The sequence below is a fragment of the Odontesthes bonariensis genome, chromosome 8 (assembly GCF_027942865.1).
Source record: "Odontesthes bonariensis isolate fOdoBon6 chromosome 8, fOdoBon6.hap1, whole genome shotgun sequence".
NCBI classification, from domain to species: Eukaryota; Metazoa; Chordata; class Actinopteri; order Atheriniformes; family Atherinopsidae; genus Odontesthes; species Odontesthes bonariensis.
The window spans coordinates 10,697,780-10,758,727 of NC_134513.1; the positions used below are offsets into that span (position 1 = coordinate 10,697,780).

Genomic DNA, 60,948 nt, shown 5'->3' on the forward strand with positions numbered 1-60,948 from the left:
TGATCCCTGGTTGCAGATAAATCTTCCTAAGCTCACTCACAGCTAGACAAAGCTGCTTTCTCTTTCTATGCTGTTTTTTTCTTCTTTTTTCTATTTTCTTTAACTCCCTGCATCACATCTGAGACTGTGTGAAACTTTAATGCTGATATTTTGTCTTGCGCTGCCTTCTTGGCCAGGACTCCCAGGAGGGGGAGACCTTACATCTCACTGGGACTTTAATGGCTAAATGAAGGAAATTAATGATTATTTAAATATATAAAAATCCTCAGAGTGTAGGCCAGACACTATCGGCTATTATCGCGGTTTTGAATGTCTTACAAATAACATCTCTGAAACTAAAATCATCATCATCACACCACTGAAGAGTCTACATGTAGCCACTTTATTCATATGACCACAAAGATTAGTGCTCATGTGAATAAACTATAAAATGTAGTATTGTTATCGGAATTCCATTTTTTTCCTGAATCTAACTTTTTTTTTATGCTTAAAAGCGACTGAAAATAACACAAAATAATAACAAAGGGTTAAAAAGGAGCAGTGGTTTCACAACATAATCAAACTCCAGTTTCTTTTCTATAAGGCCTGCAACAGTACTTAAGACTCGTTAAGACTAAGTATGCAGCCGCAGTCCATTTGAGCTTGTGTAAGCCTGTTTGCTGCTTCTCACTCTGTAGAATGCATGGCTCACACACAGCAGACAACCTGATCCTGCCCTCACAGAGTAATATTCGTGACCCCCTTCCTTATGATGTAGCTAAGGTTTGTCCTAAAAGTCATTAGATATGTTGCTGAGGGATCTGAAAAGTAGCTAAACCTGGCAGCAAGGTAGGAACACTGCCTAATGTTAACAGTTTAGCTCAGATATATGTGCCTATGTACAGCATCACAAAGCTGCCATTGGCAGCGGACTCGTACTATTTTCACATTTGCAGTCATGAATTAGCCCCAAAATGTACTTTGTCAATAAGATAAAGCATTTGAGTTTGTTAAGATGATCTAAAATTCTGAGATGCGGGCAAGGATTTTTGTGATGATTTCAGTTGTCTCATGAATGACTGTGGCCAGCCACAATTAGATTGTAAAACATCCACAAAGTGTGAGTGTATTCATGAGGTGTTGCGCTGTGTTAGTGTATGGAAACACTTGTGATTTACTTATGTAACTATGTGGGTAAGGATAAGGTGAAACTATGGGGGATTGTGAAGCTGACACCTCCACAGAGACCAGCCAGAGGGTATACATGCCCAGAGATTAAAGAGATCCAGGGTCCAGAGGCATCCCAATGTCAACCAGAGTGTCTTAGCGATGGGGATAACTCTAGATCTGGTTCAGGGAACATGGGATTTACACTGATAGAGCAGAGAGAAGAAGGCCATGACCTCTGGATAAAGACCAGCTGAGGACTGTGTGTATGCTTTGTTCTGCTCACATGACTTTGTGTGTTGTTATTCTCCACACACTCAGGTCATTGGGTTTGTTGTCTTACCTTAGTACATGTAACCTCCTGCAGTATGTTTCAGAATGTGTCACACTTCATCAAGCCTAATTACATGTAAGGAAGCAGTTTAGAGGCAGAAACGACCTTCCCAGCAGGTAACAAGTTCCAGTCTCCTTCATCACAAACACATACATATGTGCATCGAATCACATACATACAAACGAACCTGATTTATGCATGCTGTTGTGTGCACACGAGTAACTACTATGTTACACTCCATAAATCAGTATGCAAAACATCTCACTGGTAAAAGTGGTTTGATGACTAACTTTCAGGCCTTTTTTGGGACAAACATCGCCTTAGGCTTTCTCCAGGATGTTCTCATCTCGCAGTATGCTTCAGGTATCAAATCAGAGGGATGCGATTAGCTGCTAGCTATGCAAATCATGTCAGATTTTTTTTCCACTTTCATTCCTATTGTATATTTTACAGCTGTGACATTTCATAAAAATATTACTTCACTTAATCTGTCAACACATGGGCGTCAATTATCAGAGACTCTTTAAATATCACTCTACAAAAAAGTTTTTTGTTTGCAAATGCTCCATAACTCAATGGCACATTGTACTATGAATCCCAGAAAAACTGCTCACCTCAGGATGGCATGATGCAGAACTTCTTGTTTTTTCATTTGGGCATTAGCAAATTATTCTTTGAGACTGAAAACAGTTTAGACAGACATTGGTGTGCTGGCCACGGCAGTTGACCAAGGTAGCTGTAAAACACTGATAAGATTAGCATTCTGTCTTGGCCATGACTGTCACCCTCAAGTTGGTGAAGGGCAGCGTGTGATATTTCATATCTAGTAGTGAAGTTGCAGCTCTCCTGCTTCCTTTCCAAACATGTAGGAAAAAGTTCAGTATTTGTGTTACAAAAGCGAGATTCCCTCTCATGAGCCTGTGATTGGTTTTCCTGTCTCAGCTACCGTTTAAACATGTGCAACATGGTAGATTCAGTTGAAGAGGACTTGTAGACAAAAGAGGACAAAAGCAGTGATTCCTATTTTCATGTATTTCCAAGCGAATGGAAACAGCCAGTCTATCTATATGTTATATCCCATTTCCGTCTAAGAGATTCAACTATTTGGCAAACACTGGAACTTTGACACTGTATCAGTGTAAAAAAAAATACATATGCATGTACATATTCATCTCCAACTGTTATTACTTTATGATTAACTGCATTGATTTACTGCTGTATCAGCATGAATAACTTGACAACAGATATTTTGATATAATGCTAGCAATTAGCATGTGTTTCTTGGCTTTTAAGTGTCATTTCACATGATGCGTAATACAGTTTTTTAGACTCTAGATAGATATTTAAAAAATCCATAGGGGACTTCAAATATAGGCAGCACTTCAGATACGTTGTAAGTTGATCAACGCATGTTCCCACTATGATCAGAAACTGTTTTATATTTTACATTTAAAATGTATCCTCAGTAATTAAAGACATTTAGCTGCATCAAATTGAGATTCCACCTTAAACTAAATTTAGTCAGAAATCAGGCATTAATACTTGTTCCATGCTCTCATACAATAACATACTGTTTTAAAAAAGGAGTAGATGTTTAAGGTGAGGTGCAACAAGTTTTGAATCCACAGATGCACTGCATTTAGAGCACACTGGTTGTAACTAGATTTATATTCTGGGTAACAGCAGCTAATTTATTCAGCTGGGTAACGTAATGCCGTGATCTACCACCTCATTTTAGATTATGGGATGGTATCCCTTTAATGTTAATTCACAACTGTCTGCAGCTATAATGAGATAACTATAGCTTGCAGTGTATCTCAATCCTTGTTGCTGACCAGGGAGGTCAATAACAGTGTAGTGTAGCCACAGTGCGAGACAATGAACACTGCTTTTCTTTACTAGCTGCCAGGAGACATCAACAGGGCTTATTGTACTACTGGTATTGGTGACATCATTCAGTCTCTGAGCAAGGCAATCTACACACAAACACATACACACCAACCCAATTTGGGTCTCTGTAGGCCAATGGCTCTAAAGTCACAAAGCAAGAGGTCAAAGAGTCCAGCAAGAAGGGGCGGGCAGAAAACTCCCCTGACCTACATGACAGACATTAACAACAGCCATTTGACGAGTCTTCACACCAACTTTTCCATACAGACACAGGCCTACTATCACTTTCCAGAAAACATGCTACTCTACGGCCTGCATCTGTCTCAAATGCATAATATTCTGCTTGTTATTAGGCATCTCTACCAACCCCCTCAGAGCTGTCTGCTGGGGTCTCGCCTCTTCAATGGGCCTTTTATATCTGCAGGGAGACACAGCCAGTGCCAAACAAGACTGGCACAGAGAGGGAACAGCGTGGGCACGTGGGAAAAGCATGGGCAGTCCGTGGCCAATCTCGTGATTCAACACAATAAGTTTTAAAAGGGGAAGCTGGCAGGCAGAAAACAAAACTGATGTATGAGCAACACTGAGGGGTCTACAGTGCCTAGGCTTGTGATGTGATGCTCATTTTACACCGGAGAACCAAATCATTGGATGAAAAATGAAGACTCAAAGTATGAGACTGAAATACCATCTTATCTTACGTTATTCCAACATGTTTCTCCTCTTTTAGTTGCTCTTTAGCTTGATTCAGTTAAGATGCTGGGCTGTTGAACAGATGGAAGTTTTGACCAGTTGTAGTTGGTTTTGCTGTGTAGAAAAAAATATATATTGTAAAAGAAAATAAATACAAAAAAGATTAAAAAAGAAACCCTTTTTGAAACCCCATAAAGCATTTCATTGAATGTTTCACATGGAAGCAAAGACCAAATACAATAGATCAACTGGTTAAGACTGTAATCCACACCAGTGTCATATAATGGCTGACTGTTCGAGGATGCAAATCTCTGGGCCTCATGAGGATCCAGAAAGACTGGGATATAGTATCTGCTGTGTTTGCATGTCCTGAGGGGTTGCTGTGGAATAAAACAGCGAAGAGACAGCAAGTCTGTTTGGAAAAACACACAGGTGACAGTATCACCAAGGACTTGCCTCTAAATCAACAAAAGCAGACAACTGACAGCAGATGATGCGTGCATTTCAAGGCACAACTTTTAGTTTCTTATCTGTCAAACAGCTCTCTATGTACCATAACAAGTTTTTCGGATAATCCCTGCAGTCCTCATGTGTGTGTCCATGTATGAGAGGAAAGGATAAGAGTGGGAATGGGTGTATACAAAACGGATTGTGTAATTGTGGCTGATAAGCGTAAACAGTCCTCTCAAACTGTGGCATATTCCTACGCTGATTACATCTCTGCCTTCTCCAGCTAAATCAGCCTTGCTGTAGGTTAGTCACACATGTGGCATACACACCCATAAACACATGGATTAAACAATCATCAGCCCCTAAACAGGCATTGATATATGAAAACGTCTCAAACTCCGTGGACCCAAAGTGCTCTAAACTTCCCCTTTCAGCAACATTGTCAACAAACAGGCCGTTTCGGCCATGCAAATCTAAAACCCCAGAGGTGGCAAGATGGATATCTCCTACTTGATGAACTCATACTTTCCTGTGCTCCTGTATGCTAATGAAAGGCTTTATGGAGATGGGTTGTAAGGGGATTTATAATTACAGCGCTGCAGAGGAGGGGCAGAGGAGCTGTAATGAGCCGTGCAGCCTGGTAGGTCCTCAAACTGGAGAGCTATAGGCCAAACGCCTCCTGTGGATCCTCATTCAGCACTAATGTGTGTGTGAGAAGTAAATGTGTGAATATCAGTATGCAGATATGTCAGTCGCTGTGTTAAACCCGTGAAATTACATGTGAGAGTGTTAACTTGAAGGTTATCGAGTTTGTTCACATTCTTGAGCTGTTGCTGAGTTAGATGTTGGCTGTGTGGGTTGGTTAAAAAATGACAAGGCTGCACAGAAAACAACCTGGAGACCGCAGTGTTTGCTAATGCAACCCCAATATCAAGGTTTTGAAATAGAAAAGGATTGCATTAACTAGAACTGAGCCTGATTTGTGCGTAACAATCTCCCTGAGGAGCGTAATCAGTCATGTTGCTGCTTCACCTCTGCATGCAATCCAAAGATGGGCATGTTTTGCTCTACATAACTTTACACTGCTTCACAAGTTAAAACTCAGATGCCACATTTCATTCATACAACTTCCAACAAAGTTGTTTACTACTTCATCCCCATCTGCTTAAAATTATTGTTAAGAAGTCGTGTGACTATGAGTGTTGTGGTCGAACTGGACGTCATATTGTACAAAACAGGCTCTCCTTAAAGTGTTGCAAACTGATTTTAAGGCCATAAATGATGAAATGTATACGTCTGATGTTAAAAGCAAGCCGCTGATTTTGCTCTCTGTTCTGTCAGTGTTGGACTGCAGCTGATCACTGAGACAGACAACAGACGTGGAGGAGGAACACAGGAGCTTACTCACCACCGGGAAGCTTACAGTGGCTTGTGATTTGGCCCTTTTACATCTGTTGCAGACTAACTGACCTTTGTGCTGCAGCAGGAGAGGGCTGTTTGCTACCGTTTGGTTGCAAAAGTCATTATACCACAACAAGAGTTTTACAAAGACAGTATCAAATGACAGAGACAATTTAGCAGATTTAGGGAAGTTAAAATACAAATATAGCTTTATTCTGTAATTGTTTTTGGCTAAATGACACCCTTTCTGTTTTTGACAGTTTCCCTTTTTTTTTCTCATGAAAAAACTCCCGTCTTCTTTCGTAAATGTTTTTTCACCACAAACCATTGCTGGAACTCTGACATGAAAATCCCCTAGCTTCCCTTGAAAGAGGAAACTATCGCAGATACTGCTTGTCGTCACCAGCAGAGAAACTACTTTTGTCCTGGAAATTAAAACTGGGCCAAGTCATTTTCCAAAATTGCTTAAGAAAGCGAAAAGTTTTAACTTTGAGAAGTATGCAACTGTCCTCCTGTGCTTAAGAAAGAGGTGCTTTAAAAGCCTCTCAGAGAGAGAAACACACGGGTCCTTGGAACTTGCCTCACACACATGTACAGGGGTAGCCATTTGGTAAAAAAGTCCTTCATCTGTTACCCTCTTTATCAGTATGACCAGTAATAGAACAATGTCCGGGAGAGACCGGGTTAGTGTAAAGATCAGGGTAGAATTAGTGGGGCAAAAGTGAAGAGGATTATAATGACAGAATGCTAAAGCGCTTTAAATAATATGAATTTGTGTGTCTTCTGGGAACCTTAAAGCAGTTACATGTCACTATTCCGACATCCCATCATTCCGACATCGGCCTCCAATTGTCGGAATGGCGACACTTAATTTTCTATCAAACGTCACGCCATTCCGACACTTTTTTCCTCCCATTGTCGGAGTGGCAGGATGTTTTATTTTTTATAAACATCTCGCCATCCCGCCAATTCCTTTAATAGCCTATTAAAGCCTTTTTTTTTATTTATTAGAGGAACTCCACAACCTCGCAAACCAACTTTAATAAATTATTATTAAAATTTCCTTGAAATTTCAAATATCAAAATACAGGTATTTATGTAAATCGGGCGAGTCTGAAACATGTTAGATTAAGCAGAAAACCAGTGCCAGGGACCTGTCACAGCAGCCATGACATCATATGCAACATTAATAATTTCAAATACAGACATCAATGACAGCTCACCTGTGTCGGACGTCCCGGTGCTGCAAATGGAACCAATTTCATATATTAGGCTATCAAAAACGCATTATTATTTAATTTTTTTTATTATTTTATTGTTTTAAATCAATAAGTGAATAGTGTTTGTCTATGTTTGTTGCTCCTTTTTGTGTAATAAACTATTTGAATATCATTAATTTGCTTTTGGAGTGCGTTTTGAAAATTACCACCAAACTATTACCAAAATTACCAAACTACCATTGACTCATGACATTGTCAGGATCTGACGCACCTACATGACAGCTGTTACACGCACACACCAGATTTGAATTAAATTGAATTGAATTTAAAATACTTTATTTATTATTTGCCACAGTGCTCCAGTGCACAAATTACAAGATTAAATATAACAATTTATTGTGAAATAGTAACAACACAGCCCTCATGGATGGATCCTGAGTGCCATCATCTTTTATGTTTATTTTTAAAATCCAAAATAAACCCACATCAACCTGATCCTCCTCTATGACTGTAGATTTGACCCTTAAATCATCATTCAGTATCAATTTAAAATCATTCAAACATCACAAGCTTTGAAGAATAACACGCAGAGAGAGGGGGAGAGGCTTTAATTACGCTTTTAAAGACTGTATCACATCTGTACACAGGTCTTAAAACATGAACAGAAAGAAGGGACTCACCTGCAGTTGAGTAACGCGCATTTCTTTATATGGAAAACTTTGTCGGAATGGCGGGACGTTTGCTTTTCGGAATGGTGGGATGGCGGGATGTCAGAATGGGTGGTGCAACCCGGCCCGATCCTTTATTCCTTGTGACCTTTTAAAAAGAAGAAACATCTACTTCCAGCGGATCCTCACTCATGGCATACAGTAAGTCAGTAAGCTGTGAGCACATGTGGCTGTTTCAGATGGTATTTTCCTCTTTGATAATCTCAAGGCCCAGTCTTTTCGTGGGAGTCTGGACCTCCATACTGGGAACCACACCATCAAGGCTTCTCGGATAATTTTGTAAATTATATATTTGGTTAATGTTTAGTATTACTGACAAACATTACCTTTTCTGATCTTTTAAGGTAAAGTTACCCATTTGCAACAGCTCGAGTGATGTTAGTCAATATTATGAGCCAAAATTTGTCTCTCACAAATACATCTCTCACAATCCTACCAGATTTGAGTTTCACAACCAGATTTTTTCACTCCTGGGTTACATGACAGTACAAACTCAACTGTTTCGTCACGATTGGGTTTAGGCAATTACTTTGTCAGGGTTAGAAAATGATCATGGTTCTAACAAAAAATCATCTTTTTACAACACCATCATCACCTTAATGGATGTCATTTTGCTCCACAAATGTGGAAAAAACACAACAAATTGCAATGACATTTTCTCCCTTCCTAGTTGGCTGCTTGCAATAAATCACTTGCTTAAGGTTAGAAATAAAAACTAGGCTTGGATTAGGGTTGGGGAGGAAAAGAAATCATGGTTAGAACTGAAATACATTCTCGCAACTACTCTAACGTCACCATTGTTCTCACAAACCCCAGAACAAACAATCCATGGGATTGTTTTTAGGAGAACAGTCTCTCTAATTTAGATATGGTTTCATCACATGAAATACGGTCAGTTTAAACAGGGCCACACAGAGTCTGTTGTTTAAAATATTAACGGTGTGATCTCTTATCTGTTATCATTTCATTTGACCTTTTTCAGTTGTTAGATACCAACATAAAAGCTAAGCAGCTCACTTTACAGCAATGTCCTGGGTGGTGAAAATGTTCTCTTCATTCTTTGGCAAAACACACCTTGTTCTCAAAGTTCTGTGTCTTAGGAGAGTTGGTATATGTAGAAGTGTGATTTGTATCAACACTTGAGCCTTCCTTTCCTCAATAGAGAGGGCTTATAACTGTTTGATTATGTGCAAACACATAAAAAGTCTTGTTGACTCAAGCAATGTTGTGGCTAAGTCTGCTATTGCCATGTAGATAAAAGCAGAGATCAGCATATATTTGTGATGATACACAAAGGAGAGAGTAGCACACAATCTGACATCACAAACAGAAACCCATGCTTTTCCAGTCCACGCATAAATGTTACTGTTAGAATTGGTTTAAATCTTTACTCTGGAAGTTATTTTCGCAAATGTTCCATTCTAGTGCCCAAAACTGCATTTGCATGTGGATAATAGGTGCAAACGCATTGAAAAATTAGCAAAATACCTGCATCCATGTCTGCAAGACCATTAGACCCATTTATTTTTTAAATTGAGTTGCGCCACATATAAGGAGAAACCTCCCAGATGATGTCTGTAATCTCAGAGATGCACGTACCGTAAGATCTGAAAGCCACACAATACAGGATAATCTTAAAGCTATTTAGCCAGAGTCAACAATCAGCAGGCAATGCAGCACCTCAAGTAATCTCAAGTAATCCTACATAATCTCATGGGGTAGCTGATGTAAACAATGTACATGCGCACTAACTTTCTGTAACACTGGCTTTGCTTGGCAGTAAAGAAAACAAAATAAAATGGTCACACAGTATGGATGATAAAATGGTTGGGGAGAAGAGGAGATAAGATTTACAATGTCAGTTGATTTGATGTCTGGGCAACATCAATTAATTCAACAGCAGTTTGGGCTATTTAAGACTGGATTTGTAAATCCCTCACTTTCACACAGTGATAGTTTAGATGGTTTGGGCTGGACATTAGGTCTCAGACAGGATTTTACTTACTATAAAGCGGGGTGAATTGGAGTTAAATTGTCTGGAAACTCCTGCAGTCTGATCCAAGCATTACCAGTTAATTACGCAATTTACTGTAAGATTTTTTAAATGTTGATTCAAGTGTTCATAGAATTGATTATACAGCTTGTTAGATAGAATAAAAGTTGACCATTACTTTCAACACATTCTATTTGACTGATGGTACAAATCTCTAATGATGACAAGGTTGTGGATCATGTGACTGGCTGAATAATTAAATAAGGTTGAATAAAGTTTCTAAAGAAAACATCCTACTTCCTCATGCAAACCTAAATCCAAAACATATTCAAGCCTGGAGTCTGGGAGCAACCAGGAATAGCCATAATAATTTTTCATGCCACTAGTGACACGTTCAAGCAGGAAATTGGATTGACACATCTGGAAATGACTTAGCCTTGACACAAAACCCTTTCACACATGCTAAAATTACCCATGCAAATGGAGACGTGAAAGTCAGCGAGTCAACATAACCTGATTTTAGATAGTCAGATCAGCTCTCTCCGCTTGTGCCGCATATGTGCAAAATTACATTTCAATCCCACATTGAATCAATCTGCACTCTTCTTCTCTAGCACATACTCAGCTCCTTGACTGAACCTTCCACCAAGCTCAATAATAACCTGATTTCACACATGTCGTCACCTTGCAGCAAGGACGCTCTTTGTAATAACCCCAAAAGGTTTAACATACTGTACATTAGAATGCAGAATGCCTCAAAACTTAATATCTCTGGTTACAGAGGCAATGGAATTGTGTTACTAAGAAAACATTGTGTGAGTCAAGTGTGTTGTCTATGGCAGAGTATGCTGCGTCTTTCTTTGCTACACAATACCATGGATTATATTTGCATTTGTCCTCTAGAGACCGTAGATGTGAATGCCCACACAAAGGGGGAGAAAGGGATGGCAAATACAATTCAAAAGAAAACTGTATTTCCAAATGTAATGTTAGGAAGGAAGCCCCTCACCTAGCCGAGGATAGTGACTGGAACTGATTACAGTCACTATCGCATTTATATCAACGAATGTGTCACCATGGCCTGCTCACAATTTTGCTATGCTTTGCTTTGTGAAAATAGAGGAATCTTGAATAAGATATGCTGAGATGCTGACACAATTCCTGTCAATGAATGGCTTAAGGTGTCTTGAACAGTAGGGGGAATTTCTGTCAAAGATTGCCGGTTGTGAAGTCTAACTTGCCGTGAACATAATTACATATTGAGTCCAGTGAAACTCACATTGCCAGGAGGCTGCTAATTTACTAAAATAAAGAGTGCAGCAACTCAACCAACATCTGAAAAACACAAATAAGATACTTTAGAAATGTAGTCAGCTTACACTGTCCACAAGTCTATATCGAAACTGAATGATTAAATAGAGTTGAACGATGGAGTTAATTAATTATCGAGTCAACAAATATTTACAAATGATGAAAATGTATGTTTATTAATAAAGTTTATAAAATACTATGACTGCCAACACATGGCTTTGTGCAGACATCCAGCAATTTTTGTTAGCATGAAGCCCATCTGTAAGTGCAGCCAATATGTGAACAGGAGCCTCTAAAATACACCCTGAGCTGCCAGTCTAGGGCACTGCCTAAACGTTTGGCCACAAATAGATGGCTTGGAGCTTGACTAGATGGATTTTAGTGTTACTGGATCACTCTCAAATCTTTTGAGAATCCATCTGCCTTGCAATGTTAAAGAAAATGGCCCCCAAATTAAACTCACGATAAGGTTTGTGGTTGCTCTTGCGCTTTTTTGTAAAATAAGACGTGTTTTTTAAACCAATATCCAACTGAGGGTTCATATCTCATGTCTCCTGCTTAACTTAACACTGAACAATATAGATATACTTTAGTTGTCATATTGGTATGAGGTGTTAAACTTCTGTGTGATCAAATTTCTTATTGATGTATATGCCTATCCGATCATGGAGAAACATGTGCAGTCTTCCAAATACTTGCTGCAGCTGCAAAGAGCATGACAGTGGAAAGTACACAATAATCTTTTATGTTTTTCTGGTTACTTTGGGGAATATAAAAATCACTGCCCTGGGCAATAATTGACAACATTAAAAACCTCTAAGCCAGACTGTGCTGGCCGTGATATGGTTGTGTTCTATGTGCTGTGATTTGCAGTTGGACCATTGTGCTCCTTATGTACTGTTTGCAGCCAACAACAGTTGTTCTCTTTCTCAGTTATGCCAAGGAAAATATCCATGCCATACTCCATTAAAAACTGATGCCACAGTGCCCATTTCAGAAACATCTAGAAGCCTAACAATGCTTCCTTTCTTTATTTCTAGTTAGTTTCAGATCAGTAATATGGCATGTGTATTATATGTGATAGTTCTGGGCAAATCAAATTGGAAAACCATATGTTTTGTAAAAGCACACATAAAACCAAAAATAAATTAGCAAAATTTGCCAGGACTTAACTCTTTGTGTGTTACAGATGCTACAAAAATAGCATTCATGTCTTGGTCATTTATATAATTGAACATATCACCACATTGTACTCACACTCTTTCTTAAGAGTACTGTCCTGCAATACAAGGACAATGTATCTCCTCTTATTGTCATCTCTGCTACATACTTAATGGGAAATGACATGCAAAACTACAAGCGTACGAATGATGCACAACATGACTTGGCGCGAAATAACAAACAACTCTGCTGACGAGTTGATTAAGAAAAACTATTTGTAAAAGAACCAGAGAAAGAAAAAAGTCATTAGAGATTCACTTCATTAAAAACACAGTGACTGGTGTGTGATAGAATGTAGGGAGGAGGAAGATGGATAATAGGGGAATGTTAGGATAGGCAGCGGAATGAGAAACAGACATCACCCATTACCTCATTACCATTACTCTTAATTATTGTGAAACTGATGAATGAAAGGGTATAAGTGCAATCTCATTACAGACAGAAAAGGGGAATTGGATGAGAATGAAGAGGTGTAGAAGCAGATAAAGAAAACAGATAAAAAACATTGACTAAACAACAACCAAAAAGTATTATCTAAAGTCAGAACTACAACCCCAGCAAAGTGGGACTGAATGCATTTCATTTGAAATATTTTTCATACTTTATCCTTTCAACTTTATCTAATATACACCTTCCTTTTTGCATAGGATAGGGGACAATTTATGGCTAGTAATTAAGTCAATTTTACAAAGAAGAAGTATGTTGCAGTCCAACAGGTGACTGAACTCGTGATTTGGGACAAAGTAGCATCCATGAAAGGTTTAGTCTTTCAATAATTTTCCTGTTCCTTAAAGAAAGATTGGAATGAATTTGCGTATTTCTCCCTCTATAGTGCACAATACCAACCAATTCAAGAAATCTGTAGGATTTAACGTGTTTCACATTGTCCCTAGCTTGCATCTAAATCTATTCTCGGATCAAACAGTGAGAAAAAGCCACCTGGACTTTTTTTCCACATTACGCACAGAACAAACATCCACTTTCCAGTAGGTCAGGCAATTTTCCCCCAGGCACATTAAATACAATGTTTGCTCTGCCAAAATCATTGCTGGGAACTAGCCACACCTGTTATACAATGTGGCAAGTGTAAAGGGTGAGGACTTGGGAGTGAATATGATGTGCAGAACGTATTGCTACAAAATTACCTAACAACATGGATGAAGTGAGATAATCAGTAATCAGAAAAAGGATTAGCAGGTGGCTCTTCCAGATCCAGTGCAGATACACACACTGCTGTGATAGCAGTGGGATTTGAGGTAAAGTGTGTGTTCTGTGCGTGACAGATGCAATATCTTGGCTTGAGTATCTTGAAAGTACAGGCTTATAGCTCCGGAAACACACTGATAACAAACAGGACCTTTAGTTGTCTGCCACACTTCCTACCAACAAGAGGACAAAATTAGAAACCACACTAACCCTGGCCCAAGGTAATATATACTGATGTGAGTGCCACAGCTGCTCAACCTCGACAACGTTTCCATACGCACATCACCTGGTCATCACCTTACTTTGTATGTCCGTTAAAAAGAAATAAGTTACTGTTTCTACTATGTTTTGACTCACAACTTTTGGCTTTTCCTTCTTTCTAAGAAAACTTCAATAGTTTGATAGATTTTTTTAGATAGATCTTGCTCCTCTCTCCCCCCTCCGTATTTCAACCTGTAAGATCCTGATCTGTTATAGCACCAGATTTGTTGTATGACATTGACAGTGAGAGCCTTTGGTCAGTGCCAATCAGTGTGGCTAATATTCTATTGCCTTTATAAAAATCATACTCCTTAATTAAAAAAAAAACAACTTACTCTCACACAGAGCCAGCTTCCATCGCTAAGTGAGCTGGCTTGATGGATAACAATGTACAAATGTAGTTCATCTTCAGAATTCACTGTGTTTTCCTCAACCTAACCAGGCAGGTTTGTTGTCTAAACCTTGGATCCAGTTTTCTTTTCCTGCCTAAACCTTCCTGTGTATACAGTTTTTGGTTAACAGAGTGCTTTTTGTCTTGTTTTGCTTTATTTAACCAATCAAACACTGACTGAAAAGAAAAAATGTCAAACCTGAGTTAACTGAAAGCATAGCAGTAGTGGAAAACACAGCTCCAGTCAAGCAGACAAGGGAAAACAAGTTTTATTTTCCAGTGTTTTTAACTGTTGTCTTTTTTTTCTGGAACATGGCTATAGATGCTGCTCTGGGCCAGGATCTGACGGTTGTAACAATAAGCTCCTGCTGAGGTGGCTGAGTCTGGGACTTTTATATGGCCGTGTTACTAGGCTGTTCTGGCTCCCTTGCACCTGATAAACTCAACTACTGAAGACACAAAGGTGTCAGCGTGATATGAGACTGAAGTTACTCCAATACTGTACATTCACCATTTCTTCATACACTGCTTTCAGTGTCCCATGCTTGTAAACTGAACGTATCAAGAAACACCTTCTCACAGACTGGAACAAAACAATAACTAGATTCCTTCATTTGTTAGTCCATGTGCTGGTCGGTCTCCCTTCTGTGTAAGCTATGTTTTATGGCCACAGTGGAGCCTGTCCCATCCCTGCAGGGTCAGTGGTAAAAACTGTTAACTATGTCAACATTTGCAAAACACTACTCAACCATTTCTCTGTTACTAAGGGAGGAGGACCCTTTGTCCAGTAACACAGGTCACATAGGTCAGAGTTTACAGTTACATCAAGAAAACACCCATGAAGTTCAAGTGAGACACAACTAACAGCCAGTCCTGGAGGTAGGAGTAATGTACTTTAGTTTCTCAGTTCCAACTGAGGAAAGCAGCAATGTTTTTCCATTCATGATTGAGAAAGGGTAAATGATTTTATCTGCAGAGAGCAAGATTTCCACAGGAGTGACCAAGAGCAAAACACTGGACCACAAAATGCTTCCGGATGTAGCAAACGAAGGGCTGAATCCCACACTTCATCAATTCCACTTGCTAATCATAAGTTACAAATGTTTGCATGTTTGTGTCTTGGCATCTTGTTCAATTAGATCCTAAAGTGATTCCTCACAGAACAAAAGAGTTCTACTCTTTTTGCCCTTTATTGCCAGCCCATAGAATTTCAGCCACAATCTTCCTGTTTAAACCTTTAGACTATCGCCCACTCCCTTGTGAGGAATTCTGTAAGAACTTTTTAAAATAAACAACAGTAAAGTACTTGTCTCTCTCTTTAAGAAGGGAGCTAGAAAGTCATAACAGGAAAACGGGGGATGTATACAAATCACAGCCAAACATAGAGCACATGGAGGAAGTACTTTTGAGCTTTAATCCCTCACCTTGTATCCTTAATATAATCTGTTTTACTCTTTGTGGTTGAAGTGGATTTAACAATTTAAAATAATCCAACATCATACTCTTGTCTATTTTTGATATTGTAAAATCAGCAACACAACATACATTATAGATTAAATAAGATGAATCAGTCCAGATGCCAGTTGTTTTAACTCGATGAATTGAAGATTGGGTTGATATATAAAGCGGAAAAAGAGCTGCTTGGGATTTTAAACTGCCAGACCTTGTTAGGTGAAAGTCATGTTATCTCAGTGATTAAATGGTCCTCTATGTAACACTCCCTTGTAATTGAGATAGGTTCCATTGTTGCTTCATACAATTTATGTGCATTTATACTGTGTGCAAGCATGCTCCTGTGCGAGTGAGTGTCTCATTCTTCTCTGTGTCATACATCTGTCCCTGGTGAACTCCAAGTGCCATTAAAGGATGGCAAAACCTCTACCATCAATGTAACAGGATCCAACCTCTGAGAGCTTTGGAAACAGACTACATACATGCACATATGTGCGCCGCAGATATTTGCTCTGTATCAAGAGCATAGACCCACATTCTCAGACATACCAGCCATTATCACTCCTTCCCTTTACAGCACTTAAGCGGGGGTGTATGAGAGGGAGTAAATGAATGTCACTTTTTGAGTAAGAAAGAGGGAAGGGGATCAAAATGATGGCAGCAGCAAGCATTCACCCCTGCGGCCCAATTTCTTTTGCAGGAAGTGAAAAGAAGACAAGATGGAGAGACGAGCAGCAGCAATCCTGTTTACCATAGCTCCCAATGTCACCCCCACAGCCCTGCATTCTGCCTCCCAAAGGAGGCAGGAAAATGGAAGTTTCCTTGTTTTTTACCAACCCAGCCAGTCTAGTAGGCTATAATTATCACCCAACTGATGCGGATTATTGGACAGAGTGGGAGAAACAGTGGTGACAATTTTGAACGATGGCGGAGAAAATGATAGGCTTGATTTTGAGGTTGCACAATAAAGGCAAATAGACCTTAAGAGAGTTAATTCTGTGTCTTAAAAAGCTTTTCCCATGCCAAGCCAGTAGAGACAGGAGGAGTGTTGTTCTTGGTTGCTATTAGCATTTAGCACAAGATGTGTTATTGGTAATTGCATTTGCCATTTAAAAAAAACTTGAATTGTTTGAACAGACAGCACAGAGAAAATGAGAAGTGTCGTTATCTGTCTCTTGCGCTGTAGTAATGAAATTGCTGTTGATTGGATTAGTATGATGAACGATTTCTTGTACCAGCCTTTAACGCGTGGGCAGGCGTGACCAAATTGGCTGTGGGCCATATTTGGACAGCTTTGGACCAAATGGTGTTGTGTTTCTACTTGGCTCATGTAACATGGGAGGCCATTTGCTGTGAGGGACAGAGATCAGCGATGTTGTGAAAAATGATCTGAGAAGGGTTGCGTTGGCTCTGAAACGAAACACATATGTTTCTGTGGTGGTGGATATATACACGAGAAATCAGGCAGACAATGAAGCCCACAAGCAGACCTATAAATCCAAGTCAGAGACATAAACACACACATTTATAGCCCATGTAAAACCTCCAAACATTTGGAAGCGGTTTGACCCGCTAACACCCACACGGTCTGTCCAATCACCTTTAGAGTGTGTTTGTCTCAGTTACCTTATCAGTCCTGTTTAACACCACCTCCCTCCTCATCCACACCCATTGGCACACTCACGCACACACACACACACACACACACACACACACACAAACACAACTCAACAAGAAGCTGTTTTGTCAGAGCAAAGCGCTGTGGCCACTCCCCTCCTCCTATCAGCAGGTATTTCTGTATTCTCATTGGTTACCTAAGAGGACAGATTGCAACACCTCCTAAAGGTTCATTGACCTCTACTCCCTCTTTCTCTGTTAAATCACAATATTCAGCTGGAGTGACTAATGTATGTTTATACTTACCCATCATGATTCTGATGTAATGCAGCTTGTCCTGTTTTCAAACAGTCTGCACATTCTGCACTTGCTCTTTAACTCTCTGCTCTGTTCCAAACAAAGCAGAAAGATGTGCTGTGTGTGTATGTCAATGAGTGAATTTTGCATGCACTGAAACTTGGAAGTCTACATCAGCCGGGTTTTTTTTTTTTTTTTTTTTTTAAATGAATGCTAGAATGTGGAGCTATAATACATGGGTCACATTTGAGAGCCCTCATGCTTGAGCCAGAAGTTATTTTTACCAGGATTCACATAGGAGTGGGAAGCAACACAGCTCCCAGAGGATCTACATATGCGTGTGTTAGAGCATACCATGAGGTGAAGGTGTGGGTTAAACCTACACACCTGCATCCTTTTTATGGAAGTGAAAACACACAGAAGACAGTCCTGCACTTGTACAGCAGGGGAAACCATGAAGTGCTGTCAACTACAACGTATACAGTTGGCCTGGCAAGATCTCAAAGTATACTTGCACAAATTGTAAAAAAACAGCATAGCTGCCATTGGTGGACTGTGTAGCTTCAGACTGCTCTCAACTTTTTCCAGTCAAAAGAGTTGCTGTGTGAAATCTTTTTCACCTTTGAAATGTCTTTCAACAATTTGCAACTACCACGGAAGTTATGCAGCACAAACAACTATACTGTAAAATGCAAATGTTTGCAATGGGGAAATGCAACTCATATGGGAGTTTCCATATCAGAGCAGACGGTATTCTCAAATGATTTGTTTAAGAAGCCATAAAGTCCTCATAAAGAGGAAGGTGATGGAGTCGATGGTGTAGGTACACGTAGCACTTTGAAGCATATGCCTCTGTGTCATTTGTGATTGAGACCAAGACAGAGTTCCATTCAGTTAATAACATGACAAAACTTTACTAAAACCCTTGTGTCATTTCATGGCTATAGGTTCATTACTAAGTTAGGGTTAGAAAATGATCATAGTTGGGATTTCTCTAGTGCAACCTACACCTTGGGATATGTAAACACAACAAAACGCTGTCACTTCCCAGTTGGCTTCAGGCAATAACATCCCTTGATTAGGGTTAGAGGTCAAAACCACATGTGTAGGGTAAGAAGAGGATCATGGTTAGAGCTAAGACACACTTTTGTTTACAATGTAATCACAACTATTGCCTCCACTGGACACTACTTTTGCACCTCAAACACAGATGTATTCCCAACCACAAGCCTGCATGAACGTACTAATCAACGGACATGTTTTGGGACACTGGAGAAAATATCTGTCACTGTAAAGAGGGGCCAGGCCCCGTTTTTTTCTTGCTTTTTATTATTTTGAAAACAGGGGGCTGTGGCTCAGGAGACTGACCAGTCAGGCACCAGTCAGGCACCAGTCAGGCACCAGTCAGGCACCAGTCAGGCACCAGTCAGGCACCAATCAGAAGAGCTTTGTTGTGATTGTGTGACAAAGAACCCAACATTGGCTGACGTGTGTTTTGATGCATATAATGTGTATGATATAAGAACACACTGCTTTCATTTGTGCGCTCATAGGTGAATGTGACTTATCTGTCCTAAAAGAAAAAAAAAAAAATACATTTTATATGTAATACACTTTTCTCACTTCCACAGAGCAAGGTGTGTATCTCTGTGTACGTTAACACATGGGAACATTTAGTGAACAAAAAGAGTAACTAAGCTTCCTAAAAAGTGGTCTCAAATAAGCATGTCTTGTTACATTAATCTCCAAAACAATTTGATCTTGTGTCTCCACCCAGAAGGAGACAATAACAACATCTATGTCATTCCAAGAAGACGGGCAGCTGTACAATAAGAGGAAATCCTCTGGAACATTCTAATTAGCCAGAATCTCGCTTCTTTCCTCATGGCCTTAGCTCTAAGGTTTTTATGCTATGTGAACTATGCAGCCTTTATAATGCTAAATGATTTGTCTCTCCAGTTATTTGCAATCATACGATGGTCACAAGGTGCATAGGAGTTAAACACCATGTCAAAAGCATTACAGTACAGTGAGCTGTGACAAGTTTACAAGCCTTTGCATTATTACAGCCAGAGGGATTCTACATGCTTTTATTAGAAATCCATGTTTTTCTGAGCAGCTGAAAATGAGAAAACCTGAGGCCATATAGCTATAAGTTTGCATTTTTTATTCATGATACAGTATGGATGAACAGCGTCTTCCTCTCCACACATGATTTTAGACACAAGGTGTGTTCTTAAGATTCTCAGATTCGTTGATTAGGAAGTCACAAACTCTCACCATGACTTGAACAGAGTACATGACTACAGGTTGGTTCCCGTCCAGCTTGCCATCTGTCATGACCTGCGTCACATTATCAGCAAAGTGATGCAACAAGAATGCAAAGCGAGATGTTGTCAGTCATGTCAGTTTTATGTAAACACAAATTTTGACGAGATAGCCAGAGTCAGATTAGGCGATTACTGAATCATCGACTCCCACATAAACATGGCCAGAGATGATCACAAGTAGGTCCCCGACGAATCAGAGCTTTTCATCTTTCACAGCCTGCATGATGCTATCAGGGAAGGAGGTACCTGGGATAACTACCCAAAACAAGAATGTAAAAGATATTGCCAAGTTAGTTTTATTTACGTAGCTAGATATCACAAATTTCAAGGGCATTACAATTTATTCTGCCTATGACTCTCTTTATCCTACAACTCTTGATTGTGGAAGAAAAAGACCCCCAAAAGGCCATAAAGGAAAAAAATAAAAATCTGAGTTGGTGTCTGTATCCAACAAAATACATGACTTACTGGGAAACCACAAACCAAGGCCAATCTTTATCACAGGAGCCCACCGATGTCTGGGGCCTCCCTTGCACATATTTTTTCATAGTTTTACCATGGTTATAATTCTGAAGTTGTTCTGTGGTTCTGGTTATTTTTCATGCCACATGAGCTCAGTCATAAGAATTAGTCTTAAGAATATAAAGATTCGGTAAATGATCAAAAATCTTGACAACTAAAGCGTACATGTATAGCAATTTTTATACTGCTTTGTTTATATTGACTTTGCATTCCTATCCTCCAACAGGCTTTGCTATATGTCTAATATTTGACTCTCCAAAGCCCTGCTACTGTGCTAGAGAAAAGCATATCGTGGCTATAAACACATTATAGACAAACTGTCTCCACAGAGACACAAACAAACTTGGAATGACATTCAGTCCTTTTTAATGGCATGCTGTACTCATGTCATGAAGCAAAGGGCATGCGAGATGCAATTGATGCAGAGGGCTTAATGAGGTGGCTGTATTTATGGGAAAAGGCTGCGCTAGCTGGTCAGAGCAATAACGGGGTGATTTTCTGCTCTCATTGCTCTCTCAGCACCAGCTGGCTCTGTTATGGCTCCAGGCTGGTAATCATTCTGATAGTTCTTATCTCACATATATATATAACTATATATCAGTGTAATGACTCGTCAAAGTTATTGATTTAATCAGCACCTGTGCAACATACTTGATAATAACTTAACATGCAAAAACAACAGCTTTTCCATAAGTTCAACTGAAAGCTAAACTTCATCTCAACTGCCTTTTTTAGCTTAGAGAATGGCAAATGGATTGAAATGTATATCATGAGTGCATCTACTTAATATCAGTGATGTAAACAAGGCAGAAAAGAGAAAGCAATGCATGGTTAAGCCCCAAAGTACTGCTTAAGGAGTGATAGAGCTCAATCAGGAAAAGTAGTAGTGTTGTCTAGAGTCTAGACTGTTGCATAATCAATGAGGCAGACTTTGTGGTAAAGTCCATAGTCAGCGGCGCTGATAATATTTTTACAGTCTTAAACTGGGGAAGGCTCAAAAAGACCAAGGGGACAACCTGTGATCTAATGTAAAAATCTACAAAACATAGTTACATCTCTTTGGTACTTGCTGGTTAAATAATAAAAGAGAACAATTAAAAATACCGAGTAAATTCTGATGTCTTTAAACTGTTGTTTAGATCATAAACACATATCTTGAGTGGATTATTCTTTGAGATATTGGGGGCCTGTTTTCTCTCACAGGAACCTTTGTCAATTGTCCTCATTGGGGCATTTTATTAAGAGTTGCATTTAAAAAAAAAGAAAAGAAAAAAAACATCTTCTTGAGCAATCAGTAGTGTTGATCTGGAATTATCAGTTGGAAAACCCCAAAGTGTCTGGAATTACAGTGGAATTGCATACATGGCCATTTTCTTTTCTCTCTTGCTAAGTGCTGAAAAATTTCAGCTGAATCTGTCAAAGCACCTGTAAACAGAACACAGATAGGACGAGCTGCTGATAACCAAACGTCCACCAGCTGTGAGTTCTAAGTGGCAGTTAAGGTTTCCATGGTGAGGCTCACTCAGAGTTCAAATGTATTCAAATTCTTTTTCTAATCTAATGTTTAAGGAAAACCTGTAACTCCAAGTTCAAAACGTGTAAGTCTGTTGGCTTTGAGAGTAGCATTGTGAGAGAGAAGACAGGTTTTCCTACATTAAATCCATTTTTTTTGTCATCTCCCACACTATTCAGTGTAAGTTACCCTATTTCTGTACATTCCATGTTTTTGTGTTGAGAGATTGATTTATCTATTTATTCTTTTTGTAATACTTAATTGATTATTATAAAAACTGTCCAAAACATGTCTGCGAAAGATCCATTTTCAATCTCTTTTTGAGTGTTTTTCCTGATTTTGAATCAAATTTGAAAGTCTTGATGTTGAAATTCTTCTGCCTGAAATCCCAAACATATACAGAAGTAGAAAACCCAACATGTACAAATATTCACATTGTAGTGAAGATAACGTGCATATTCGTAAGTAAGTATACATAAGGACTTTAACATGGTGGAACTATTGCAACACAAACAATCCCCTGAACGTTTTTGACAGAAGTTGCTGTGCACACCTTTTAAAAACACCAGCCACCAGCTTGTGAGACCTTGGTATACTACTCATTCTTGTTTGTGGTTTCCACAGGTTGAGTTTCGACTTCCTGACCCCGAGCTTGAGGCAGCAGAAAGTCAAGATGACAGCAGTGAATGAGACCTTTGTATTCCGACCAAGACCAAAGAGGCTATGTGTGTGCCTTCAGTGTGAGCTACGATAGCCATTGGTGAGGGAGAAAATGTTTGTGCTACTTTAAAGCAGGATATGTTATGAGCATCTAAACGTGATCAAGTTTCCAGGTTTCCCTCAAAGTACCTGGGATGGGTTTAAATAAATTCATTAGAGGAAAACAACAAACCTATTTTCACAATAACAACAAAGAAGTACAATTTAAAGAACAGTTAGCTTATTTCCAGCCGCACCAGTAGATTTCAGTCTTCTGTGTCTACCTTTGTGAAGCCTCATTGTCCGTGTGCATTTGACCCATTTTAGTTTAGGAGTCTACACAATGTGTGAAAAGATCTATATGATCAGCTATCGATCCATGCGAGTCAGCTGGCCCACGCAGTGTCTGTGCTGAGGTCAGCGCAAAGTTCTCAAAGACCCTCAGAATGTAAACACAGCTGCCTGGATCAGTGTGTGCATGCATGTGTGTTGGAGAGGTAATCATAGGAGTGGAGGTGGGGCAGAAAGCAAGGGTGGGGAGGTTATTGCAGAGAGTGTGGGGGGAGGGGGTCAAATATTCTGAAAGAAACAGTTGTGGAAAAAAGTTGGGGAGGGTTAATGTGCAGTGCTGAATGTAAACAAGAGGGCTGGGCTTTGTTAGGAGCTCAGTATCAGGAAGAAGGGTGGGGGGAGCGGTTACAGCCTACAGACAGGCTAGGAACACACAAATGGCGGTGTTTATCCTCGGATAGTGGTGGCCCTGATCTGAGCTTTTTGTGTCACATGTTATGGTCTGGGGCATATCAAAAGTTGCCTGAACGTTCAGATAAAATTCCTGGGAGACTGACAATCAGAGTCAGGTGGAAGCAGAAAGAAACAACAATAACAAAAAAAAAAGACTTTCTTTGATAGAGAGGGAATGATTTACATTTAGTAATTTAGCAATGTGTGTAAGCCACACAAAACTACCAGTCCTTTGATGTCTCTCCCTCACGCCACCAAAGCACTGCTGACCAGGGTCTCCTGGAGGGGTCTTGCAGTGTCTGGCACCAGGAGTTTGGTACCACGAATGCCTGTTCACGAGCTAAAATACTGACTGACAAGTTGACTCTAGCACTTTCACAAAACTATACAAGAGTTTCTACAGAACAAAAAACAAAGAAACTATGATATAGCCAAGTATGCCACCTAACTTGAATACAGATGAATGCCTTAGAGGTATTTCAAAGAGAAAAGTAGAGCAACACAACGCCTCCAGCAAAAAAGACGGTTCATAGACCCGTAACAATGGAGAACGCCTCTCCAGAAATTTGCGACACTGACATCATCAAAAGCATACAAAGTGGTTAAAAAAAATCAGTTCTGACAGGTAAAATCTTACAAAGTTTTCACTGACTGTGAATGCAAAATAAAGTGTTACGTAAACCCCTCCGTCACCAACTGAGTGCTGCAAAAGCTCCCCAGATGCAACACTTCAGGATTCAATCTTGAATCTGAATCCCTGTCGTGGAGGAACAGACTGGTGTGATGCTAATTATGTTCAAGGGCTCTCAGTGCATTTAATTTAGGATTGTCCCGTCTTATGGGTGTTTGGAACCTGTTTGGAAAAAGTCTGGGCTCAGATGAAGTTGCTGTTGTTGTTAGCAGACTGACAGAGTTAGGGTTGAAGGGCATCATTCAGGGGTCACAATGAGAAGGAGGAGCCCTCAAGAGCCACTATGAGAGGCAATCAACTGCTTCGTGGGCAGATTTATTCTGGGTGCATGAAGAAGGGACTTTAAGATTCTTAAACAAAAATGGAGAATTTGACTGTCATACTTAAAAAAAAAACCTGCATCTTTAAGCCCAAATGAGATGTCCAGAGGTTTATGCAACGGGAGATAGACTGGTTTCATCTCTAATGCACCATATAGGCTGTCTTATATAACACGAGTTAGAGATGATTCACTCCTACACTTCATTTCAAGACATTCAGCAGACATATTAACACCAACAAGAACACATTTTTAAAGGCAACACAAATACATCTCCAACTGTGGGAACACAATAACTTGTTGGTATAGCCAAATAACCGGCCACAATAGAAAAGAAAAACGGCATCGCCCCTGGAACAGCTGCCATACAAATGCTGTCCCTTATAACGCCATAAAAACACACGGGGATATACAATATCAGTGGGATGTTCTGTGGAGCTCAGATGACATCAGAGAAGCTGCTGTGGTCAGAGGATGAGAATCGTGTTTTCAAGTGACAGGGAAGAAGAGTGCCCTGTCACATGTGTGATGAGTAAATGGCACGCCATCTTATAATCATTATATACAATTATTCATTAAAATACACAAATGGTCTCTATCCCTACGTGGAAAAATAAATTAAAAAACACACAGAAATCTGTTCTGCTATATACCTGAAGCACAACAACAAATCACCACAAACCCGATGACATTGAGGCTGGCTAAACTTAGGCAATGGCGCCACCTGTAGGTCACTTAACAAAGCACTTTTTGACTCCAATTTTTGCGGCATGGTGTGCGCTTGTGTTTGATCAGTTCAACCTGAGGGATACAGACCACAAAGAATTTATTTAGATGCATTTCAAAGCAAACGGAAAGGCTGAGGGACTTCTACACCATTCAGGTTGCTTGAGCAATAACATGCAACTTTTTGCACATGAATGTCTGCTGAAGAAAATGTCTCAGTTTTCTTTCTAGGAACTCCCTTTTCTTTTTGTGGAAAAAAAAAGTAATTAGCATGTACGAGAAATCCCTGCTATTAGTGCCTTGGGAGGAATTTTACAGTTAAATTTTTTTTTTTGCTTTCAACTTTCTGAGATTTCAAGACTCTCATTGTTTTTTTTAAAGGCAAAAAGTGGCCTGGAAAGATGGGACACGGAATAAAAATAAAAAAAGAAACTGACCTGGTGGATAAATGGTGTGAGATTCAGAAATGAACTGTTCTAACAGACCATTCGAATCGCTTGAATATTGCCATTTCTGACTAAAAGAAATAAATTGTTAACCACAGACTGGATTCCAACACGTGCAGATCTCCCATCTCTCTTCATGTCGAGCCTCATGTCACTACCAGCGGCACCTCCAGCGTCGCTGATGTGGCATTAGAAACATTCATTCACTTAAGCTGAAAAAGTAGTCATTTTATTTTGTAGGAAAAAAAGGAGGCGAATGGGTCAACTTATCTGATTTCTTATGGATGTCATGAAATTGCCCCTAGTTGACATTTTCTTTTATAAGCAAAAATAAGTAGATACCATCTTGATTCTGATCATAGAACAATTGCACCCTTTCACATCTTTGTTACACAAATGCCATCAACCCGTTCACCCGTTGCTTTTTTCTTATAAGCCAACAGTAGAGGCCAGCATGTCCATACCCTAATGGGATTTTAGTGAACAAGAAGAGCAGGCATGACATAGGTGTAGCTGAAAAAAAACACTTGGACACCCACACACACAATTACAGTATCATTTATTTAAGAAATTATATTATCATTACCATATCCATTAAATTAAAATCTCTCATATCTACCCTGCTGCCTAAAGACATATTTACAAGTTTCACAGTGGAGTTGGTAAAATATCATGAAAATAGCAAGTTTAATAACAACTCTCTTACACAACACTAAAATTAAAGCTGCAGTCTGCAACTCTTTTTCAAGCATAATGCCTGGAACTGTCCGGGGATTCTGAAAGTAGTACATTAAATACCCCAATACAAAAAAAAAAAAAAAAAAAAAAAGAGTTCTCTAGGTCCCCTATATGTCCCGCTAGGTCCCTCCAAAGCCAGCAGGTTTGTTTACAAAATTGCAGACCGGACCGGTAAAAGGTAACCAATCAGGTTACGAGCTGGGCTCTGCTGCCTGTCAATCACCGATTGTGCACGCGCGATACAAGGTAGGCTCGTCCCCACGCTTATTTATCTAGACTATTGAACTTCATTACGGGCTAGTCTACTTACTGTGTCTTCCATGATCGCAAATGACAGGTGAGTTGATGAATGAGGAGTCGTGTAAGCGCATCTGGCGTGCACATCTATGTGCACGAGTTCTCATGTGTTTTGAAGGGGCGGGACAGGAAGTTGAATAACTTTTTATTTTTCGGTTAAAAAATAAGCATTTCTTGCATTTTGCGACTACGGAGGTCACCGTTTTCAACTTCAAGCGTTCTGATAGATCATGTAAACTCTTAAAATGCCAAAAAGTAGGACTTTACGTATGACAACAACAAATCCTGCAGACTGCAGCTTTAAGGGAATCACAGAGATTTGTTGGCTTTTTTAAAAAAGAAAAAAAAGGTATAAAAAGTATAATTAAGGCAGGATAAATGGAGGCCATGGAAAGTTCACACTCCCCACTTCCCCTTGGAACGGAGGGCGGAGACATATTTTCATCAGAAAAAGTGCAATAATGCAACAGTCCATCACAACTAAGTCTCCTTAATGATAGAAAAGGGTGATTGAAAGACACTAATATGAGATGAATCCCTTTTTTTTTTCCTTTTTCCAGTGCGCTCTACACACTGGAGTGGGGGGGGGGGGGGATTTCTATCAGCCTGAAAAGTAGAATCATCAAGACACTTCATGAGGACAAAGATAACAGGAAAGAGAGTGAACGATAAAGATGTGAGGCGGGTGATTATCGATGACGTCTGAGGCTGACATCAGTCCTGCCTCTGTGGTATGCAGCCTTCCATCTCCAAGACCTCGGGCCAGCCTTCGTATTTGTTTGTGTCTGCGCTGTTCTTTATGTGCTGAGGAGGTAAACAAGGCACAGAGTGCGTTTCTTATTAACTAAACCAACGAAAAAAAGGATAAACACAAGAACATATGCTGCCCAACGACAGATGAAACAAACAGGCTTCGAGCATTTGGTGCTCTGGTAAGATTAAATAATGTGACCAAAATTGAAAGTGGTCATTACAGCAAGGGCATGCAATGCACTACATTTCTCCCAATGCTGCTTGCCCAAACCGTCATATCTATTTCAATTCATTTCTTTTTTCTTTAGTGCTACCAAACCTTTTGAACAAACACTGCGCCGAATCTGTGATATGAAAATCCAGCCTTGTGAGGAGTGACTCTTCCGTAGCTGCATTCTCATACTTCTGTTTCTAAACTCCGACATTTTATTTTTGGCCTACTGAGCTGTGCATCTGCTAGTAGTTTAAACTTAAATGGCATGTGTGGTAGTTAATGTGTATTGAATAAAAATCTTCAGACGAAATGCAGAAGAACAAAGACACTGTTGTTGTATGTATCGTACCTGCTCAAATGGACTCTTGGTCTTGATGCCTTTTCCTCCAACAAAAATCCAGTTATCCCGGAAGCCCAAATTACTCACAGCTGAGCTTCCCAGATCAGCAATCAGCTTCCTGGCTTCATCATTGAGTCTGTCAAGCAAAGAGGACATATACTATTTCATAGCCAAACCGACAGCCACAGCAATCAGTATAAGAGATGAGTAAAGTCAAGCTAAACTGCAGGAAACGTTGTGGAAAACAGTTCTCACTTTGTTGCAGGATCATCAAATGAGGCCATCATTACGATTGTTCCATCTTCTACTTCATTCAGGAACTTAATGAATGGAGCCACATCTACACAGGGTTACACGTGATTAACAGAATTTATGTGCGCCTTCAAATGCCCCAAAAACAAAACATTTCCGAAGCATTCTCACCTCCTGCCCACATGTCATAAAAGGCCGTCCTGATAAGTTCCCCGCTTTTCCCTACAAGAAGAAATGTTCCAATTAGACCCCAACTTATTCCACCTAACATACAGCAGGATTCACAACGTCTCTAATACTCACACTACAAAAAAATTAAAAAATTAAAAAATGGAAAGTGGTTGATTAGCACATTTATCACATGCTAATTAAACATTACAGTTAGCAAACATACAGTGCAGCTTATTTGTAATTATTTGAAACTCCTGTATGAGATAACTTTACCATTAATCAGGGCGATGTTGAGTCCTCTCCCCACGTTATTCTTCACACTACTCATTAATCTACAACCAAAGAGTAGGAGCACAGTAAGAGGAAATCCCATCAGGATAATCTCCCAAATACAGTAAAAAGCACGGTGCCCTGTCAACACCCATGAGCAGAGGCAGGTGTTTAAACAGATACAGAATGAAAGCGTTTTCAAACTCAGCTGTAATGATGTTCAGCTTTCCACTGCTGTGCAAGTCTTAAGCTACCTGGTATTCTTTAATACAGTCAGACAAATGGGACTTCGGTGCACTGATTTACTGAAATATGTGCTAAAATGCTGAGTAAGACCGTGTATAAGACATAGATAAGAGTTTGTGCGACACTAACAAGCTTGGTATACCTTACTAACAACAAGGTATTTGTTATGACAAACTTTATTCTTCAACAGTCTGAATCCTCTAAAACAAGCTTTCTTGCAATTTCTTTGGATTGTTGGCTGCCTCTTGTTCTGTTCTCTGCCCAGATGATCCCACACTGCTTCAATAATAAGGAAGCCCGGTTTCTGGGAGGACTCATCGCTTCATAAGACCTCTTGCCACTGATTTTCAGTCCACATCTTGTGTCATTTGGTATAGGTCAGCCTTTTCATTCATTTCCCCTACCTTAACAACCTCTGATGAGGCTTCAGTGAATAATAGATCAACGACAGGGCTGGATGAAGCTACAGGTTCGACCAAACTTCTGTTTTTACTTGAAAATAAAAGTAGTGGGACCGGGTTGTTTTAACAGTTCCTGACCACGTTGTTATGAATGTGAGACAGGCTGGCATGAACTTTCTGGTCTCTCGTCCACACAAGACGCACTAATATACACGCACAAATAAAAGTATTGTTCAGTTAGTTTTGAAAGGTGACAGCAGCATCTGAGTGATGCGAGTTCTTCTGAGGGGAGGGTGTGACAATCACAGCGAAACTGGTATTGATTCCATTTGCAAATGAATCGCTTTTTTCGATTTTCTTTTGTTTTTAAGTCAGAGGATGTTCTTTGGAAATCAGCTCATAGGTGCAAAAATACTATCCCTTAACTGTTAAACTATCATCTTTGTCATTCTCATAGATGCATCTTAATAAATTGGCCAAATGATATGTATTTGCAACGGGCTGATGATAACAAAGCGCCTAAAGAAACACATTAAAATAGGTTCTTTGCCAAGTTTTCTCTTTTGTGTCACAACGCTGTTTCTTCCCTTTAGTTCGGTTAACTTTTTTTTGATCCAATGATTCATAGGTGAGTGTTGAGTACCTTAAGACACACACACATACACACACACAAAATAAGCTTTCCACTGAAATGGCCAAGTACAAGAACTGGACTGTAAACAAAGAAAAAACTCCAAAAGACCTTCAGGAAGTCAGAAGAACTACCCAAGATTAATAAAAAAAAATGATAAGAAAGTCCGGCTTCTATAAGGAATAATGTAAAGAAATGAGGGGAGGCTTACAGTACTGTAAATAGCCTAAAACAAACAGCTTTTCTAAAACAAAGCATTACGCACTTGGATAAAGCTCATCGAGGATAGCGTGATGACGAATGTTAATGTGCCAAAGAAGGTGGGAACTGGTATCACTGATGCTGGTGAAGGCAGAACTTTGCTACAGCAGATGTGGCTTTCACAGCTTGGAAAGAGTGTTCCTTTAAACAAATGTAACAATAGCCCATAAAACGAAAAACGTTCTTCTGACGACAGTAAGCTGCTGTCAATACTATTCAGTCTGTCAAAATGTTTGACACCTTTTTCAGAAGTGTATCTTGAAATCCGGATGCATTTACTGGGTCTTAAACTTGGCATTGAGAATTGTGGAAATATGATCACTTTGTTTACGATATCGTAGCAACTGCTTCTTATAATTGTATTAATAACAGGACTTTAAAGTAATTGGTGATCCAACTGACCAATCATCAAAAACAGAGCTCAGTAGTTTCAACAACAGAGGGCAGTAGTAGTTTGGTATCTAAAAGTTAAAGCGGCTTAAAAATTTTGCTCAGAGAAAACAACCATCTACGATTTCACTCGGATTTGATTTTATGCAATACTAGAAGAACAGATGATACTTGTAAATGCTGAATTTAAAAGGACTCAAATGTACCTTACAGAAGCAAATGAAGACTTATATTGTTCCCAGGGATTAGGAAACCTAAGACGGGCATATTGAATTTGTTTGCCAAACACAATTACTGGACTCCAACAACAAGTTCCCCACTGTGTTCTGTCGACCTTAATCTACAGAGACCTGAGGCTTAAACCAACTGTTATAGTTTGAGTTAGACCATTTAGTTGATGACAGTAGACGATTTGTTGGCTTGCCTAATACCAACAACCACTAATGAACCCCCCCCCCAAAAAAAAATCCCCAGATAGGCCCTGAATATCCTAAATTCCCCACTGATTCGATTCGAGCTGATCTGAAACATCCTCCTGCCTTCTGCTGTTTGTCTTCAAATGCCACTTTACTTACAATTTGTCTTCCAGACAGATTCTGGGTCCAACCACGCTGGCTGCTCCACTCGCCATCTTGAAGGAAAAGTGTCCAGGTGGACAAGCCTTAGACAGCCCACATTTATGTCGGACTGGCTTTGTTGCTGTGGATACAAAATGCAGATGTACACATCAAGCAACAAGAAACCCGGGATCAGACAAGACAGCCCACATAAGCCATAAGCCTGTGTGCAACTCAGCTTTAACAAAGTAAAAAGGTGAAATATTAGTTTTGAGGATACTTACAAGGTTCATCCACTGATAAGGATCTTGCTGAAAAGCAAAAAAAAAAAAAAAAACAGGCATGTAAAAAAGAATAATAGCATCTCTATTAGTTAGTATAGTCTCCACAGAAGAGATTTTCCCTGCGACTGCAAGAAGTGTTTCAACTATTGACTACAAAGCATCGAACGCTGCGGTGAAATTTATGTAAATATAATGTAAATATAAAGTTACATGACAATTAAAGGGAGGAACCACTTATAGCAAAACACAAAGCTGTACGTAGGACTGCATGTCCCCCTACTTTATAGTTAAAGGTATAAAATATTTCTTTACACCCTCATCCACCGCTCCAGTTGCTTGTCAACCAACTACAGTTTGCGACTTAGAATTGGAGAAACTTATAACTTCCTTAAGCAAGGGTTCATTATGCTCATGATCTTTATGAGCCAAGCACATTGTCAGAAACGATCTCAACACTGTTTGAGACCAGTTTAATATAGTTATTTGAGGTTATTCCCTAAGACAAGGTATTAACATTTCAATAGTATTAAAGTCTAAAGTCTATTAAAAGTCTTAAGCTTAAGTCTAAGAATGAAAGTTCTGATATATAGAAGTAACCCGGTGTTATGCCGAGAAGTGCATGCCTGCCGAGAAATGCATCCCCATTCGCGGGAGCGCGCGGAAACCGTTTCAGGCGTGTGGATTACTACATTTTTCCAATAAAGTTACAGTGATGATATTGAGCTGACAATGGTTTTTCATTCGTTCATTTTTTCTTCATGTAGATGAATAATACATGTACAGTACACTTATGATAATCCCACAATTGTACAGTTTAGAGCATCCCTTACACCTATTATTATATTATTGTACAAATATTCCAAAGTAAGGGCCGTGACTATCACTTTTGCAGTAAGCCAGAAAGCCGGTTGGAGACATTTTCTATGAATATCAGTCTTTACTCAGTGTAGCCCAGATAAAATAATCCAAAAATGAACCTACAACTATGAAATTTGACTATTTTAATTTAATTTTAGAGACAATTTGGACTTGTTGAAATACGCATCTGTTAATTTAATCAGGTAAACAAATTCTAATGTAGTCATATCATTCCATTCCAGACTCTCTTTAAAGCAGGGGACCAGCTGGGGATGCATTTTTCGGCAGGCATGCACTTTTCGGCATAACACCTGTTACACCTGTTACCGGCAAAGGAGTGCCACCAGATAACACAATCTTGCGCAATTCCCGTCAAAGAAATTCTGAACTGATCAGTTTCCTGTTCCCAAGACCAGTTACTCACACATTATACTGCCAAGTTTGAAATCCGTGTTTATCTCCAGCAGTTGGAAAGCCAGAAAGACAACGAGAAGAAAAACTAATACCACTGCAGCTAACTTCAAAATGCCTGTAAAATAGCACACGGAGGGGAAACACAAGTCAAGGCTTTACACGACTTAAAAGCATCATTGTGCAACTTTGAGGAAATGCAACCAACTTACCGCCAGCTCTGAGCATCTTAGCGAGTCTCCAGCCGCCTTTTTGTCACAGAAAACAACCTGCAGTTGTAGCACAAGAAATTAGCCGCTTTCTTCTTCAACATGTTCGAAAGGTGCCAAGTGATTTAGGTGTGCACAAATGGAAGAGCAGGGGAGAATACAGTTAACTGCTGCTGACGGTTGCTACAAAAAGTTCCTTTTTTCGGTTTCATAGACTAAATGTTGGCTCCTGTTTTAATATTTATTCATCACAACAAACGAATTAATACAATAAGTGTTACTTTTTAAAGTGCACGCAAGCCAAAAGTTGTGTCTTGGAAAGCTAACTAGCATAAACTGTAGCATTAACAGTTGAAACTGACGATGGCTCGTGTATTCCTGTAACCTCGTCTCTGGCTGCATTTTGATTACGGATACTGAAATAACAACACCGCTAGCTTAAAAACAGGAACACTCAGAGGTACTTTTCGGTTAATACTTTATCAATTACTTACCTGATAAATATCCACCAACACCCCAACTCGCCAGATAAGCTTTGAATGCAAATACTGTCGATTTTTCATTTCATGACAGCTGAGCTAAGGTGAAGAAACAACCACCAGGATGCTCCACTCTGTTGGAAAAAGCTAAAACGAACTACTGCGCATGCGAGGAGGCCACGAAAGGATTTCTTTATCTTGTTTATTTTTTTGTATCTTTGCTGCGTGATGAAGCTGTGTTTTGCAATCAAAAAAAATATTGACGACCAATATAAAAAGCTATAACAGCCGATAAATTCCTGAACTGTAAGTAAGGTAACGTTTTCATCAAATTGTAAATTTAAATGCTTAAGTGCTGTTGAGCTGAAAACCACAGGTGAAAAAGCCCCTGAAAGATAAGAAACCAGTAACGACCCATATGAAGATGAAACTCTTCATATCACTAAGACGTATGTTAGGACAGGCAAGCCAGGCTCTCACTCTGATTAGAACCACATTTAGCTCAGCAGTAAGCAAAACTGTGAGATATGCAAAGAAAACTTTTTAATTTGAAGGCAAACATTTGGATTTGGGAAAAAAACAACTTTTAGATTCACATTCTAATCACAAGCTTATTTTACCTGGCATAAAACCGTTTTTTTTCTTTTACTTTTTAAACTTTTGGGTTTTTTTGACACAAGAAGGCAACAATGATAATAGCAATAATAATGATAATAATACATTTAATTTATACCCAGGATATATTTAAGTGGAGGGTGTGGCCCATGTGAACCTTTTGAAACCAGGTGGCCATTTTTGGTGAGTTGGCCTGTATGGCCTTGTTTTTGCTGGCATTTTTAATGATTGTAGGACTGTTTAGGTGAGTTTGTCAGCTGAATCTGCTAGTGTGTCTTGTCCTGCCTCCACCTCTGGCACCCTCTATACTTTCATTACCCCCTACCCGAACCAGGGTTCGAATCTCATTCCTACTTATCTTTACCTCTTCTATTTCTACCCCCTACGCCAACCAGGATTTGTATCCCCACCCTGCTATGACTGGTGTGCAGTTGGTGAGAGGCTGGGGTAGCTTGTGGTTGTGGAAAAAAGATGGTTGTTGTGGTGTGAGGAGCGGTGATGGCTGGCATTAGGGGAGTGACTCTTGGACGCCAGTGATCATTGTCTAGCCTCCTGAAGGTGTTGTGGGCCCAACTAGACGAAACACTGATGAAAGGAGGTTCCCACCTGGCATGTTGGTCAGCACTGCTCACTGGTCTATATAGGGATTATAGGGAATTATTCACTGAGTCTGGTCCATTTTTTCTTTAGCAGAAGTTTCTTGTCTTTACCTTGAATAGGCACCTTTCAGGACAACCAAGGCCAACAGTCAAAATAGTAAAAACACAATCAAACAGCATATTAAATAAAGTGCTGATATTGAAATCATTCCAGTCCTAGGTTTGAGGGGGAATATACTGGTCTGAGGGTTTTAAGGTGGGATTTGAAGGAGGTGAAAGAATTGTAATGTTTTATGGCCTGAGGCAGAGAGTTCCAGAGTGGCTTAAGGCTCTCGACCCTATGGTGGATAAGCGAGCAGGTTGGAGGGTAAGTCGGATGGAAGATGAGAACCTAAGAGTATGACTTGGTATGTTAGTGTGGAGGAGCTCAGTAAGATACAGAGGAGCCAGGTTGTTAATGGCCTTGAAGGTGAGAAGCAAGATTTTATAAAGGATGCAGAATTTATTGGGAAGCCCATGTAGTTGTTGCAGGACAGGTGTAATATGACTGAAGGAGGGGGTTCTGAAAATACTTCGGCCGGCAGGGTTTTGAACCAGTTAGAAGTTTATGGATGGACTTATCGGGCAAGCCAAAAAGAAGGGAGTTACAATAATCAAGGGAGGTCATAACCAGGATGTGCACCAGAATAGCAGTACTGTTGGGCGTGAGAGACGGGCGCAAGTGTGAGATGTTATGTAGATGGAAGTAAGCTGAGCGAGTGACGTTTTTTTTGTGGGACTGGAATGATAAAAGTGCTGCCGAGTATGACAGCCAAGCTCTTAACCACGAGGAAGGGAAAACAGAGGAGTTGTCAGTGGAGATGGAGAGGTTGTTTATCTTTGAGAGGTAGGATTTAGTGCCAGTGAGAAAGACTTCAGTTTTGTCACTGTTAGGTTTGAGAAAGTTGTGGGAAAGCCAGGATCTGGGTTAGTGAGCTGAGAGGGTGGCAGGAAGGAAGTGGGTTTGGTGGACAGGTAGAGTTTAGTGTCATCACCATAGCAATGGAATTAGATGTCATATTTATGGAGAATATTGCCAAGAGGGAGGAGGGAAATAATGAACAGGAGATGCCCAAGCACAGAACCTTGGGGGACACCAGAAGAGACAGATAATAGTTTTGATTAAAGAGAGGTATGATTTAAACAAGTCCAGGGATGTGTCAGGTTGTCCAACAGCAGCTAATCTGTCAATGAGGATGGTGTGGGAGATTGTGTCGAAGGCTGCGCTCAAGTCAAAGAGGATGATGATGAGGAGGAGTCCAGTGTCGGCAGTCGTGAGGTCATTAGTGATTTTGACAAGAGCTGTTTCAGTCCTGTGGAGCGGAAGAAAGCCAGACTTGTACAGATTACTGAGAGAGAGATGATCATGAACCTGAGATGCAAGTTTTTTTTCCATTAATAGAAACTTCACAACTTTGGTAAAATGCAACAACTCTCAGGATTTGTGAAAGTATTTATTCATTATTTTGGCAACTTTCTAACACATATTTGAAGTCGGCCTTCAACAACAGAAATAATAAAAAAAAGACATTACCAGAGGATGTGAGAACATTTTGTTGTTGTTGTTTTTGCAAAGCCTATGAAACACATAGCAATGTTTAGCTGACAAGTGATAACAAAAGAGGTTAAAATTTTGCAATAAAAAGAGCAATAAGTTGTTAATATTAAAAAGTTTTGAAAAAAAAGCTAAAAACTTTCCCTCAACAGTAATCTCATTCATTTGACACTGCTGCAAAACACATTGAATAGATATCTCAACAAATAAATAAGAGTGGATTTTGCATTCAATAAACATAAACTTCCTCAGTTCCTGAACATCAGTTCTTTTATAGATTTCGCTATATAACAGTAAAAAAATACCTGCCCAAAGGTTGCTCACAGCTTTTCCATAATTGTATTGATGATACAGTTCAGAGAAATTTAGACTTTTGTGCATCTAAATGTATATAATCATTCGGAAAATATAACTAATGATAATTATACAATCATGAAACAGCATACGTATGAATAATCTGTCGCAGCTAAAAGCATAGTTGATTTCTGCCCCGAACAGTTGTGACAAGAGTCTACCAAGTGAGACATCTTTCAAACAAAATCTTTGTTTATTTGACATCAACTTCCTGTTATTTTCTTCTTTTACACTTATTTTGCGGAAGATAGGACAAGTTGCGGCGGCGCAGGTGCCCCCTAATGGACAGATTTAAAGCAGAAACTGTAACGTGCATTCAGACATTAATGGTGGATCGGATGAAAATCAGTGGCGGCCCGCCGCCGCCCCCCCTCGCCCTCTGGCACAGAAACAGCTCCAATATCTTTCTCTCCGTATCCATCAGGAGAACGAGCCCAGTACAAATGTTTTGGTCAAAATCCTCACTTTAAGTCCACCAAAGGCATGAATATGCAGCGTAAATGTTGCTGCATCGAAATAACACGACGTTTCTTTGCGTAATTAATTATTTCCATCCACACGACACGAAATGCCATCAAACATCCTGTTTTCTGTGTTTATTTGAAAGCCGCGCGCGTTCATCCCCCTCACTAAACATGTCCCGTTTCAGCAGTCAGGTTGCTGGGTGATTTCTACAACAGCTTCAGCCAATGATGGCCAGGCCCTGCGTAAAGCGCTTCCCCTCGCTCCATCGAATTTCTTTCCTATTGGTCAACGGAGCCCAGCTCAAAGAGAGGCTTCCTTCAAGCCATGAGGAAAAGGCTCATATGTAGTTTTTCCTGTAGAATAATCTACAGTGACCGTTTAAGAAAAAGTGCAGTTTGCAGGCGTTCCTTCAGGCAAATCACCAGGAATGCTAAGGGGTTAAGGCAGTTAAAATACAATCAGGTGCTACGGTAAAGTACAAACATTCAAGAATATATATATTTTTTAATACTTTATTGTGTCATAATGATAATGATTACACTTGACACTTTTTTTGTTATCACCCTGTGAGTGAATGAAAGGCTTGAAATCACAAATGACCGACCAAGTGGAAAAATACAATCAACAAAAGGAAAAAAAAAAACATTGAATCATTCCCCCTCCCCCCTGCACAAACTGCACTGTGCTGCGTTGCACGAGAGGTGAGTGTCAGGAGGGGAAGATGGGGGCGCCGAAAAACAACTGTGGCCGAAACGTGTATTGATGATGTGTGATCTGAGTCTAAGTCTGGCCAAGGGGAGGAGGGGAAGATGGGGGCGCCACGAATACACCTCCCCCCCCCCATCCTCGATTTTTATTTTTATTTTTTAAATTTTTATTTATTTATTTATTTTTTTAAATCATCTTTTTTTTTTTTTTTTTTTCCACTCCCCCGCGATGCCGCCCCCTCTGCGATGCCGCCCCGGGCGCCTGCCCGGTCTGCCCGCCCCTAGGACTGCCCCTGATGTAACTTATACTGTAGGTACCACCATAAAACCTCCTGAGTTGATTACTTACATTATGACATTCCATGTCAAGTTTCCTGAAATTCAGTGTTTGATATAAATTAACAACAAACAGCGCAGTAAAATGTATCTGGCTGTAGTATGTCAACTCAGACATCTCTTTTTTTTTTGCCTGTTTCAAACATAAACAAGCCCAACAGAGTGAACAGGAAGAATTTGGTTTCCAGTTAATGCACATTTTCAGGATTATCTCAGGTGTGTTTTCACATAAAAAAGCAGAAAAGGGTGGTGCAAAATAGTCAATATCGTAAAATAGAAATACTGTACAAATCAAAGGGAAAGCAAAGCAAAGGGGGAAAAGAGGGCATTAGCTCAATAAATTAACATTTATTATTTTCATATATTTTCATTCAACAAACTGCAAAACTTGAGGCGAGAGGTTCTCCCCTAAAAGTCCAAAAAATGTAGCTAGCAGTCTCTTTCAGCGCAGCTGGTCTCAATCATTTTTTTTCTTTTTATCCATGAAACTGTGTCTTATGTCATTCAATAAGATCCTGGGAAAATAAGAACACAAAAGTATCAGTGAACATGGAGGAAATGGCACCATCTTAGACTTAATCAAAGTCTTGAAATAAACAAAACTCTCACATCGTCTGAGTCCAGTTGGCAGGCGGTGCCATTGCTGCTGGCAGCACTTTCAGGATCAGCTGTGATGCAGTTATCATCATCCTGCATGCGTAGGTTGGAGAAACGATACGTAGGTGCCCTGTAGAAACCACACTGATCAGCTCCTGCACACTCATGCTCGATGGTTCAGGGAGTGTATGCAGGGGTTTGTGTCTAACTCACCTGGTCCTGTAAACCACTCTCCTGACAGCAAAGAACGCAGAGACGATAGCTACCAGAACAATGACTGCTGCTCCTGCACAGACCAGAATCAACACCAGCCTTTCTCTCTGGAAAATACACACAACAGCTCATATATTCTGGAAAAACTGATGACGCGGAACTCAAGAGAGAGCACACAGAGTACAGCCGAAAAGCAGACCTACTGACCGGTGTGTCGAAGTGTGTGACTGAAGAGGTGGACTTGGCAGGAGGACCAGGGCTGGGTTTAACCCCGCAAGGTCGGATGACTGTTTGGTCAGCGAGGTGAAGAGTGAATCCCCCCTCGCACCTGTCACTAGGGACCTTTCGGTACCTGTAAACATGTTGAGAATACAAGAAGATGTGTGAGAGCACAGCAGGGAGGTGGGGGTCTTTAAGGTCTTCACTTTTAAGGAGTGACTGTTACCCTGTTGTCAGAAGTTCATCCTCCTCTCCATTCAGACACATCTCCAAGGTTTTATTTGCAGCACCTGGTTGTCTCACACACTCTGAGGTGTTCGAGTGACGATAGTAACCATAGTCACTGTTAAGGAGACAGAGTGGTTTTACAGAAATCCTCCAACTACACCAGTAATGCTAAATATTCGGAAAAAAAAAACAATTAAAACTTAACAAAAACAAGTTGAAATTTGATGCAGCAACACACTAAAAACAAGTTGCGACAGAGGCATGTTCATCACCATAGTACATCACTCTTCTTTTTTTTCTTGTTTTAATTGTACTTTTGAAAGAGTTGGGAACTAAGAATTCTACATGTTACAGTTTTGCAAGAAGAATTTGGGTCTATTCCTGCTGAATACAAGATTTTAGCTGCTCAACAGTCTGTGGTTGTTGTCTGATCCTTCTCTTTGTGATGCGCCATATATTTTCAGCAGGAGAGAGATCTGGAGTACAGGCAGACCAGGCAGTAATGCACTTCGTCAGCATTACTTGTATCTTCTATGAACTTCTGTGTTTCTTTGCCTCTTTCTCAATATTTTTCAAGTGTGTTGCTTGTGTCAATTTTAAGATGGAGGTTCAGACAAATCAACAAATTACAGGGTTGCATTTTTACTACATTTTAGACGACGTACCAACTCTTCAGGAAATAAGATTTGTGATATCAGTGCAGTTCCAGTAACATGCTACAAACAATACATACCATAGGAAATCCTCTCTGGTGCACAAGCAGGGGCTTTGCTTCTTGCTCACCACAAAGTTTCGCCCATTTCGGCACACAGACTCCTTCTTTAGCCTCCTGTAAGTCTCCTTTACACCCAGGACACAGCCATTTCTCTCCGAGTCCCCTTCTGTGGAATGTGCCAACCACTCCTCATAGTCCTGGCCATTACCTGATGGATTTAATCATGACCTGTTACCATGTAACTGTCCCTGGCAACTTTATCATAACAAAATTGGTATAAAAAATACAAACAAAATTGTTTGTATTATTAATATAGAAACTATTATGTGTAAACAAAATGGCCCTTTAGCATTTTCAGGCAATGCTAAAGCAGTGTTTTAATTTGAGCTGGTCCAGCAAATGTGCCGTCTTGTCACATAGCAGGCTCCTGTAACAAAGCTAAACAGTACAAGAAAGGTACTGGAAAAAGTCCCCGAGAATTTGGCTGAAGACTTTCATGACTTCAATATTTAAAAAGAGAAGTAGGACAAACTGCGTCAACCTTGGCATATAATGTGCTCAAGGTAGAATCCAATTTGTTAAACTACACATTAAGGCCTCTGGCTTAGAGAAGGACGACCAAAGAGAAATCAAGAACAGCAATGCAAAATGAAAATGAGTTCCAAGATTCCGCCTCACAGTAGAAAAACTCATGTAAATAAATAGGTGTAAAGTCATGAAAAGAATATACTTTATATGATCTGGTGCTAGACTTACATTCTCTGGTAATGAGACTCTGGAAATCAATGGTGACAGCCACCCACATGGGCTGGCCGTCTTCCTCGGGCCGGAAGCCCCACACACTGACATTCATAGCCTTGGTGCCTGGCTCAGATGCCAGGCCTGCGAAGAAGAAAGCCTGCTCAGTGAAGTTATACGACTTCCAGCACTGGCCTTCATCAGTGGAAAATCTGAGAATATGAGAAAGCCTTAAATTAACTTAAAACAAAGCATTATTTTACATGTTACTGTGAGATATTACTTTCACTTAATTGGGTTTGTGGTAAAAATAAATGAATATATATATATATATATATATATATATTTATATATATATATATGACCCCAATTCCAAAAAGGTTGTTATGCTGTGTAAAATGTAAAGAAGAAGAAGTAGCTTATGTCTCAGAAGTTGAGACGAAGGCAACAAAAGGCTGAAAAAGCTAAAAACATTATGGAGAAACAGGGAGGAAAATGCTGCAACTAATTAGGTTAATTGGCAACAGGTCAGTAGCAAAAAGAAAAAGCACCTTAAGGAGGCAGAGTCTCCCGGAGGTAAATATCGACTAATTGTGAAGCATTTTCAAAATACATAATATCATCAAAGATTCAGAGACTCTGGAGTATATCTATACCACAGAGGGAACATGGCTGAAAATCAATATCTGATGCCCATGATCTTCAGGCTCTCAGGCACCACTGCATTAAAATGTGCATTACTGTGTCATGGAAATCACTGCATGTGCTTGGGAACACTTCCAGTGAAACGTAAAATGTCTAACTTTCAACATTTGATTTGTTCTCTTTGTTCTATTGTGATTGGAATATTGGTTTAAGAAATTTACACATGATTACAGTTTACATGGCATCCCAGCCTTTTTCAGAATTAGGGTTGTATCTTTTAAGTACTTGATAGTCTTGACTTGTCCTCCATGATGGGATTCCACAGCTACAATGAGACCCCCAGAGTCCAATATGCTGTAGTGGTGAGGGCCCCTCAGGGTCCCCCTCCAGTTATACCCCCCATCTGAGGAAACAAACACATCTGGGTGCTGTGATGATGACAGAGAATTGCCCACAGACCCTGATGAAAATAGGAGATCATTATTCCATTACATCTCAATATATATGATAACTTGGAAAAAAAAGTTTTGTTTTGAAACTAATATAAGTACATTTCTGTTAAATTACCGTGTGCAATAACAAGACCAATGGCAGTTGGCTCAGACAGAGCAAGCATGGGTACTATTTCGTTCTTGCGACTGTGTTCTCCATGAACATGAAGGTTGCACTGGGAGATAGTAAACGCACATAAAGAACTTTAATAAACACATTGAAGGATTAGAATTTAATGAATACAAAGGCGCGCAAAGAAGTTTCTCCTTTAAATGTACGCTTTTGACATGGTCTCCACAATCCACGTTCTCGGGTTTTTTAAGTTGTCTCCATGACCCTCCCCTGTTGAAGGATATGACAGATCTTATACGGCCATCTGGAACGAAACAAAGTGCTCGGGTCATCATTCGTGTAATCTTTTAAGCCCCTAAAAGATTTTCAAGTTCAAATGAGAGTAGGGCAACATACTCAGTTCAACACTCAGAGCAGTGGTGAGGTAGATATAGCTTTGAAACAAAAACTAATAAAAAAGATGGCTTAAAATTTCAGTGTGTAGAATATATGGGTGCAACATAATATTGTATTAAACTGTCATGTCACCTATCATGGCCCCAATCTTTGCAAATAGGACATCAATGCGCAACAAATAAGGTGTCAGTCCTGCCATGAATGAACTATGATACAGAAAATAACCAACTAGATTGTAACAGTGAGGATCTGACAATAACTGTGATAAATCAGAGAGCTTAAATACTGTGGGGGAACTGATGAGGGAACAATTGCGGCTGACTGAACACAGGTGAGTGAGAGGAGCTAATAACCTGAACAGGCAGACTGAGGACAACTACTGGAGGAAAGTAAAACAAGAAACTAACTCAAACAAGACAAGACTAATACAAACAGCAAACATTCAAATGGACAACCAAAGACTAAATAACAAGAAAGCCAAAGCTAAATAACATGGACTAACCAACTTGGACTAAACCAAATAATATCTTGAATATTTGAACCAAATACAAGTTCAAAGACCTTTGTCAGATCCAATATGTCTGTGTGCAAAGGTGTATCAGGAGCTGGATGGTTGAGAAACTTACCCACATCTAGTTTATTCGTGAGGTAAACCCCCCTCAATGACGTAATGTTGGTGAAATCGCTCTTCCTCTGCCCATCGAACAAGTGGCGCTCCAATGACTTGGAAAACAAGATACCGCGGTCATCTGAGGTGTACATGGTCCCAAAGTAGGTATCTGGGGATAAAACACAGACCTTATAACACCTAATCCATCAAATGGGTGAATGGCCTGTCCCTATCAGGTGGGGCTTGAAGACAATGTGACAAAACAACAAAGATCATATGTTAAAATTGGAAGTGTAAAAGACTATTTATCAGGGAATATCATCCAGCTGCATTGTTGGAAATCTAAGATTCAACGTTTTTGCATCTTGGTGTTTACACATCATTAAAACATAAAGATTGACTGATAAATAAAGATACGTATCCAATTCTCCAACAAGGGGGAGACGAACAGCCCGAAAATAACAAAGGGAACGCAGAGCTGGGAACAGGTGATGCCACACCAACTTAAAACTCTCAACCTCAGCATCAAGTCATCATTAGTCATCCTTTATGTGTATGAAGCTGACACATGTGACAGCTAAAGGCATGAAGGGCAAGCCACACTGAGGCACTGAGGTGAGAGGTGTGGTTCAGAGTGTGTGTGTGTGTGTGTGAGAGTGTTTGTGTTACACCCTGATCCAAAGATATATTTGTCAGCTTTTGCAGTGTAACACAAATCTCCCTCCCTTCAGCAGACAAAAGATAAAGCCCCCGTACCCCATATCTCCTCTATTTATCTCTGTAGTTCAAAAGTCCCATCAACTACCTAAACAGCACAAACTGAAACAGGTGCCAGGAGAAAAACTCAATTATAACGATGTCAGAGTCACCCGAAAAGAATGCGAAAGACAGAAGGAGTGAAAGAGGGAGGTGGGGGTACAGAAAAGGAAGTGGAGAATAGAAGAACAAAGACTTGGTGTTAGAATCGCATGCACAAACACACAGTTCAGTTATTTGATTTGTCAGCGACACCAAGGACCTGATAAACCAGTTCGCCCTTTCTATTTGAGCTTTTCCATTACAACAAAAAGGGGCTGAGTGAGCAATAAATTGTCATGCTGTGAGGGCCTATTTGCAAATATGTGTCAGGCATGCTATTAAGATTTTGTAGGTGTGTGCTTTGTCTCCTGAATGGAAAATATGGACAAAGAGATTAACTGTGCCTGTGTGAGTGTGTGTGTGTGTTTGTTGCTGTGTTTGTTACCCCCCGGGTTGTCCACATGCATGAAGAGCATATCCTCGTCTCCATCCAGGATGGAGTAAAACTGCAAACACCAAGAGATATCGAGTGAGAGAGCGCATGCGGGTCAAAAAAATTGGAATTGCAGAAAAATGTCTTTTTTGATGACTAATTTAATCTTCACCATAAAAAAAATCTAATTGCCATGACAGAAAATGTGTGTTTGCGGTGTCAACAAGATGTGTGGGAGTGTATTTCACCACAGCAGGTGTGTGTTCAGTTAGTGTTGAAATAGGAAATGTTGCCACTTTTGTTTGTTCTTAAACTGAATATGGTGTCCCAACCAGTGTCTTAGAATTTATATCCAAACTGGCAGAAGGAATCAAAAACTATAGCTCTTTAATATGTAACTCTTGTTCACCTGTGTAATGTGACAGTTTACTAAAAAATACGCTCCACAGACAGCTGTTATTTATTGAGTATTCATTGATTAATCAAGCAGGAAAAATATCTGATGAGCATAAGATTACCAGGGTGGATAATTCTTTTCCACGGTAATGACAAACTCTTTCACAAAACACAACCAATAGGCATTTCATTTTCCAAGATAGAGAAGATTTCCTAAAAGTGGATACCACAACATGAAAAACAACCATTGGCCTAAAGAACTGAAAAGCAAGAGTGATCAAAAACCATTGTAACAAGCTGAAACAGCTCTCGAACAGCATTCTTTGGAAATATACTCCCACACTAACTCTAACCCTGGGGTGACTGTAGCTCAGGAGGCAGACAGACTCACAAACAAAGAGTAACGGAAGAATGCTTCAGTAAAGCCCTGGCAGAGCATCACAAGAAAAATGCATTATTTGGTGTTGCCGACGGGCTGTTAAGGGTAACGAACATTTTATCATTCTCTTATCAAATAAAACTATATTTCTAATATAAAATTGTAACTGAATCTGTTTTTGTATATATCTAAAATTACATTTCTAGATCCAGCTGTTCATTAACATCTGTGCACTTCCGGTAGCTTTGAATGATTATTTCCAAAGTTCTATCACTGTAGCTATTTTAACTGAATCTGACTTCTGCAGGCATCTTTACAATTCCTCTTTTTACTTTGCAATGGGGAACAGAAATAAGAAAATAATGCAACACTGTGTGCTGAGGCTGCATGTTATCGATACAAGAGCTACTTTATGGAAAGTGGGTTGACGATCTTTTTTTTTCTCTTTTCACTAAAGTTTTTCTATGTGAAAAACTTAGAAAAACCACCTCCAGAGACTGGGGGTGGTTTGGTGGATGTGCTGCTGCTTTGCTGCGTGACACAACAGCTGGTTTTGTTTACAGACTGTGATCATGCTATCAAGTTGGGCTTCTTATTTGGTGTTATTTTTGAGTTTCATTTGTTTAATTTGTGGTTGCCTTGTGGTTTTGCAAGTGTGTGCTCCTGGAGCTCTCAACACAATTAGCTTAGGAATAAAAAACATAATGTGTCCTGTTTTGTAGCAAGACAAATATCCGGGTTTTAAGAACTTTTATTTTCGTTTTACAGCAACTTATGGGCTTATTGTTGCTGTCTTAACAAACAGAAATGAACAAAAACTCACCTGCTCAGTGGATGCGGAAGGAAGTACTGCTCGACTGAAAGTATCTCCTTGGTCTGATGAGAAATACATGACACGAGGAGACCTCTAGAGGCAAACACAAAAAAGATAATCCAGAGAGGTAGATTTTCAAACATTTGTGTGATAATATAATTGCTACAAGTTGATCCATCTTACCGAGTCCTCCATCACTGAGAAGAAGAGAAAAGCCCCAATGTATCCAAAACTGTAAATGTCCTCATGAATTGTTGAGAAGGTCTTGCCCAGATCTTTAGTCCTCTTCAGCAGTAAATCTCCCCTCTCATCCGCCTCAACTAGGGTGACAAAAATACAAGTGAGCTAAATAAGAAACCTGAACTTCTTGACTATATTTCCCCTCAATAAAGTACAACTTTAGCTCATGGACACGCAACACTAGAGCTTGTTTTCTGATAGTTTATTATTTTATTTTTTTTACATAGCTGCTTGAATGCTATTTAACAGAGGACAGCAGGACAACACATTTTTCTAATTATCATTATTATTATTTAATTTGCCTTTTAACACCCAAAAAAACAAAAGATAATCAATACATAGAATTCTGGGCATAAAAAACAAGCTAAAGAACAGCACTGACTCCTTGGGTCTTGATCTAAAAAGCACTTACTTGAGGCAAGACTTAGCCCCGGGTATTATTTTCAGCAACATGATCTATTAAATCCAGTTTATAATCATTTGTTTAATTTTTTCTGTCGTTCACTACATTAATATCACAAGTTGGCATTTGAGACATAGAAAACTAGGCTTATATGAGTGAATTACATCAAAACGCCAAGCAGTACTGATACACAACTGGATTCATGATTTGATTTAGTTCAACTTTATCATCCAAGCGAGTCATCCAAGTGATGGTAGGAACAAAGGAAGAAAGCAGGAAGAAAATATCCAACATAGACAGACTCGAGAAAGGACACCATTTACTATTTTTGTCGGGAACTGAGCGAGGAAGTGAGGAAACACACAAAAGAGAGTAAAGGCTGCAGATAGCACTCTGAAACACAGTTGCAAAGAAAGGTTATAGATTACTCAGGTGTTAGTTATGTCCCTGAGTTTCCATAAAAAGGAACTTTGAGCTATTTTTCTCTGGAACTTTTGGATTGTGTTTTGGATTTGCTTTCTCTCTGCCCCTTCCTTGCCTTTTTTTGCTGCACTGATGCTTGGCAATAAACTTTGAATTATTGGATTATAATCTGTTCCTGGTGTCCCGCACTTTGCTCCTCCTTGAATGACCACCTTGCAGTGTTTCAGTAGACATCCATTGTGACATAATGGTTTGGCTCTATTGTCTGTGGAAAATCAAATGGTGATGCTTGAGAGAACATACTCTAACTACCAATTACAGCAAAGCATCTAAACCATTCATGCAATCCAGAAAGGATGTGGTTTTAGAGGTTTCAAAACTTTTTTAAGTGTTTAAAAAGGACTCTTTTGAAGAACAAAGTGTATTTATTTTTTTTAAATATTATACCTTGCACTGCATATAAATATCATCTTTAGCTTATATTAAAGTTATTTTTTACTCTATTGCACAATTTTGTAGTTTCTTACCTGTGTCTACTCGGCTGCAACTGAAGAATAAATTGATCCCCGCCCCCCTAATGGAAAGAAGAAGTTGCAAAATGACACACGAAAAATGTCACAACAATCTTATTATGAGTTGGTACTCTGATTGCTTTCTTTTTACTTGTAAAACACAATGTACTATCTATAATACTACTGCGATAAACTACATTTATTTAAAGCAAACTGCCTCATATTGTGAGAATCATGATATCTGGAACATATCATTTTATTTTTCTTATCAAGCGATCCAAGCTGGCTAATTCTGTTCTTGTTTTTCTCACCATGAGAAAGAATGCACTCCATCATGGACTTTTGTCCACTTAGCACCAAAGTCCAGAGACAGCCAAAGACCGCCCTGCAAGTCAGGAGAAAGAAGAATGTTTGCCTTTGCTTTAAGGTGTGTTCTTGATGTGTGTGCTACACACGTGCGACCGTGTGTCAGCCAAGTGCTATTAAACAAAGCGAGGGAAACCACTGACAAAAATCTAGGGGAAACATGGGCGGGGAGGTGAAAATGAAAAGACTCACATCGATGCTGAGGGCCACAAGGTAGTCAGGGTTGAGGAAGTGGTACGTGATTGGCTGAGCCAGGTGAAAGGGCAGCTGGATGAACTTGAAGGTTGCACCAGCATCTGTGGAGGTGAAGATGATCCCTCCTGGATTATTAAGTATAGGTGTGTCTGCAGTCAGTATCACCTGTAATCAAAGTCGAGGTTGGGGGCAGAATTGGGGATAGGGAGTTTATAAGACATACATCCCTACATCCATGAAAACATGTTATTTTGAACATTTTTGGTTTTCCTCGCATTTAAAAAAAAACATTGGTGCATAATTCCTGTGATAAATTTCAATTTCAGTTTTTTTTTCAAGCTAACTGTACTTTTAAATATGCGGTCAGTGCTAAAAAGTTATTCACTGTTCGTGGCAAGAATGTTTGAACAGAGAAGATGTGTCTGAAGTTGATTGGAGAGCATGGGAGATGTCTTCATACTTTCATGTCACAACATTGTGAACTTCTCAACCGCATGAAGCACAGTTAAGCAACTACTTTACTCACGCCACAAACCGGGTGTCATAAACTTTCCAGCTCAACCCCTTAAGAAGCTTAAAGTTTCTACACCACCTCCCAATCCTGTAGTTCTTATCAATCATTTACAAAGATGGTGGAGGGCTATAAGGTCACAACAATAGCCCCCAGAATCATTTTGATAGAGGATGCAATGGTTAACTTACTGAGCTCCCTGGTCCAACACTGACTCCAAACTCCTCCTTGATGAAGGTGTGGTTAATGCGGAGGGAGATGTCATGGAAGGACTTGCCATAATCCGTACTGATGGGAAAGCAAAGACTGTTTTTGACCGAGTTCAGTGCAGAGTCGGCAGAATGTGTAGGTTAGCTGCTGGCTCACCTTCGATAAAGTCGTGATGAACCTCCTTCTAGGAAAGAATCAAGTGGAACGCTGATTGTTGAGAGTACCAGGATCACCTAAATGTGGCAACAGTTCAAACTTTAAGAGCAGAGTCACGAGAATCTATATAGATATATATATATATATATCAACACATTTTGAGCTATCATTCCCATTTGTGATGCACGAAAGAAGCCTCTTTGTCCGGCAAATTTTTGAAAATACAAAGTTTTTAAAACATTTTGCCTAAAAAAATGCAAACTATAATATTGCAGCACTTCAAAAATACTCACTCCTGTACCATCGCCCACCCATGTGAGAATCACATAGGAGCCATCATCACCATTAAACCCTGTCTAGGAGAAAGAGAGAGGAGAAAGGCTCACACGTGTGAACATTTGTTTTATGTTTAAAAAAACAACAACAAAAAAAATCTATTTGATTCAGCAATTTCCACTCCCTGTGATGGTCAAAAGACACTGCAACAGCTTAAATGCTGCAACATTCCAACAAACGTGAGGGGAAAGAATATTATGGAGGGAAGGCAAGTAAATGGTTTATCGTGAGTATATCGTGATCGAATATTATAGTGGTAATAGGCAAACACTGCAAAAATGTCAGGAATCAACAAGGCTTTGAGAGGAAACCCTTAAACAATGCAGAAAACAACGGGCCGTAACTCTTTTACATCTCACCTCGTGAGTGTTGTCGTCCAGCACCTTGTGCTCGGCTGGAGTGAGTGGAATCCGACAGGAGGTGAAGGCAGGACCGTGAGAAGGGTTGGAGATGCCGGAGGAGCTGCTGGTTTCCCTCCTGGGACGTGCGCGCACTTGGCCCCTACTACGCGGGGTCCGATGGAAAGTCACAGTTTTCCCCCAACGGCTGCTGCTATCAGCACGCAGAAGAAAAAGGGGGAGGAAGCACACACCACAGAGGACCACGAGTCTCCAGGTCATTTTTACAGCGACTGACCCTCAGTGGAATAACAATATGCGCACCAGTGGCTTAGATGCTCCGTCGATACTGCCTCAGTTAGTGGTGTTGCGCTTTGAAGGCAAGTGGGGGTGGGAAGTGCTTGGACGGGTCATTAACATAAAAAGTGCCGTGTTAAGTAGCGCTTCCACCGTCAGCAGGTGCTTCTGCCCGCATTCAGGTGACCTCGCTGCAGGGAGGATTAACATCTCAGGAGTTGATATGAATGCATCTTGTGCGCAGCTGAAAATGTGAGGGGAAGAATGGGTCTACAAAGAGCGAATTGAGAGTCTAATTGTGAGAGATTGATTTGTATGCGCTCGTGGGCAGCCCAAAATGTGTGAATCTCGGAGAAGAAAATCCATCACTCTAATGAGCTTCTCCACTTGAAGCAGAATGAGGCATGAATGCAGCATATTAGAGCATCAGTAGCAGTCGTATAGAGACAAATAATCTCAACAGTTCGACTTGTATTCACGTCTGATGCCTCCATTTGGATAAGCATCAGTGCCTCAGGGGAGTTAGCGCTTTTACGCACAATGTATTACGCTAATTGTTAGTACAGCCGAGTAACTTGCAAGTGGGCATGAACAACCAAGAGTGTTTAAATAAACTCTAACAAAAAAAAAAAAAAAAAAAAAAAAAAGGATTCAGCTGACAGCGGTGCCATTGATGAAGCACAGCTGTTTTGCCTTTGGCTGTTGTTGCAAATCTCAAGTGCAGCACGCTTATCCAATGTCCAACAGAAATAATCAAACTTCATGTCGGCTTTATGTAATTGTGATACGAATCAGTGTATAATACAAATGATAATAAATATCTAGACAGTGCAACAGATATGACCTCACTCTGACGTGTTTTAATCGGAATAGGTGTGGAGGATGATTCAGAATTTATTCACTCACAGACGCAATGATTTGGGGAAACAGCCATAAACCAGAAAAGGTTGGAAACATTACATTTAATCTATAGCAACGTGTTGACTTTTTAAAGAAAAAAAGACACTTTGTATCATTTTTTATTTTTTCCACTTTATAAAAGAAACCTAATCTCAAATCTGTGGTTATGTTCGAAACGTACAGGAGTAGAAAAAACAAGCTTCCTCTCAGAAATGTAAGTGAAAAACTGGGAAAGTAGGCTATATGTACCCTCAAACTACTAAGGTAGCGCACCTACAGTAGTTGAGTTAATGTTCTTAGTCTCCACCACTGCCTCTGATCTGTCTGACCAGACGTTTACCAGCATGGATAATGAGTTGTAGTAAACTATAAAGCCGGTGTTGTTAATGTTTGATGTGTTGCGTAAGTGAAGAAATCCTACTTAGGAGGGTAGGAAAACTGGCAGAATAATTTGTGAGGACTTTGAGACACGTAAAGGCAAAACATGAAAAACGATGACTTGATAATGAGTCACCTTAGAAGAATGGCCCGTGTTAATATGTGAGCGTGAGTGGGCCAACATGTTAATCTCAACATGGTAGACTGCAAGTGAAAACAAAACAAAAAAAAAAAACAGTTAAGAGAAAAAATGGGGTTAAATGAAGCCTGTGAAAACAAGTTAGAAAAAAAAAATTGAAAGCAAAATTACCTCCTCAAGAGACAAATCCAAACCCAGCACTTAAGGTTGAAAAGCACTTTGGATCGCCTTGTTGCTGAAAAGTGCTTTATAAATAAATTTCACTTCACTTCACTAAAAAAAATCTCCAAAGTGTTTGCATAGTTACTCAAAGAACACAGAAAAAAAACTGTGTTCAGGAGGTTGCTGTTGCGCAATCCTACATCTAAGGGCTACTCTTTCTTTGTTTTCTCGCAGCGTACTCACTTTGTCAGGACCTGTCTGTCACGAGGGCTTGTAAATCCCTCTTTGCTTTATTAATTTTCAGTCCCTGACTTGCTGCCAGAATATGCCCCCCCCCAATTCTTGGTACTTTTATGTACTTGTCACCCGCGTCCAATAGAGGAGCTTCAATAAATGAGCACTCGTGCAAGAATGAAAAAAATCCAAAACACACATTTTATTCATTACACAGAGCAAAACTTTCTAGTTTTAGTGCAAACGGTTATTCAGTAGTGCAGTGACAGTCTTAAGATTGGTAGCTGCTCTTAGAGGAATTAGCTGCGGGAGAAAAAATCTTTGACAGCAGATGGAACAAAACTGAACAATCTGAACAATCCGCAGGGAGTTTGCATTCAGTGTAAACAGTCATGTTCCTTTCCAAGGTCCAACAAGTGAAGCGTTGCGATTCCCTCATGAGCCAATGTTTTTAGTAACAGATAGTCCTCGGTGGTTGCTGGTGGAGAGCTGACGTTGCATCTGGTGATCCATTTCATTCATGTAGTGATGGCCAGGGCTGTACATGAGACCACCAAAGGAGTCCGCTATTTCAAAAATCCATACGAAGACAGAGAATGCCGTTCCAATGGCATACAGATTAAGTAGTGCAGCCATCATGATTCCCAAGAAGAGTTGCCTGCAACAACAATAAATCAAAAAAGAAGTAAGTTAATTTGATTTCATAGATGTGTACTCTTAAGGGAAAATCAACTACATGCCAGTCGTGCATGTAGATGGGACAATGAATCCTCAAACTATCTGTGGATGGCACACGTTTGAACACAATTTGTGAGAAAAAACTGTTTAGAAAAAAAAATAATAATAATAATTTAAAATCGTCTAATCAACCAAAGATTTCGCGACCCCCCTGCAGTACCTCCGTAGACCCCCTGGGGGTCGCGGACCCCCTGTTGAAGACCTCTGCTCCATGGCTCAACATTAATAATAATTGTTTCTGGTGTGCACATTTCAATTCAGTAGGCTACAGGGTTATGGTGAGGGGAGGAGATATGTCGTCGGCAAGGAAGCTGGGGTCATGAGACTTATCAATAAGAAGATCAATGTTGCTAAGATGCGTTTGAAAGCTGGTGGAAATGTCTAATCCACCAAAAACAGCCATCCAAATCAAACCAGACTTCGTACAGAAGTCGTTATCACCGCAATGATACCAACGCGTGACGGTGGAAAAAGAGCAAATGGAACCGCACATCGAATACCACACAATATGCGCTCAGAAACAATTAAACAAAAAGACAACGCCGTGACCTGTCACTTTTTTGCGCTTGTCATTAGGCAGTTTAAAACAAGCGTCGGTAATCACATACCTTCGGATCTTCGGAGTATTTTTTTGCGTCTTTTTCTCTCGTGGGTTTGTAGGTTTTGCGACAATGGACGCGTCAGCCTTGAAGAAACTGCTTCAGGTTTTGTCGACTCGCTGTTAGACTGCCCGCTCCTCTGGCATGCTGAGAAACTGCTAGTCTCACAGATTTTTTCCGCTGCTGTTTGAGCCCGATCATCAAGCAGAGCCGCCGTGCGTAATAATGAGAGATGACATCACGTAGCAGCGTGCTACTTCCTGACAGTTGGCTTGGAGTGGTTTCTGGGTTTTTCCACTGGGGGTTTTCAGATGGATATAAGTGATCTTTTGGAATTTTTTTAATTTTTCGCCCATTCAGTGAATGCTTGACTCCCCTCGATTATTTTCACCTGACAGGAAATGATAATGACTTAAAGCGAATCTAGTCGAGTGCTTGTTTCTTTTTTTTTTTTCAGGCAGAAAGAACAAATAAAGGTTCAAATGTTAAATGTTAATATATTCAATATTATTTTCATTGATATGTAACACTTTGCTGGGATGTCACGACACTTTCGTATGACCATGTCCATTTCTCAGCATGCTCTAATGTTTGTGAATGGTGTATTTTCATGTCAACATCCAACGGTTTTGGTATCTATACCTAACCCAGTAATCACATGTCCAGACTTCATCAAAAAGGTAGTGAAAATGAAAGTAAGCAGAGGGTAAAACAGGAAATGGAAAACTGAGCCATGCATGTGTGAGTTGATCTCAATGCAGATACAGAGGACTCCACGTTACTATTTAACATCTGAAACGTAAGTCTCTACATTTTAAGGTTCAGATATGTTTAAGGGTTACAATTAACAAAGAATGTTTAGCCAAAATATAGCCCTCATCTTTAATTTATTTGCTCTACATTTGACCTTGACTGGCTGTGTGTGTGGTTGGCTAAACTCAGCCGCATACACCAGACTTGGCCCAAATCGACATTATGTCTCAGCTTTAGGGCCACATTGGCCCTCACAACATCTATACTGAAGTTGGCTGATGACATTCAGGCCACATCTGCCCACTACGACACACGCCGTAAAGCAAGGCACAAGGCACAACTCATGACCCAAGACAGTTTCCAGTGCTTAAACTTAACCATAAGCCCCAAAAGTAACTCAGATTAAACCCAAATGTATCTGCTATCTGAGTAATTCAGGTTAAAGTCATCTAGTCAACATCTCACTCCAGACTGGAACATTTCCAAAGGCCTTAAAAACCGCTGCCCCTTCTAAAGAAGAGCAATCTTGATGCCACAGTACTGAACAACTACCGGCCCATATCAAACCTGCCATTCTTAGGCAAAGTCCTAGAAAAAGTTGTATACCAACAGCTTAGTGATTTTCTCCTGTCTAACAATGCTTTTGATACTTTCCAATCAGGCTTTAGGCCCCACCACAGCACTGAGACAGCTCTGATCAAGGTGACAAATGACATCCGCCTGAACACAGATGCAAGTAAAGTCACAGTCTTAGTTCTGCTGGACCTGAGTGCTGCCTTTGACACAGTTGACCATGCGACCTTATTAGAGAGGTTAGAAGACTGGGTGGGAATCTCTGGTCGTGCTTTAAACTGGTTCAAGTCCTATCTGGAGGACAGGAAATATTTTGTTGAAATTGGTAACTGTGTCTCAGACCAAATGACTATGACCTGTGGGGTTCCCCAGGGGTCAATCCTGGGACCCGTATTGTTCAATCTGTACATGCTTCCACTAGGCCAGCTAATACGCAACTATAATGTGTCCTACCACAACTATGCAGATGACACTCAGATCTACGTGTCACTGACGGCAGGAGAACACGGGCCTGTAGATACATTGTGTCGCTGCATCGAACAGATCAGTGTGTGGATGCAAAACAATTTCCTCCAGCTAAACTCAGACAAAACTGAAATCATTGTCTGTGGCCCACAGAAACAAAGAGAAAGTGTTATCAGTCACCTTGAGACTCTCTCTAAAACCTAACTATAAAGTTAGAAATCTCGGGGTAATATTGGACTCAGACCTGAACTTTAACAGCCACATTAAATCTGTAACATCAGCAGCTTTTTACCATCTAAAAAACATTGCCAGAATCAAAGAAATAGTGTCTAAACCAGACTTAGAAAGACTAATCCATGCGTTTGTCTCCAGCAGGTTAGACAACTGTAACGGCCTGCTCACTGGGCTCTCTAAACGGGCTGTAAGACAGCTGCAGTACATCCAGAACGCTGCTGCTCGAGTCCTGACTAGAACCAGGAAATACGACCATATTAGTCCAGTGCTCAGGTCTCTGCACTGGCTTCCTGTCGCTCAGAGAATAGACTTTAAAACAGCTCTGCTTGTGTACAAGTCTCTTCATGGTCAAGCGCCAAAGTACATCTCTGACATGTTAGCCATATGAACCAACTCGGGCTCTAAGAACCTCAGGGAGGGGTCTCCTGCTGGTGCCCAGAGTCAGGACTAAACAAGGTGAGGCTGCGTTTCAGTTTTATGCTCCTAAAATCTGGAACAGTCTTCCAGAAGATGTGAGACAGGCCTCAACTCTGACAATGTTTAAATCCAGGCTGAAAACAGTTCTATTTAGCTGTGCATATGACACCTGAAAGTATTTTATCTGCACTCTTCACTTTTTAATTAACTAATGATTATTTTAATGGGTTTTTATTATATTATTTTTTATTTTTTATTTCTTTTTAATGATTTTATTGCCTTCTTGTGATTTTATGTAGCTGTGAAGCACTTTGAATTGCCCTGTGTATGAATTGTGCTCTATAAATAAAATTGCCTTGCCTTGCCTTGCCTAAAGTTATTCTACTCAGACATTTGCGATAATGCTTTCTCTAAAGAGGTGTGTCCTACAATTGAGTGTGACATGAAGTCAGACACTGCAGACAGACTTATGTGTCTGAACTGTGCTTTTATGTTAACATGCTAATACCGACTGTCAGCATTAAACACACAAGTTTGAAAATGTTAATGAAACTTTATATTAACATATTTTGACACAAATTCAATAAATGCAGAGCCTTATGTCACAAGTTAGCACCCCACAAACTCAGGTTTCAGTCCTTGATCAGTAGCTGTTTTTCACTTACATTAAATGCTCATGTTGGAGCGTGGCATCAGCAAATATAGATTCCAAAGCAAACCTTTCATAAACAATAAGATGATGTTGCAAGACAGTGTTTACACTCGCTAGAGGGGGGTTTTGTCTTTAAAAAAAAACATGACTTCATGCATGTCATGGGGGATGTTTACACTTTTTCCAAATAAGTTCTGAAGTCGTGAAAATTTGATGCATGAAACTTGCATGACTGATTACATGAGTGATCAGTTGCTTTGCTTCTGTGGAAGAAACATAGTCAACGCAAGCTAAGATGAAATTATTACAGCACATCTCCAATTGGAGAATACTTTGTTGAGAAAATTCAGTTAATGGAGACCTAATTCAGAATTTTTCACATTTCAAGAATTTGTTTGACAATTAAATGCCACCGTGGCTTTTTCTAGTATTCGGGAACCTTGCTTGGGTTAATTAAGCTCACTCAGTATTCACATTTTAAAGTTAGTTCATAAACTTTGTCACATGACTGTCAGTTATGTATACAGGCCCATATGACAGTTTAAAGTAAAACTGTGCAAAGTTGCTTTTGGCTCCAATCTCTTAAAATGTCTTAAGCAGCGTAAAGTTGAAAAGTGAATCAAATTTTGACAAAAACATAAGGCGCTTTGGATTTAGGGAGCCTCTGTTTTTACTTATCTGGACCCATTCTGATATTTAGTTTCAACAATAACCATGTATATATTTTTCCAAGGTAATTCTGAGCATGAATAGTTGAGCCACACGTCACGATGACGTGTCCAACAGATTTAAATGAAAAAAAAAACAGATCCCTGCTGTCCAGTGAGCCTGTCAAGACATGACCTCATTCTCCTCTGAAGATACAGCTTTCAAGAATTTTTTTTGTGCTCCCATAAGTTACTGAGCTTTTACTTTTTTAACAAACCATGAATACTTTCAGTTTTCTTGTAGTTTAGAAAAACATTGCTACTAAGACAAACGTGGCTATTGCTTGAATGAATGATGGCAAAATGTTTTCATGTTTTCACTTCCTTATTGGGACCTGGCCAATAGGTTTGAATCACTCGGTAAAGCCTGAAGAAACATATGCACTAAATATACTCAACGACACCCATTAAAATAATGAATCTGTGAGAGACACAAATAGTCTTTGACAAGGTCGCTCAGAATTGTGCAAAATCTTTCCATTTTCAGGTTATTTAAATGCCAGAGAGACGATTATCTCACTTTTACCTGACAAATTCCCCTTTCAGGAGAATGAGTAAGGCAAAAAAGTATGTGTGCACGGTCTTGATTTTAAATCTTAACTATGTGATATGGGATAGCTACTGTCCCAAGTGAAATTATCATTTAGTACAGTCAATTTTCACAGCTGTAGGCGTTTCCAGTGAATTTGTAAGTTACATGCCAAGTAAACTGCAGCACACTGTTACAGATAACAGTGAGAATTGAGTCTTATGATTTCCTCTCCTTAAAACTCCAGAGTTGCGCAAGCAGCTTGTCGAGTATACACTCTAAAAACCAGCGGATTAAATATGTTACCCAATGCCTCAGTCTGAATCAGCCCTATTCAAACAAAACCAGTACTAACAGTTTGCTGTGATCTTGGTATTAGGTGGTTACGTTTACACTGACGTTAACTGCTTTGTCTCTGGTTCATCTGGATTACCACAGAACTACCGGGCTCAGTTTAATGAAAGTAGATGGAGTATGCGCAAAGGAAACTAAAGGAAAACAGCGCTATTTCAGCTCAACAAGAGCTATGACAACACAAAGTATATTTCAGTTGGGGATGAAAGGCACAAAGGGAATTCAAAAATTTAGAAAATAACAAACAACCAGCTGAACGTAAACCAGTATTTTGATTGGGCAGCAGTGATCCAGATTGGTTCATTTTGAACCCAGTGATTTTAGTGTGTGGGACCACAAGTTGTTCCTTTGTACTTCTCACAAACTACCAGAATTTTTTTTCTTCTTCAGCAGCAAATGGAAGCCAGCCAGCAGTTAGGATTATATATCCACATGAAATGCTTCTTTCTGGTTTTCATTTCAGTGCCTAGACTTGAAATAGCTGTAACAAGCACAAAGAGTTGTGTAATTTTGCTTGTAACTTTACTACTGTATACAATGAAAGTTAGGCAAAGCTGGTAAAAACAAACAGTGAACAAGAGAGGAGAGGAGAGGAAACTCCTCGGTTATTTGGCACTGAATCCATCCAGCTCTGATAATTAAAACTGAGAAAATGACAATTTTATGGAGACTTTAAAAGAGGCACCACATAATCGATTCTGTAGTAACTTTTTGTATCTCACAGATGCTTGAAATAAATTCTGGTTTTGTTTCTGCAAAAAAACGAAATGGACAAATACCTGGTACATCTGCGAAGAACCATAGCAAAAATGTGCTGATTAAGAAACCTCTGATTCAAGACATTGTATGGCTGTTTATTCTATAACCAGACAGCACTCACTAGATGGCAGTATTTGACAATCTGAAGCAAGAGCACAGTCCTCCATAGTTCCAGGTTTGAAGAGAACCTTGACCCGATACAGTAGCAGTTAAAGAAAATTCTCTCATTGTGCTCTGCATTTCACATGAACTTTCAAATGTCTTGTTATCTCAATCTTATTCTTACTTTCTAACACTGTGTCATATTTGATATATCTGCATGTGGCTTCTTGAAAAAAAGCATCCAATAAATAAAAATAATAAGGGCTGAATTCCATTCAGGAGCATCAACGCGATGGCCTAGGTTTCGAGCTGCATATATACTGCATATATATTTGATCCTGTAAATTAGCCCTATAAAAACATGGTCTAGGATTTTTGATGCTATGCCTAATTTCTGTTTTGATCTTGCCATGGCTTTTCCGTTACACATCCTCTTTACTACCAAATTCTTATGATTTTTGTTCTTGTCCTTGGGTTTGTGGTGTTTTTTTTCCTTGTCATCTATCTTTTCGTGACCTTCATCATGTCTCCACATTGTAATCTCAAACCTGTCACTTGTTTCTCTTTTACTCAACTGCATCCACTCACCATTATTCCCAGCAACATTTAGTCCCTTCTTCTTTTTCCACACTCTGTTGCTATTTCTTCCTCAGTGTTTTGGTTCTTTCTTTGCTTTAGTTTAGTCTCGTTCTGAGATTTGGATTTCTATTAGTGCTACTGCTGCATTTCTGGTTTTGTTTAAAGTTTATGGTTTAGCATCAGCATGCCTTCTGCCTGTTAGTCCTGTGTTTTGGTTTTCTTGTGTCATGGATAGTGACATAAGAGAGGTTTATATCACAGTTTGAAGTGGTTTACGGAACCCACATCACTTCTAAATATTTGGCAGCATATTCCTTTTTGTTTTGTTTTTTTTTAGTTCTTTTTGTATTTTGATGGGCTGCATGGTGGTGTGGTGGTTAGCACCATCACCTCACAGCAAGAGGGTTCCAGGTTCAACTCCAGGCTGGGGCCTTTCTGTGTGGAGTTTGCATGTTATCCCTGTGTATGCGTGGGTTCTCTCTGGGTATTCTGGCTTCCTCCCACTGTCCAAAAACATGCATGTTAGGTGTCTCTAAAATTGTCCTTGTGAGAGTGTGTCTGGTTTGTCTCTGTGTGGCCCTGTGATGGACTGACAACCTGTCCAGGGTGTACCTGCCTCTTGCCTGATGACTGCTGGGATAGGCTCCAGCCCCCCCGTGACCCGACCAACGGATTCAGCGGGAATAGAAAATGGATGTATTTTGATGTTGATTTTTGCAAGTAAATATTGTTTTGGCTTATAGGTTCACAGGCAAACTCTGTTCTGCAATTGTTGGTCATTAAGTGAGTGTATTTTGTGGACTAATTGCTGTATTTAATTTACTTAGGGCATTATCTACCCTGCACAACTTTGTCAGTTAAGTCATTTCTCATTTCAGTTTTCTGCATTCTCTGTTTATTATTCAATTTGTTTCCCTTCTAGCCTCCACAATCCCATTTTTCTACTTTCCAACTTTAAAATCCACTTTTTCTGAAATCTGTGTCCTACAGGTTTGTGCCTAGTAGTTTCATTTGAAAAAAAGGTGAAAGACTGGTCTGAACTGTGACACACTGCCAGTAGGAAGGCACTGTCTTACTTCACAAAGTTGTAACCAGGGTCGCAGAATACAGAGCAAGCACAGTTCCTCAGGATTATGAAATAATATTATAAAAAATTAGTTTTTATTTAATCTTAAGACTTGATATTTCTCAACCTATTGCACAATTCTACAACGTCTACCTCTGTCTATTCCACAGGGCTCATATTTTGTTAACTTTCTTCCTTTTTTTATTGTAAAAGTATTTAAAAAGACTTTATTTGATTCATATGAGGTCAGTAGTGCAACATGCTGCAAAATCTCTCCCTTTTCTCTGTTCCCCTCTGTTTGTGTGTATGCATGCAGTCGACAGGGGTTACGGTAAAACAAAACTGCAGTGAAACCGTGACATCCCACCGAAGCCTTCATTACAGACAGGGTGCAACATTTTGGAGGATTGTCTGAAAACATGAACATTTTTTGGTTTATTGGCTGTTTAAAAAAAAAGAGGCCGTGCTCGGTCAGAGTTGACTGTGAAATCAATTCAAAGCATCTGAGAGGTTGCATCTTTCGTGGGCAGTCACTTGCACACACGCTAAGCCACACAAGGAGAACTCTCTTGCAGAGAATAGTTACTCGTGTGTTAAATCTTATGACTTAGATTTGCCTCAACTATGACTATCCACGCTGTGCACATGATGTTCATTAGAAGAAATGTAATTGAATGAGGATGGACGGCCTGAGGACATGCATATGTGGAATTAAGAGACGGTCTATCCTGCATGTGACACAACCCTTTGATATCGTAGATTAAGGTTCTATGGTGGAAATGGTCTACGTATATGATGGAGGTTTAAGATATCTCTATCCAAGTGAAAGCGAGTTTCCTGATT

At 39.8% G+C, this 60,948-nt stretch overlaps 2 protein-coding genes and 1 long non-coding RNA gene across 5 annotated transcripts; all 3 read right to left on the reverse strand.

Annotated features, from left to right (window-relative positions):
• Nucleotides 1-26,143: 26,143 nt before the first annotated feature.
• fam3c (FAM3 metabolism regulating signaling molecule C) lies at nt 26,144-33,479 on the reverse strand. Its single transcript, XM_075471688.1, has 10 exons — nt 33,379-33,479; nt 32,888-32,944; nt 32,689-32,793; nt 31,407-31,433; nt 31,141-31,264; nt 28,640-28,698; nt 28,367-28,417; nt 28,199-28,283; nt 27,953-28,079; nt 26,144-27,440 (listed from the first exon to the last, which is right to left on the reverse strand). Exons 2-10 carry the CDS (start codon nt 32,901-32,903, stop codon nt 27,351-27,353), a joined length of 684 nt encoding a protein of 227 aa, XP_075327803.1. The 5' UTR covers nt 32,904-32,944; nt 33,379-33,479; the 3' UTR covers nt 26,144-27,350.
• Nucleotides 33,480-37,924: 4,445 nt separating this feature from the next.
• On the reverse strand, nt 37,925-49,820 carry LOC142385294 (sortilin). 3 transcript variants are annotated; one of them, XM_075471690.1, is made up of 21 exons: nt 49,490-49,820; nt 49,088-49,150; nt 48,795-48,871; nt 48,620-48,716; nt 47,915-48,082; nt 47,668-47,741; nt 47,372-47,418; nt 45,962-46,098; nt 45,788-45,871; nt 44,202-44,262; nt 42,975-43,127; nt 42,159-42,256; nt 41,956-42,055; nt 41,674-41,791; nt 40,762-40,955; nt 40,024-40,213; nt 39,289-39,405; nt 39,051-39,195; nt 38,844-38,950; nt 38,643-38,760; nt 37,925-38,548 (listed from the first exon to the last, which is right to left on the reverse strand). In XM_075471690.1, exons 1-21 carry the CDS (start codon nt 49,748-49,750, stop codon nt 38,534-38,536), a joined length of 2,424 nt encoding a protein of 807 aa, XP_075327805.1. In that variant the 5' UTR covers nt 49,751-49,820; the 3' UTR covers nt 37,925-38,533. The 3 variants fall into 3 exon arrangements, with proteins under 3 accessions (XP_075327805.1, XP_075327804.1, XP_075327806.1); XM_075471689.1 differs by having other exon boundaries at nt 41,674-41,848; XM_075471691.1 differs by lacking the exon at nt 37,925-38,548 and having other exon boundaries at nt 38,672-38,760; nt 38,844-38,916; nt 41,674-41,848.
• Nucleotides 49,821-51,756: 1,936 nt separating this feature from the next.
• LOC142385792 (uncharacterized) lies at nt 51,757-53,492 on the reverse strand. Its single transcript, XR_012770228.1, has 2 exons — nt 52,925-53,492; nt 51,757-52,236 (listed from the first exon to the last, which is right to left on the reverse strand). It is a non-coding gene; the product is annotated as an uncharacterized LOC142385792 (long non-coding RNA).
• Between the last annotated feature and the right edge of the window lie 7,456 nt (nt 53,493-60,948).

What these genes read in the sequence shown, in the direction of transcription:
- LOC142385294 (XM_075471689.1), bottom strand. Translation starts at nt 49,750, where the DNA reads ATGACCTGGAGACTCGTGGTCCTCTGTGGTGTGTGCTTCCTCCCCCTT. An exon ending in CTTCCGCATCCACTGAGCAG is followed by an intron (nt 44,263 to 45,787) that starts GTGAGTTTTTGT and finishes TGGTGTTTGCAG; the next exon opens with TTTTACTCCATCCTGGATGG. An exon ending in GATGAACTTCTGACAACAGG is followed by an intron (nt 39,196 to 39,288) that starts GTAACAGTCACT and finishes ACATGTTTACAG; the next exon opens with GTACCGAAAGGTCCCTAGTG.
- fam3c (XM_075471688.1), bottom strand. An exon ending in CAAACTTGGCAGTATAATGT is followed by an intron (nt 31,434 to 32,688) that starts GTGAGTAACTGG and finishes TTTGCTTTTCAG; the next exon opens with CAAGATCCTTATCAGTGGAT. An exon ending in CAACATCGCCCTGATTAATG is followed by an intron (nt 28,418 to 28,639) that starts GTAAAGTTATCT and finishes TTCTTCTTGTAG; the next exon opens with GGAAAAGCGGGGAACTTATC.